A 67,256-nucleotide genomic window follows, 5' to 3' on the forward strand; every position below is an offset into this window, starting at 1 on the left:
AGCACACAGAATTAGTGTTCTCATCTGAAGTGGCAGATGCTAGTGGTAGCCAATGGTAGCAGAACAGAGCTATCAGTGGGGAATCAATGAAACGTGTTTGGCAACTAGCACCTCAGACACTTGTATGTTAATGACTGTTGCAGTAATAGCAGTTGGGTGAAAACATGCGAACTTTTTACTAGTTTATAATATATAGGGTGCATCAGGAGGAAAGGTACATGCTTTGATGAGTAATAGTGTTAGTGATTCTGCACAAAAAACTTCATATGGACACATGCCTTATTCCAAATTGTTTCTGAGATAGAACACATTTAATTTACATCTTTATTTATTTTCTGTATTATTCAAATGTTGCCTTTGTTTACAATGTACTACAATAGTGTAGAGGAATTCGAGCTGAAATGTTTGATACATGAAGCTTGTGGTCTATCAGGTTGGCAAACTATCTCAAATTGGCCTACAAAAGCCACCTAAGGTACAGCACTTGCACATCATGTAAGATATTCAATATTTTCGCACTCTCTTCATGTAAACCATTAGACCCAGAGAAAAATGAATACAACCTTTTTTAAGGAAATTTAATGTACTTTAATTTTCTACTGAAACACATTTCTGCTGAAGGGTGCGATTTCGAGTTATTTAAGAAAAACATAAGAAAGTGATATTAAATGTGTTCTGTCTTGGAAATCATTTGGAATAGGGCATATGCTCATATGTAGTTTTTTGTTGAGAATCACTAATACTATCACCTCTCAAAGCACCATGTATCTTTCCTTTAACCTTGTATTCTTTTGAATATTTCATTATTTGTGTTCTCTTATCTTCATGTCAACAGATTCGATGAACTGCCATTCATGATACTTCCCTTTCTCGTTATGTATTCAACAACATATAAAAAACTGATCACTGCAGAACAACTAGCTATGTGTCTCATAAGAGCTTGTAGTATGGCTATATCCAGAACCTAAATGCAGCTCATTACAATAATATAACATTAACTTCTACTAGGTAGGTATTTATTTATAGTTGAGAATGACTGACAGTTTTTATTCAGTATTTGTTGAATTAACATGAATTACGAGGTTCGTTCAATAAGTAATGGTAACCATTTATTTTTCTCAGAACATATTTATTGTTAAGAGTCAGAATCTGGTGACAATATATGTCAACATGTCTGGTACATGTCCTATTTTTCTATGTAGTCTGCATCACGTTCTAAGGCCATACGCCAACGTTATGGAAGAGCATTTATTTACTGCTGGTAAAAGTTCTTGTCCTATACACGTAGCCATGTTTTCACTGCATGACTGACACTCTCGTCATCTTCAAAGTCTGTTCACTGTAGAGAATCCCTGTGGCCTGTGGCCCAAAGTCTGAGGGTGCCAGGTAAAAATTTGGAAATTGGTGGTAAGGTCTTATGGAACCAAACTGCTGAGGTCATCGGTCCCTGAGCTTACACACTACTTAATGTGACTTAAACTAACTTATGCTAAGGACAACACATACACCTATGCCCAAGGGAGGACTCGATCCTCTGATAGGGTGGATAAGGCAATGATGTCCAACCCAACCTCTGTGAATATCTTAGGGTCGTGATCATTGCAGATGCAATTCGAATGCGCACAACAAACATCAAATGTGAAGCACCAACAAGGACGTTTGTCTGTGTATATTAATGGCTTTTTATTTTAAAAAATGTTGGGCATTGATTGATCCTCTTACTTTAACCACTTTGAAAGTGTTAGTTATTAAAACAATCAATGAAGTACTATCACAATACTCAACTCCATCTTTAAACGGCCATTAGCATTATCATAGGCAGGATAGACACAAAACTAACACCCGCCACAGTAGTACACATTTACATGCCTACTAACACCACAGATGATGAAAAGATGGAAAGAATGTACGGTGAGATAAAATAAATTATTCAGGTAAGAGTGATGAGGGCTGGATTTTGTACTAGGATAAAGGAAATTAGTAAGAGAACATGGACTCAGGAGAAGGAATGAAAGGTACCTGGTATAGTTACGGACACAGCTAATACTTGCATTATGAATCACGAAAGAAGGTCGCGTTCATGGAATAGACCTGAAGACACTGGTGGAGTTTCAAATGCATTATGTAATGGCAAGACTGAGTTTTAGAAAACGGATTTTATACTGTAAAATATTTCCAGCAGTTTATGAAGGTCGACAATAATTTATTGGTTTGAACTGCACATTACAAATAAAGATATAACTAAAATGTAAGAAATTAAAGAGATATGACCTTGATAAGTTCAAACCAGATGTTTCTGAGAATCTCAAAGGGATCATTAGGCAATGACTGAAACAGAGGAAAGGAATTCACCGCAAGACAAATGGACAACTTTGAGAGATGAAATGGTGATATGAATGAAAGTGGGAAGAAGGTACAGTAGAAATCCTTCGTTAATACACGATCTATTGAATATACTTGACACAATGACAAAAAATAAAAATGCAGTAAATGAAGAAGGCAAAACGGAATATAGATGTCTAAAAAATGATGTTAATAGAAAGTGCAAAATGGCAAACTATGAACAGCTACATGAATAATGCAGGACTGTAGAAGCACGCATGCAAATGATGAATGCCACATATAGGAAAATAGAATTAAAAAGTCCTTTGGAGCAAAGACATGCAGCTGTATGAATATCAAGAGCTCAGACAGCTAGCAGATCTAAGAATGGAAGTTTGGAGGGTGGACAGAACATGTAGAAGGGCAAGCTAACCAAAAAAAATTGAACACAGTGTTAGTTTCCCATGAAATATCTGAACACGTGAGGCAGCACTGATCCTATAACTTATATTAGAACATAGACTGAACAAAGGCAAACCTCTGGTTATAGCATTTGTAATATATGGAACTTTTTTTTTTAATCCTGACTGGAAAACCCTCTTTGATACTTGAAGGTAGCAGGCTAAAACACAAGGACACAAGATTATCTACAACTTGAACAGAAACCAGACCTCTGTTATAAGAGTTGAAGGACTTGAAAGGAAATCAGTAACTGAGAAGATAGGAGTAGATAGGACATAAAATGCACAGTGACGACAGTAACAAAAGCATTTCTGAAAAAGAATATCCTAACATCCAACATAAATTTAAATATTACGAAGTCTTTTCTGAAGATATTTGTCTGGAGTATAGCCTTGTGTGGAAGTGAAATGAGGATAAAAAACATTTCAATCGAGACGTTTATAGAAGCTTTGGAAATATAGTGTCACAGAAGAAAGTTGAAGGTTAGATGGATAGGTCATATAATTAATAAGAGGTACCGAATCGAATCGGCGAGAAAAGGATTTTATGACAGAGCCTAGCTAAAGAAAGGGGTGATTTAAAAGACACAGGCTGGGCATCAAGAAATCGTTAATTTGGCGATGGAAGGAAGTGTGGTAGTTAAAAATTATAGAGGGAGACCAAGGCTTGACTACAAGGAGCAGTTTTATATGGATATAGGTTGCAATAGCTTTACAGAGATGAAGAGGCTTGTTCTAAATAGACTAGGAGAGAAAGCTGCATCATATGACTCTTCGTAATGAAGATTACAACAAATAAACAGTGAAGTCACTACATGGAACTGTAAAACACCCTAAAGGTTGTAAATAAATAACAGGTCCTGATGCAAGCTAAAGTAATTAAAAAGACATAACAACAACGAGTTTTGGTTAAAGTCCAGAAGTTCACACAGAATATTGTAAATATTGTGTGCCATGATACTGTATTCTTCTTTGATGAGATATTAAAAGTCGTTAAAAAAAGGACATTGTAAGATCGAAAAAAGCTATACTTCGTTCCACATCTCAGTGAATAAGAAAGTTTCGATTATTAATCATGCAACAAAGTCGGTGCCTTCTTGTGTGTTATCATTTGCAAGAAACATCATTTCGATATCTTGAACTGTTTATGAATTATATTGGTTGTTATAACCACATGAAGCCATATGTGCAGGGATGGAATTGGACATGCATGGCGCTATCTGTGCACTGGATATAAAAACCAGTAGCACGATCATGGAGAGAGATGAGAGATATCCTTTTCCTCTGAGATTTAAATACAATTTCGATTTGTTGGTTATATTTCGTACACAGCGTTGTATGGCCTAATATGAACCAAATGCAAAGCCTTTGCAGTGTGTTTTTACCACTGCAAACTCTTAAAATTGATTATTTACTTACCTTTCATGCAGAACAGTAACTATGATGAATAATGAAAATAAATTCAATCCTTTATCTATCAAAGATAAAGGCTGTAAGATCCAAAAGAATCAAAATTTTCACCAAATAGTTTTCTTAAAATAGGATAATAAGTAGTATATAGCAAACAAACGTCTTCCACAACAATTCGCCATGAATTCTCATAGCTGCAGAGACCACACCTGATGCCACACTCAACATGCTCTGTGATTGCATCACAGGCCAGAGAAGGAGTACATGGCAGTGGCAGCAGTTCAACATGTACTAGAGAACTGCTAAAGTGCGACATTTCAGTGTCAGTGGTTTCGGTGATACTGCTTCTTGGTGGCTGCAATTTGTTGCAGCTTAAAATTCCAAATCACTAATCCACAGCTTGTCCCATTCACATTCTACCAAAGTTAAAATGCGATTTCTGCGACTTCTGCGATTTATCACCACAGATGTTACACTGTAACTAGTCGCAAGCAGCATTCAATAGGCGCTGCCAAGTATATGTGCTGACTGATATTACCCAGCTGGTGAACTGTGTCACTGCAGTGGAAATAATATATTCTCACAAATTAAATGTGCAAACCGAGTATTTCAAATAAATGTAAAATACACTGTGAGTGAATGGTGAAATTCTACTCTTCCCTTGTCAAAGCTGACTCATTCCCTGAAATGTAATGCCAAGTAGTTACTGCTAATACTTGGGTATGTTTTTTACATTTAATGGTATGCAAGGGAAAAGAGGAGAGTAGATCTTTCAGTTAAAAGTTGACAAAGGGAATTATTTGAGTGCAACATTTCAAGGGACACACAAAAGTTTACCTGTGTGTTGCAGTATTGAAAAAAATATCCATCCTGTGAACACACTACTATTAAACATTTGATAAAAGTTATGTAATGGACTCCTTTCGCATATTTCGTAGCTTATTTACGATATAGATATGCAATATGCATCAAAATACTCTTAGGAGTCATGTCAGTTATCTAACATACTTTTTTATTTATCTTGTAGTTCTAGTTTTTATGATGAAAAGTGCATTAAGTGTGTTTAAATATAGGGTAAGCAAAAAATTGGGCTACATTATAAGTCAATCTGTCATCACAATCTCTAACTGGCACTCACATTTGTTGGCTTCACTGACTCAAGTTTCCAACCTTACCTAGATCTCGCGCTCTACTATACGAAGATTTCAGAGTTGTTCAATATCAGGTTCTAGCCAAACATGTTAGTGCTCTTGCCAAGTTAAACACTGAGTGTAAAATTTTCTTCAGGGAAAGCTGGGTTCTTTTTTTTTCATTTCTTGGACCATAGTTATTAGCTTGTACATTCATAGCAAGAGGCTCACGTTCCTTTCAAAGAAGTGTGAACATTGATCAGCAGAGGGTACACAGTGGAATGCTAAATGCTACTTTTAGGTGCCACTTGCGACTTCTATTTACGACTTGTCCTTGAAATTGCAGGCAGACGATAGCATAACACAAGATTCTATGACGGCAGTACGATTTTTGGCCAATGGGTGGCATTATAACACTAAATTCTAAAAGCTACTGTTGGTTGCTACTTCTAGTTCTGACTGACATTGCAACCAGATGCTGCAAAGCTCTTATTGCGAAACCTGTGACACTACCGTCACTGTGATCTATAATACATACATGAATTCTTGGCCACCTCCAATTTACAAACCATGATGTGAAGCCTGTCGTGAGATGCTGCAGAAGGTTATTTGCACCAAAATCCTGCTACTGACTTATCCACGTGGTGGCCCCTAGAAGTAGATGGCCTTAAAACACAATTAAGATGCCAGCATGAGCACTACCACCTTATCAATCCACCCATAGGGGATACTTTTGGCCATATGTGAACCCATTCTATTGTTACTTTATTTTAATGGGTTTAATGACAAATGGCATTCTCATTTCATCATAGACACAACTTTTACAACTGGTCCTCATTGACGGCAATTTGTTTCATTAATGGCACATGTCTTTAAAAAGTGTATTTCATTATGGTTCATTTAATCATTTGCTATTTATATACATATAAGCGGTTTCAATATTAATGCTTGTATTTTGGTATACGACATTTTTTTTAGAATATCACTGTGAATGTTAGCTTGGACATAAAAATTTTAGATTTATTATGATCCTACAATTGATAACCATGACATGTGCATTATCTTTTAATACTAATTATTTTTTAAAAGCTCTAAATTTCTTTGAAAATGTAAGTTTCTATACCTTTCTTTGTCTTTACTTGTGCTTAAGCTTTTAGTGTACCGCCATTATTTCTAAACATTGCTTATAGCAACTATAAGTAGATATAAAGGGCACTGATATCTGCCCAGCTTCGCCTATTGCCTCAGTTTCTCCCCCTCTTCTATTTACCATAATCAACTCTTCTGCAGTCCCTATGTAAATAGCACATAACAATGTTGTTGTTATGATCTTCAGTCCTGAGACTGGTTTGATGCAGCTCTCCATGCTACTCTATCCTGTGCAAGCTTCTTCATCTCCCAGTACCTACTGCAACCTACATCCTTCTGAATCTGCTTAGTGTATTCATCTCTTGTTCTCCCTCTACGATTTTTACCCTCCACGCTGCCGTCCAATACTAAACTGGTGATCCCTCGATGTCTCAGAACATATCCCACGAACCGATCCCGTCTTCTAATCAAGTAGTGCCACAAGCTCCTCTTCTCACCCAATTCTATTCAATACCTTCTCATTAGTTATGTGATCTACCCATCTAATCTTCAGCATTCCTCGGTAGCACCACATTTCAGAAGCTTCTACTCTCTTCTTGTCCAAACTATTTACCATCCATATTTCACTTCCATACATGGCTACACTCCATACAAATACTTTCACAAATGACTTCCTGACATTTAAATCTATACTTGATGTTAACAAATTTTTCTTCTTCAGAAACGCTTTCCTTGCCATTGCCAGTCTACATTTTATATCCTCTCTATTTCGACCATCATCAGTTATTTTGCTCCCCAAATAGCAAAACTCATTTACTACTTTACGTGTCTCATTTCCTAATCTAATTCCCTCAGCATCACCCGACTTAATTCGACTACATTCCATTATCCTAGTTTTGCTTTTGTTGATGTTCATCTTATACCCTCCTTTCAAGACACTGTCCATTCCGTTCAACTGCTGTTCCAAGTCATTTGCTGTCTCTGACAGAATTACAACGGCGAACCTCAAAGTTTTTATTTCTTCTCCATGGATTTTAATACCTACTCCGAACTTTTATTTTGTTTCCTTTATTGCTTGCTCAATATACAGATTGAATAACATCGGGGATAGGCTACAACCCTGTCTCACTCCCTTCCCAACCACTGCTTCCCTTTCATACCCCTCGACTCTTATAACTGCCATCTGATTTCTGTACAAATTGTGAATAGCCTTTCGCTCCCTGTATTTTACCCCTGCCGCCTTCAGGATTTGAAAGAGAGTATTCCAATCAACATTGTCAAAAGCTTTCTCTAAGTTTACAAATGCTAGAAATGTAGGTTTGCCTTTTCTTAATCTTTCTTCTAAGATAAGTCGTTGGGTCAGTATTGCCTCATGTGTTCCCACATTTCTACGGAATCCAAACTGATCTTCCCCGAGGTCAGCTTCTACCAGTTTTTCCATTTGTCTGTAAAGAATTCGCGTTAGCATTTTGCAGCTGTGGCTTATTAAACTGATTGTTCGGTAATTTTCACATCTGTCAACACCTGCTTTCTTTGGGATTGGAATTATTATATTCTTCTTGAAGTCTGAGGGTATTTCGCCTGTCTCGTACATCTTGCTCACCAGATGGTAGAGTTTTGTCAGGACTGGCTTCTTTTTTAACATGTAATGATATAATATATAAATCATTGTCATAATTTATAAGATTATATGATGTCAGAATGCTTAATTGGAATTGTTATAATACAGCTGGGAATGCTGTAAGCACAATAATCACTTTTGAAGGTGGAAATCAATTGCTGAAAATGGTACTGATAACGTGAATGTCGTCATTTCTAAGCGATCATGGACATGATAAATCATTAAACATTAATCTTCGAACAAAAACTTTTTTGGTGAGAATACTTGACACTGACATCTGTTGACGACCTGTGAGACTACTGCTATTTCAAGTGCATATTCCATCTACATCTACATCTACGTCTATACTCTGCAAATCATTGTGAAGTGATGGCAAAAGGTACTTCCCATTGTACTAGTTATTAATTTTTTCCCCTGTACCATTCACATTTATTTTTTTAATCGTATGGCTAGCCCCCCCCCCTCTCCCATGGGCAGGGCGTTCTCCAGGTGCTGGTCTTTCAATTTGACGCCACTTCGGCGACCTGCAGTCGATGAGTATGATTGGACGATGATGAGCACAGCACAACACCCAGTCCCTAGGTGGAGAAAATTCCCTGACACAACCGGGAATCGAACCAGGGCCCAGAGGACTGACAATCCACACTGGCCATTCAGCTCCCTTGGGTGGACACCATTCCCATAAGGAACACAGGAATGCTCTAAGGCCTCCTTCCACAGTCTAATTAATTTAACCTTCTTTTGATAATCCCTGTGGAAGCGATACGTAGGAGGTTGTAGTATATTTTTTGAGTCATCATTTAAAGCTGATCCTTGAAACTTTGTCAGTAGACTTTCTCAGGAGAGTTTACATATATCTTCAAGAATCTGTCAATGTAGTTCTTTCAACATCTCTGTGACTCTTTCTCACAGGTAAAACAAATTGTGCCCATTCATGGTGCCCTTCTTTGTATACATTGAACATCCCCTGTTAGTACTATTTGTTATAGACGCCACACATGTGAACAATAATCTAGGATGGGTTGCACGAATGTTTTGTAAGCAATCTATTTTGTAAACAGATTGCAGTTCCTCAGTATCCTACCAATAAACTGAAGTCTACCAACTGCTTTACATACGACTTGTGTTATGTGAGCATTCCATTTCACATCCTTACAAAGTGCTATACCCATGTATTTGCTTGAATTAAATGATTCCAACTATAACTCACTAACATTATAGTCACAGTATATTACTTTTTTCGTTTTGAGAAGTGCATAATATTAGATTTCTGAACATTTAAAGCAAGTTGCCAGTCTTTGCACCACTTTGAAATATTATGAAGATCTGACTGAATATTTAATTAGTTTCTTTCAGAGAGTACTTCATTATAAATAACTGCACTATCTGCTAAAAGTCTAAGTTTACTATTAATATTAACCACGAGGTTATTAATATATAAAACGAACAGCAAGGGTCCTAACACACTTTCTCGTGGCACACCCATAGTCACCTTTACATCTGTCGATGATGCACCATCCAAGAATACTTGCTGCCTCTTCCCTTAAAAAATTAATATGTGTAGATGTGGTACTAAGTCAAATACTTTTCAGAAATAAAGAAATATATTGCGCCTGTCCGACTCCATTGATCCAAAACTTTCATTACTTCATGTGAGAAAAGTGTGAGTTCGATTTCGCTTACTGACGTTATTGGAATTTATGCTGGCTCACATGGAGAGGTCATTCTGTTTGAGATATCTCATTATGTCTGAACTCAGAATTTGCTCCAATATTCTGAAACAAATTAATGTCAACGATATTGGACGGTAGTATTGTGGATCACTTCTACTACCCTTCTTGTGAACAGGTGTGACCTGTGCTTTCTTTCAACTACTGGTTTTTTATTCAGGGATCTACGATAGATAACAGTTAAAAGAGGAACTAACTCAGCCGGAAATTCAGTATAGGATCCGATAGGGATTCCATCGGACCCTGGACCTTTGTTCGATTTTAAGGTTACTGCTATTTCCCAGTAACCCTGAACTAGTTCTAGCTTAACTCATCTTTTCAGTGGCAAGAGGATAAAACTGTACCAAGTCTCCTGGGTTTTCCTTTTTAACGATTGGTTACATTTAAAAACAGAGTTAAGCGATTCTACCTCTGCTTTGTTATCTTCAGTTTCAATTCCTTCATCATCTGCAGCTGACTGGACGCTAAACTTTAGTGCCACTAACAACCTTTACGTATTAGTAGTATTTCTTTTAGTTTTGTGAAACACCTGACAAAATACTGCTGCGGTAGTGAAGGCTTTAGGCGTTGATCTCTGAGAGCTAAACAAGTTTCATTCAGCATGTCTGTATCTGTAGCCCTATGCTTTCATTGAAAGATTTACCATCACGAGTAATCATTGAAAGTAATTATTAAGTATAGGAATAATAATAATAATGTAATATTGAAGTCACTGAGAGTAATCGATCTTTATTGCTAAAATGGGTTCGCACAAGGTCGACTTTGGGAACCGGTCGATTGTAGCGTCTTTGTGAATAAATCGTTGTACAGTGACGTCACGTATTTTGTAAGAATTGTGCTGTGTATGGCAGTAAATGATAAATTTGAATTACATATTTGTAATAAAAAAATGAATGTTTTCTGGTGAAAAATGTGTAGGTAGCATTTAAAATTGGGCGCAGGTATTTGTGACAGTATTTGAGTAATGAATTACTATTGTTTCGCTTCTAGCAATGGATACTTGGCCAGAAATTCGTTCTTACCTTCTTAATTCACATTGACAACTAAGCAGAAATCAGCTTTGACAGGCACAGCTCTTGTTTGTACACGAAGTTATTGGGAGTGAGTATGCAGCTCTGAATTCAGTATACTGGTTAATATAGATTTTAAACTCTTAAAAATATTAGACAAATTTAGTCAAGTATGTGAGATACGTACGTTGCGGGAATGGTGCAATACTACTTCGTATATTGTAGTGCCGCAACAATCGTAGTTGCTATACTGTGGTGTGCCGTTTAACGAAAGCGTGTACCCTGATTATTTTTGCACGTTATATAACATGTCGATGCACCACTTGTGTTAGTGAAAAGCTAAGTTGATAGAAAATTTTATTCCCCCTTTTTTTTTTTTGTCACTACTTTTCTTCATATTGACGAAAACACCGTGATTATTTTTGCACGTTACGTAACGTGTCGATGCACCGCTTGCCTTGGTGAAAAGCAAAGTTGATATAAAGTTTTATTCTAAGTTTTATTCTCCCTTTTTTGCCACTGCTTTTCTTCATATTGACGAAAACTATCAGCAGCTCTACACGTGTCCCTGATGAGTCCCGAAAGGACGAAACTGGTTACAGTATTTGAATTTAATTTGTCATGTAATTGCCGATAGTTTAGTATTCGTATACATTTGTAACAAAAATTTAAGTAGCTGGTAGTTTCTATATGCTGTATGCATTGTAAGAAACAGGAAAAGTGTTCATTAAGTGTACCTGCTGGAACTGTAAGCCATCAGATTTTAGCGACTTGTAAAACTGAATTAGGTAGAGATGTGTTCACTAATTTAATATTTATCTACAAAATTATGTTAATATTTATGTGTGTGCTATACCTGTGGATATATTCCTGTGAAACTGGTAGTTCACAGCTGTTGTATGTTACGTTGTTTAGTTTCCTGCTATTATAGTTAAAGATAGTACAAATTTTTACTGACTGCTATCTATTTGTACAGCTTCTCTTGATCTCTGATGCAAGGGTGTTAGGAATGGAGAATGTAAGCAACAGCCAGTGCCCTGACTGCTGCAGGGAGAACTTTCCTCGTGCAGAGATTGTACTGCAAATTTACTATATACCTTCAGTGTGAGTAGGGCACTTTCTTTTCCAGGAAGGTATAAAAGGTGCCATACGTGATAAATGAGAAACTTCAACATTGTGCAAATGTTGTGTACAAAGTACAGTGAAAAAGGACAGGCATTCAAGAATGGCTGACACACCATTGCAACATAACTGTTTGATGGTTAAGGTTTACTGTGTGCAGAGACAATACACTAATGACCCAAAGTCTTCAGATTTCATATCAGTCTAAGTTTGCAGTGCCACCCATCAGCTTTGACACATGATTTTGGTGTGCCATCTTTGAAACTGTTCATGTTTGTGGAGGGCATGGGTCTTATAACAAAATTTACTAGTCGTTTGTTAGCTGCTGCTATTTGTGATATGGCTGCTATAACTAATTTTCTTCAGTTATATGGCCTTGCTGTGGAATGTGCGAAGTTTCTGCAGTGCAGGGAATTTATGAAATTGACCAGAGTCACTGCTTCTCAAACCAATGGCACTGTTGGCATGACAGTATTAAGGAGGGGTTCCTTATGCACACTCTGTTTCTCTCCCTCTCGTGTGCAAGTGAGATACCTGTTTTTTATTTTTGTTGGTTGTTGAGATGTTCCTGTGATAGATATCAGTTTTGGTATGTTTTTATTATTAGGGGTGTCGTAGATTTAGTTTGTGCCTACCCAAATCCCCTAATACCTGCACATATCGTGTTAGTTTAATGTTTTTTCTGCAATAAAATATTTTTCATGTTTGGGTTTGTTACTGTGTGTATTGTGTGAAGTCGTGGCCATTATATTATATGAACTTTAAATAGTGGTACATCCATCATCTTGATGACATCATGAGTCAAAGCTGACATGTAGTATCACAATAGTCTGTATTTTTAATGTCTCAGCACTGTGGTGTGCAGTGATCAAGAAAAGTTGAACAAATGGTGTCAAGAATCTAAATTTTACAAATATTGCTTTGTACAGCTTGCCCACAGTAAAATGACTAATCACACTGTGGCTGTCAGGGATGGTAGGTGTGCCTAGTTCCTGCATTACTACTGCCAAGGGGAAAGGAACAGTGATGGGAAGACAGCATCGGCTTCTTGCTGTCCACACTGGACTCGCATTCGGGAGGACGACGGTTCAATCCCGTCTCCAGCCATCCTGATTTAGGTTTTCCGTGATTTCCCTAAATCGTTTCAGGCAAATGCCGGGATGGTTCCTTTGAAAGGGCACGGCCAATTTCCTTCCCCATCCTTCCCTAACCTGAGCTTGCGCTCCGTCTCTAATGACCTCGTTGTCGACGGGACGTTAAACACCACTAACCTAACTTCTTGCTGTCCCGTGTTTTGTACCTTACAATATGTACAGAAATGCTTCATTGTAGGGGCAGCTTAACATTGACAGTCCGTGGAGACAAATGAACATGTCTCAACTAGTGCTAAGTTTCTCCACTCTTGGCAGCACCAGTAAAATCACCATTTTATCATGGACAAGCCAAGCCATATGTGGGTCATTCTAGAGCAACAAATGGGACTGCTGCAATGATGCATTGTGACATTATTTGAATTATACTTCAAAAAGACATTGTTTGTCGTAGTGTTAAATGTCTTTAAATTTGACTGATAGTGATGAGTCAAGTTGTCATTAAAAAAAGTTTATTACATGTTATTGGAAGGACTTAATTTTTATGTGGTTCTCACTATCTCCATATTTACATAAAATAAAGTAATAAGGATTTGTTTTTGTTTTAACACATTTCCAAGCAGTCTTCATGCACGGACGCGCGCGCGCATTCACACACACACACACACACACACACACACACACTGTTTATGCAGTTTCTGGCTAGATGAAATTATGTGCTGGACTGGGATACGCACATGGAACAATTTATTTTATTGTTACAAGAGCAGAGCATAGACTGTTGCTTGTAGCATACAAGAAAACACACAAACTGTACTTTCCTCTGTTGCCTAGATTTAGTACAGTGGGGCAGACATTTGTTGAACATCTCCTGACAGTGGGAGTTTGGTTTTTCAGGACTCTTATCTTGTTAAAGTTCCACTTGTTACGTCGTAAGTCTTCTTTGAAGGCTCTTTCCAGCTCTTCAGGTGAAGGGGTGGGAAGAACATTCTCCTAATTCAATGGCTACAAATGTTTAAAATTACTTTCGCTCATCCTGAATACATTGAAAAATGAATTTCCTATTCAACCTAGCCTTTCACCATCTTTGTATTTTATCGGAGACAGGAAGAAATGAGTAAGAAGTACATACATTTTTTCAGATAAAAATTTTGAATTTTTTTATTTTTATGTTTTACTTAAATGCGTACCTCAAAAAGTTGCTAAAGTCAGAAGGGTTTGTCATCTTTCTAATTAAAAAACAAAAAGCCGGTGCAGTCAAAAGCTGTTAGGATTTGCAGAATGTAACTGCATGATTACTATCAAATTTTAAAATATTTAGGACATCAAATCCAATAATTAATCGTAGTTGGTTGATTTGACACATACTAACCCAACAGTATTTTATTTCTGGCAACAGGCTTGTGTTCAGTATACTCACCTCTGAATTTTGGCTATATCCTGAATTCTGTTGTGATTGTGGCACTGCATCACATGCCAACAAGGAAATGAGTTCTTCAGCTTGTTTAGAAAATGGTGGTTAAACTTGTTAAATATATCTAACCAAGAAATCCACATTCTGGTGGTGTTTGCAAACACAAATGTTACATGATATTCTTGCAAACCTTCCTCTGGAAGTAATAAAAATGTTTCAGAATACTATGGATACTTGAAGTTGGACATTTCATGGCCTCCCACAGGGACATCACTATGACCTTTTTCAGTTCAGTAATCTTCATCGTAAGGGCTGAATGTCTATCTTCACAAAATCTTTCATCCCTGACGTTAGCTGACGTTTGTAATCTTTAAAATAAAACTCTGCAAGTTTTGCACATGCATCATTGCAATTAACTGTTGAGTAATTAGATCTTCACTCCTCATTAGTACTTTAATCATGATTTTAAGATTGCATCAGATAAATTCTGAATACTTTTATTCCTTTACTGAGATGTTACAGCACAGTTTTCTTGGTTGTGCTCACTGATTTTAACAGAGAACATTTACTTTTGTGTCACATAATTGATAACGTAAAGGTTACATTTATGATACCTTTCATTTCTGTTTTGTCTCCATCACTGTTTTTTTCCCCCCCAGATATCTTTTGCTTCATTTCTCATATTCTATTTTTCTCTCTTTCTTCCTCAAACAATTTTGTATTGCTTCACTGTTGTCTTTGCTGGCTTGTCTCTGAAATCAGGGGACATAGAGACATGGACGTGAAAACATTATTACTTTTATGAGAACAGTTTTATAACTTTTGGGGTCTTCCCATCCACTCTAATAAAAAAATACATTTACATTGTTTTATCCTATCTGTAACTCCAGTTGCATACACTTATAGCTAAGGCTTTCATGGACATCATTTTGTTGTGTAACCTTCTGCACGGTAATGAGCACATTTTTCTTGTTTATCTATGAATAGCTTTTTTAAATTAAATGTTCTCCACTTTTATGTTGCAGATGTGACATTGCATGCCGGCTGGTGTGGCCGAGCGGTTCTAGGCGCTTCAGTCTGGAACCGCGCGGCCACTACGGTCGCAGGTTCGAATCCTGCCTCGGGCATGGATGTGTGTGATGTCCTTAGGTTAGTTAGGTTTAAGTAGTTCTAAGTTCTAGGGGACTGATGACCTCAGATGTTAAGTCCCATAGTGCTCAGAGCCATTTGAACCAATTTTTTTTACATTGCACATTGTAAAATATGATAAACAAAAAGAAATGTTACAGTCATCAGAGAAACTAACTATTGCTTCAGATGAAATTGCATAGCTTGCCGTTAATAATTGTTTCATGACTTTTCTCCACAAAAACACAGGGGACCGGAAATATTTATCTGTTTTACTTTTTGGAGACTTGAGAACCATTGCTGATGTTTACCAAGGTTTATACTAAATATGTTGCTTGTTGAAAGTAAAATATAAACATGTATCACCAGTCTGATAAAGGGAAAGTCCAATTTTGTTAAAAATTAAGTTTTTACCCATATGTCCATGTTTCTCTAGAATGACCTATATACTACTATCAATTTGTATCTGATTTTTGTCAATGCACATCTCAGCTATTGTGTTTAAAAGTATTAACCAGTCGGACACTTAGAGCACTGATGAGTTTGTGGAAGGGAAAAAAAAGCCAAGATCAATAGCAAATGTACAGTGTCTGTATAAAATGTATTGGGAAAAATACAGTCTCATTGTCCAGAATGAGATTTTCACTCTGCAGCAGAGTGTGCGCTGATATGAAACTTCCTGGCAGATTAAAACTGTGTGCCCGACCGAGACTCGAACTCGGGACCTTTGCCTTTCGCGGGCAAGCGCTCTACCATCTGAGCTACCGAAGCACGACTCACGGCCGGTCTCACAGCTTTACTTCTGCCAGTATCTCGTCTCCTACCTTCCAAACTTTACAGAAGCTCTCCTGCGAGCCTTGCAGGACTAGCACTCCTGAAAGAAAGGATATTGCGGAGACATGGCTTAGCCACAGCCTGGGGGATGTTTCCAGAATGAGATTTTCACTCTGCAGCGGAAACATCAGAATCTCATTCTGGAAACATCCCCCAGGCTGTGGCTAAGCCATGTCTCCGCAATATCCTTTCTTTCAGGAGTGCTAGTCCTGCAAGGCTCGCAGGAGAGCTTCTGTAAAGTTTGGAAGGTAGGAGACGAGATACTGGCAGAAGTAAAGCTGTGAGACCGGCCGTGAGTCGTGCTTCGGTAGCTCAGATGGTAGAGCGCTTGCCCGCGAAAGGCAAAGGTCCCGAGTTCGAGTCTCGGTCGGGCACACAGTTTTAATCTGCCAGGAAGTTTCATAACAGTCTCATTGTGTTCACTCCTCACGTTTTAGATCAGGAGGAGGTGATCTTTAATACCCACCGAGCACTAGTCACCTGCTATTCTTTGTTCAGACAAGATCATGTTTTTAGTGGAACCTTGTTGAGTGACTTGGCACAAGAGCAAAATCCAGGGAACGATTGAACAGTGGTATGTCACCAAATTTTGTGTTGGACTGAGCAAATTGGCATGAGACTTTGGTTGTATATCGTCAAGGTTGAAGAATGAAAGCATGTCACAAACTACAGATTTCATAGATGGACGAGGGAGGGTGGAGGATGAGACTGTTGACATCAAGAACCAACGACAATCCGTCAGTGTGTTTGTGAAACGGTGAACTCAGACCCTGAGTTAAGGGTGCACATGGTCACAGATTGAACTGGCATTGATAGACAACAGTGCACAGCAGCCAACCACCAGGCCAGCCATCACCAGAAACTGGAAATTGCGTCACGATAATGCATCCAACCCCACCTGCTCCACGGTCGCTGACTACCTGACAATAAATGGCATTGCAATGATTCTGCAACACCTTTGCTATTCTGAATTGGTACTGTTTCCTTTTCTCGAAAAATGAAATGCTCCCTCGATGGACACCACTGTGGGACCCAAAGTGCTGTCAGAGAAGTTTGCACACAGACCCTTACAGACCTACCGAGCGGGGTGGCGCAGTGGTTAGACACTGGACTCGCATTCGGGAGGACGACGGTTCAATCCCGCGTCTGGCCATCCTGATTTAGGTTTTCCGTGATTTCCCTAAATCACTCCAGGCAAATGCCGGGATGGTTCCTCTGAAAGGGCACGGCCGACTTCCTTCCCAATCCTTCCTTAATCCGATGAGACCGATGACCACGCTGTCTGGTCTCCTTCCCCCAACCAACCAACCAACCTTACAGACCTTCCGGAGTGTGCCTATGAGGGGCTTTTGAGTCATGGAAAAGCCACTGGCAAAAGTGTGTTGATGCTCAAGGGCTGTACTTTGAAAATTTTGAGGCACTTAAGAAATATCTCAAATTTACTTTTCTGAAACTTTTTCCAATACTTTTTATGCAAACCCTGTATACTTAACAGGAAAGAACTCTTTAGATAAGTCTGCAATGCATTATTTACTTACAATATTTTTTTGTGGCTGGGAGGGGTCAACAGTTGCTGCTAATAAAAGGGAAATATCTTCTGGTGTCAGTAGAAAATGTGTGGCTTTTGTTGTACATCAAAGGAGAGCTTAACTGCTAATTGTGACTGGGATGTTACCTTGAAGAATTTTTTGTCTGTGATGGTGATAGAAGATGGAAAAGACAGATATTTTTAGGATAGATAGTAATAGTTTGAAGGGCAAGTCTTGAAAGAGAGTAAGTTTTGTGATAGGAAGAGAAAAGGGTGTGAAGATTATTAGCAGAGGAGTAAAATGTGTAAAGTTGCATAGCACAAGAGTTTGAGTCCATGCCCACTACTTTACACCAGAAATCTGAGTACCCAAAAACTAAAGCACCCCACCAGAATAATAAAAAATTGAGACTTGTTTGGGAAATTGAAACCTCTTTCATAATCTCAACAAAAATTCAAATAATTTCATACCTCTGGACAAGTTTTTTATATAATAATATGTACATTGTTGTCCTGTGAAAAAGAACTTCTTACATTTCCTTATATTCCAAAATGACACATTATATAGCTTCCTGTTTGTGAAAGGGACGACAAACAGTTATTACATTCCCCTCACTTTGTTTCTGATGATCAGAATTTTCTCAACCTAAGCAATGAAGCTATTGCCTGGAGCTCTGAGGTAAGAGTGGGTGAACATGTCGAGAATGATGATAACTCATCTGTGCATCAGCCACATTTTGTTTTCTGAATAGCACATTTTGTCTATCATCTATGCATGTGCTGTCTCCTCTGGGCATCATCCAGAATGATACCCTTTGAATTTCAAAGCAAGTTGACTTAACATGCTATGTGCTGAGTGTGTTTTAATTTGCTCCTTATACTGATGAGACTTTCCATCCTTGAAACTTACATCATTTCTCTTATTCACACAGGAGTTCTCTACTCATAAATACTACGGTATTTCTGCATTGTTGCATATTGATAAGTAAATTTAAAGAGCTCCAGCAACAATACAAAATCATCATTATTGTGTGTTTTAAGTTTCATGTCCGTTTTGCTCCTATCCATCATTCCCCACCATGATTGCCATATTTTGGTGCCACTTATGATACACCAGTAACATATAAGATGGGTGTGATATAAGGGGTGGAACATTATCACTACGAACTTCTTCTCTGTTGCTGAATACCTGAATCTTAATATTAAATGCAAGAGTTACACTTCTATTCCTTTTAGAATGGAGAGGACTGGATTAATTTTTAGTCTTATGTAAGTCAGTGAAACTCATTGTTTGTTTCAAAGGATATGAAATTTGAATTTTCCAGGCGACTCCCATACATTGCTCTTTGTTTTATTTGGAAGGGGCTTTTTACCTGAAATAAATGTGGTTGGATATGTAGTAATCACTGGGTACTATCATTATTTTTAATCAAGGTAACACCTGTCCTATCCTTATGAAGTATGTTACATGTGTTGTATATTTTGATGCATTAATGTACAATGTATTGCCTTGGAAAAACCTGTATCATTGTAAGACGACAAGATAGATTAAAAAAAATAAGTCAATACACCAAGAAGAAATAAGTAAATACACCAGGGAGGTGAAAGGACACATTGTCTTCACCGTATTTATATGTTTAAACAACTAAGACTGTAATACCCTTCTCAGCCACAGAAATTCTGAATGTGAAATTCATTGTTGTTTTGCAAGTTAGAGTGTTGGTTGCGTTATGGTAACCAGTTGGACGCTAAGAGCTACATTGATAGAAATTTGACTTTCTATTTTTTTTTTTTAGCTGTTACTGTTTTGTGATTTGTAAATTAAATTAAAAATAATCTTGTAGTCATGTGAAGTAGTGGCAAAATGAAAAGAAATGCATTTAAAAAAATAAGGGAAAGGACAACACTGTAATTATTGTTTACTGTGAATGATTTAAAGAGAATATACCTGCAACACAGGTGTATTTATTACAGATCCACTTTGCTTAAAAGCATGCATTACTCTGCAATTAATAATCACGGTTTGTTAATTTAAAATTTCTTATATATTTAAAAACTTTTTTCCATATTGTGTGTGATGCCTGTTTCATGTCGGCATGCTTTCCAACAATCTTGGACACTTCACTGTAAGTGCTGTTTGTGATATCAGCCTTTATAAGCAAGTAATGGTATTATGCATCAACTTCATAGACAAGTTATTGTGACTGACAGTGAACATTTTTAGTGCAGGAGTGATTGCTATTGACAGTTCAATAACCTAGTGGCAGTGTTGGACATGATACATGACACCCTGTGTCTGGTCACCACTATTCACAGACATGGCAAAACAAAAACTGGTGCAACATGCAGACTGAATTTGTCTCCATAAATTTATGTACAGCTATTAGTTACATAAATGCTAAAAATTGGAAAGAACTATTCAGTGTGTATTATTCTGAAATATGAAGTTATTTGTCACACTTCACAATAGAAATGCAAACTAGTTTCGTGATAATGTCAAACACTCATGGTCATAATATGAAATTATATCATGATCAGCTGATAACAAGCTCTCCTTTTAAATTCCTGGGTGTGTAGCAGTTATGATAATGGATGACCACCTCTCTCATCACTGTCAGAATCTGATTGAGAATCATTCTTTTCTGTATTGTTTCAGCTATTGCTGCTCCCTCCCAGTTGTAGAATTAAATTTTACGTACAGGCTTCCAAGTACTGCTGTGCAGTTCAGAATTTTTTCTGAGGTCTGACTAGTCAATTGATTGACAGCTTCCTCAAGGAGGTTCTCTACTTCAGAGATGATGGACTTCTTGTTGTTTATTACAGTGTAATTTTTTATTTGCACTCATATGCTCTTAAGTGGTATTGAAATAATAAAGCAGAAGTATACCACACATGTGACTTTTAGAAATTTCATCAGTGATACATGTTGGAAATAATTATTTCTTTTGCTCCACAAACTTGAGCAGTTCAGTCTTGTTCAAATCCTCTTGGAGAGCAATATCTCATCTTTTCAGACAATTAATAATTTTTTCTTTCCTTCTTGCCTAAGTTGGTGTCTTATTATGAATGACTGAATGTACGCATTGCACACTGCTCTCTACACATCAAAAATTTGTTGTCTATCTGAAGCAACATGGGGATTGTTTATGTTCCCTTCTCTTATAATAAGTCATATTTATTTTTCAAAGCTGTCACTCCCTCAGCCACTTGTTTCTTGGTGTCTGCAGCCTTGTACCACTCACATCACCGTCTGTAGTATACTGGCCTTTCCCTGTCGTAACAACAGTGTTTTTACTTACAGTATTTTCAAAGCTGTTGCAGGTTTCGTTAAAATTCAAGTAACAAGAAGTAAAGGTTCATCGTTTTCCTTTCTCAAATTTGTTATCACACTCATTCATGGGTTTAGTAACGCAGCATGCTTTTCTTCCTCCGTTTCACTCCATGTGTAGGGCATATGCCACTGTTTGCATTTTAGTCTGTCTGAAATGAAATAGAAGTGAATAAACACAAGAAACTCGCAGTTTCATTTTGCACTATAGTCGAGACAGAGTAAGAAGATTCCCAACAGCCCAAGGCACTGTTGCCAGCTTTCAGTGCAAAGCGCTAATGGCTGCAGGTGAAAACTGTAGCATATTATGTGTATGATGGACCTCAATAGCATGAGTATTTCCTCAGAGAGGTTACTGAGAAGTTACATGTGCCTAGATCCACTGCTTGCTAAACTTAACCATCACTTTGGTGAGTTTAAGAAATTACATGATATGAGAGTGTACTCTGTAAATAATTAGAAATACTTGATAGCTGTTGCAACAAGAATGAATGAATGTGTGTGTTACTTCAGTTTGTGTTACAGGCAACACTGCCATTGTTCTGTGGAGTAGCAAAAGTAGAGTCTACAGAATACTGAGCAGCAATGAAAGGTATTTACTAGTGCTTGTTGTCATTACAGTGAAAATGTGAAATTGGTATTGGAAAATGTGAAATTGGTATTGGGCTGTGTCCCTGCTTTGTCATGAGGTAACTAATGTTAGTTCTTAGGAGAATGAATGGAGGTGTTAATGAATACCACTGAGACAGTACCATGCTACCCACACTATGCCAACAGTTTGAAATCGGACACTTCCTGTAACAACGAGATACAATAATACTCTTGTCCATAAAACAAGATTCATTCTGTTGTAGTTTGAAGAAAATCAGAGGGATCTACTAGACTGATGTGATGTGCTCAAATTCTGACCTTAATAACCATTTAAGATCTGTGGCACGAAATAAGATACCTGTTGTCCATCAGATCATTTTACCCAAAAACTTGGCAATAGAAAGAATGGAAACAAATTACACCTTGAGAGTATTAGAATGTAGAGAAAAGCCCCACTTGAAGACTGAATGCTCCAATACACACCTAGGGGGTATTGTCACACATAGTTTTGCTTGGCTAATGCCCTTGTAATGAATAACAATGCATGTCCAAGGCACATACAGTAAAATTACATGGAACAGTATGGCACTATGTAAGTTGCATTATCTTATTCGTTGGATGTATTTCATATATAGTTTCGTATTTTGAGGATCATGAGGTAATTGCTGATTCGTTGTTGTCTTTTACATGTTTGAGGCACATTGTATATATAGTTTTATAACATGTGTCAAGCTTCAGTTGTGTAGATGATACAGGATTTGCCACATACTAGAAATAAATACAAAATGATTGCTGGTAGTACAGTGTATGAACACACAAAAATTCACCTCTTGTTGATGTGAGAAGACTGCTTGAATATCTCTTTGTGCCCAGGTTTGTATAAATTATGAACTCAGGTTGCAGCTGAAATTTGTCCTGTTCCAGTGTCTGGTATGGTTTGTTCCCAGTTATAATTATTTTGAGCTCACAAATTGCATAAGAATGTTCAAAAGGGCAAGGAAAAGGGAGCAATAAAGGCTGACAGTGGAGAGAGTATAGGAAAAGTATTCATGTATGTGTTTGTATATGGATAGTTCTGTGTTGGTAATGAGTACAAGGTAGAGAGAGAGGTGGGGATTGGGGTGAATTTTAGGGGGAGGCCTCTAAGAAAAAGTTGTAAATATGTCAGCAAAGCTGTAGACCTGACTGTGAGGGATAAGAGAAGGGTTAAGCGGAAAGAAATATTGGTAGGTTTGCTGCGTGGACTACGAGAGATCGAGGGGCTGAAGGAGTAGTTCTTACAAAGATCGTGTGTAAATAAGAGTATCCAAATGAGACTGGTGGTGACGCAGCCATCGAATTCAGCCATGTTTTACTAAGCAGAATGCTCTGCCAACTGAATGTTCAAACTTGGCTTATGCTCGAAGTTTGATAGTGATAATTCATATGGCATTACTAGTGGATCATTCTCATATAAAAACTGTATAATTGCTGCAGAAGAGTAGATAGATGATAGCTACTTTCCCTGCTGACTGTATGACATATTTTCTAAAATATACCAGTGACAGGACAGGAATAGGATTTTCTTGCTTAAAAAAAGAAGAAGAAGAAAAAAAAAAAACTACTCGTACAAACTCTTATTATAGTTTTTAGAGAAGATGAAAAGAAACACTTTTTATGTGACATTAATGTCAGCTGGAGAATGGCGTATCTGAAATTTTTGTCAAATAAAATAGGTGTTTCTTTTTATCTCCCAGTAACACTCTAAAATTTGTACATGTAGTTTTCAACACTTGCAAGTGCCCCCCCCCCCCCCCCCCCACACACACACACACACACACACACACACACACACACACACACACGTGCTGCTTACATGTTCTTGCGGATTGGGATAGATTGCGGTGGCTTTGAACAGCAGACAAGCACTAAAAAGTGGCTTAAGCTGTTGGACCAAATCCTCCTTCAGCCACATTCACACATACACAATACTCACACACATGGCCTGTGTCATCCTTGTTGCTGAAGTGTCTGTGCCTGGAAGTGACAGGGGCCATGTGTTTGTCTGTTGTGTGTATCTTTCTAAATCTGAAGAGCTTTATCCAATAGTTTAAATTTAGTTTCAAGTTTCCCCTTACGCCACGCATCATCTCCTCTTTGTGGTGAGTAACAGTCTATCCTAATTCACACTGTCGTTATCCGGTCACAATATATTTTCCAAATTTTTTTTATGTTAGCAAGCTGCTATTCACTTTTTCTACTGCTTTTCATGATTTTTTTTTCTCTCTTCTGCATATCCCTCTGATTTGAGTAACTGTAAAGGTATCTTCATTTTGTGTTCAGTCCCCTTACAGTCCTCCTAAGATTTTCTGCCTGTGGCCATCAGGGCTATGTCTCTTGTAAACTTTAGTATTGGTATCTGTTCCCCCTTAGTGTGCTGAAATTTCTGACATAAGGTTTAAACAACAGTACATGTAAGTTGAACTCACCTTTGCATCCTTTGTAATACAAACTTTATTATCTATCTTTGGTGTGCCCATGCATTTTGTGGGTATGTATGTTATTCTGGCATTTCTGTAATTATCACCAGAATTTTGAATATTTTATTCTACTTGATAGAAAACTTCGTTTCAGCAAACAGAAGCCATGAAAGTATGCTAGTCTCTCTTTCCATTATTAACAACAATATCAGAGTTGTGCTTTGGTATCTTTACTTCATCAGTCCACACTGGTCTTTACAGTTCTTCAATTTCTTGTTTTTTTTCCCTCCCTAATTGTACTTTACTGTACACAATAATTTACAAATGTGTAATGTCACCTGATTTACAAGTTTACTATCATTTATTAGTTCTCAGCTTTATCTGTTAGTGCTGTCTGTGGTAATGGGATGATAATGATTTTTTTTATTTTTTTAAACTGATTATATTATGTAGATTCAGAACGCCTGCTCAAACCTCTGGTTCTGACATTATCCTCTGATTTGAGTAACTGTAAAGGTATCTTCATTTTGTGTTCTCTTACTTACTTCTTTTACTGTTACTGTCATTAACTCGTCCAGCGTTATGTTCATGGTAATTACGTCCTCTTTCTTCTACACGCGGCAAGGATCACGTGCCCGCATTTTGCAGGTTAATATCTTTATTTGTAATTTTCCTGAAGTAATGGTAAAGCTGTCTGTGAGTACAGTGCTAAAATTTCCTACGACAATTTGTTTCCATATCTTGCTCACCCATCAACATTTATGCTCTTTGCATTTTTCTGGTTGTATTTTTAAGTAATCACTACTTCTTTGATTTAGTGTATTTTCTTCTCTCTTCTGGATGGAGCAATAAGTAAAGGAAGGAAAAGACAACCACTCATCTATAGTGGATCAATGCGTGTAGCATGGTAACACACAACAGGAAACAGCATTCACACTAGCTTTCGAACACTAGCCCTTTTTCCAGCAATAGTACACACATTCACACACACAACCACATGGCCACAGGAATGTATGTTTGGGTGTCTGTGTGGTTGTATGTGTGAATGTGTTTGATTGCTGGAAAAAGAGTTAGTGCTTGAAAGCTAGTGTGAATGTTGTTTCCTATTGTGTGATACTGTGCCCCATGCATCAGTCCACTATAGGAGTGTGGTTGCCGTTCCATAATTTTTTGTATCGCTGCATTTAATCCAATTGATGATCTCTGGTTTCAGTGTTCTTCATGTATGCCTCTTTGTTGTTTGCTTCTGTCAGTTGAAACCTTTTTTGCAACTGTAGAAGTGCTTCTTCTGCACACACTATATCTTTCAGTAATTCAGCTGTTTTGTCTTCTCATTGCTTAATTTTTCAAAAACCCCAAATCAACTGGTTTTAATCCCTCTTTGCATAGTTTATATTACACACGTGCACACATAAGAAAGTATATACGCTAAACAAGACAAGTTTGCTTCTGAGGTTCTTGGATGTACTGCTGAATCCAGTTGTTGAAGGCCCACGATATTTTGGCGAAAAATCGTTCTGCCAACACCAGGTGGTGCTGAACTACTACGGCACCATCTGATGGCAGAACGGTTATTTGCCGAAATATCAAGGACCTTCGACAATTGGACCCGGCAGTAAACCCGAGAACCTCGGAAGCAGCATATATCCCTGAAAAACCTCAAATCACATAAGACAAGTTTGTTTCATTGAGCATCTTGAATGCTAATAAAGTTTTCCATCCTATAATTTATATTGATATGCTGTAAAATGATAGTAAGAGAGAGGGATGGTTTCTTGTATCCGTCACAATAGACTACCTTATTTCTATTGCCAGCAGTGTCTGTTGATTGAAACTTCAATTTTTCATCTGTTATCTTTTCTGTCTGTCTGTCTGTCTGTGTGTGTCTGTGTCTGTCTGTGTGTGTGTGTGTGTGTGTGTGTGTGTGTGTGTGTGTGTGTGTGTGTGTGTGTGTTGTTAAGCTGTATGATGAACATCACTATCTGTGATAATGCTACATATAGTTAAGCAAATGATAAGAATTATTAAATGTGCTGGAGAATCTTCTAAGTATTATGCACAGTGTGTAATTCTTGATTTTTGTTTCAGAGTTTGGAGCTAAAGTACTGTACTGCAAATTGATTGGTTCTGTTTTACGCGTAAAATTATTTCTGTTACAGGACTGTATTTTAGTTAGGGACAAATTTGATGTAGGCTATGATGCTTCGAAACAAAAAGGTGTTAGCAAATATTTCTGGAGTTGCTGTTAAGAGGAAGATGGCTAGAAACAGGAGCGTGTTAAAACAGTCACAATCAGAAGGCCACCTTGAAGCAAAAAGCACGAGGAAACATGATTCAGTCTTACATCATTGCACTGATTTGTGCAAGTCTTTGTCCAGCTGTGACTATATTTCTGGTGTTGAGCAGTCATCATCTATTGCAGAACATTCTTCGATGAGTCTGACGAAAAATACTCCATCTGCTGAAGTGGGGAAGTGTAGTAGTGCTTTGGTATGTAGTAACACCAGTTCATCACAAGTGCTGCCTAAATCTAATAAGACAGCAGATTTACAGTCGTCAACTGTCTCAGAAGATTCAGTACGAAGCCTTGACATGGAGGATTCCATTGTTGAAGTAATTCCCATAGAGATTTCTGATGTCAGTATATTGGAAACAAAATCACACAAGCCGTCTTCCAGTGGTAACAAACCAATAGATGCGGATACGTCAGATGTTATAATCATCACAGATTCTCCAGGACAAGGGACTGCAGGGAACAAGGCTTCGAAGACTACTTCAAATGAAGTTTCACATGTGCAGCGAGGCAGGAAAAGAAAAAACCGTGATGATAGTGGGATTGAAATCTTGTGCGATATTTCAGGAAGTAGACCTAAGAAGCAGCAGAAAATTGATATTGACAGTAAAGGGAGCAGTGGGGATGGAGATGACATTATCTTCATTAGTGCAGAAGATGATGAAGTGTCAGTCATCAAAACAAAGGAGGAGCGCAAAACACCTCAAGAGGATGTAATAATTTTAGATTCGCCTCCTGCACAAACTCCTGTGCAGAATTCAGACATAACACCTAAGAAAATGGTTTCAGCATCTACAAGTGTAACTGGTTTAATTCCCCATTATACGCAACATTTAATAGATTATATTTCTCTTGATGGAAGACCACCTGTAAATATTTCTGACTCATCTGTTGGGACACCTGTGTTGCCTTTTTCACTCAGAGATGCATTCAGAGATGAGGAGGAGATGGTGCAAAGACGGATTCCTGTTTTGAGACGGGCACAGGGTACCAGAGCTTCCATTCGGCGGCAAAGGGAAAGAGCTGCGTTTCATAACCGTTTAGTACATGCTCGCAGTCAAGCAGGCCGATCAAACTGTATACCTGTGTCTACTTGCGCTTACTTTCCCCATCACCCTTCAAATGCACTGATTGGAAATCAGACTTCAACTATCAGAAATGCAGCCGAAAATTCAACTGCACAAAACTCGACAAACCAAAATGTAGCACCTGAAAACTATGTACAACAAAACTCGACAACCCAAAATGTAGCACCTGAAAACTATGTACAACAAAACTCGACAACCCAAAATGTAGCACCTGAGAACTCTGTAGAATCAGCTCCAGAAGTTTCACAATCGCCAGCCTGTGTTTATGGAACCAACATTTACAACCCAAATGCGAGTGACAAAGAGAAGGATGGGTTGCGACCAGTCATCATTGATGGAAACAATATAGCAATGGGGTATGTATGAACTGTTGTGGCCATATTTATGGCTATTGGACAATTAAAATCTGGTATGTTTATCAATAAAGTAGCCTGTAACTTAATTTTAAGTGATTTACACTGAAGGTCTTAGTTGATCTCCAAGTATTATGCATAGATTTGTTTTGTTGCCTTGTGTTGAAAAAGATGTCACTTTTCAGTTCATGTGTATCGTTTTTTAATTGAGATTTCCATCTGAGTGTGACAAATAAGGTAGCTTGACAGCAGCTGCAGCTGATGAATGTTCAGACATCAGTAGATCAAAACAAGATTATTTTTTGTGATAGGTGGTAGAACTTTTTTGTATTTCTCCCAGTAAGCAGTTTGAAAGACAACCCAGGTATTTAAAGGTATGCTATTATTTAGGCTGTAACATACACCTTGCTATTATGTAGTGCTGTAACATACACCTAACAGAAGTTTTGAGTCAACTCTGAAGAGATAGGATGTAATTTATAAAACTTGGTAGCAGTTTGTGACCCTAAAATGAGGACCAGCTAGCAAATAAATATTTGTGTAGGTATAAAAGTATGATTGTCTAACCAATCATTGGAAATTAACAGAAAAACTGTTGTTAGAACTGCAGGGTTAGCACAAAATATTTATTGTACGACAACACAGCTACAGCTGCTTCATTTGTCGGCATTATTCAATGAAACTAATACTTCATCTGTGTGATAATATTCTAGCCTGCCCCTCCCCCCCTTCCCCTGTAGTTACTAACATTTTGATTCTTTCATTGTCATGTACCCATCAGGAAGCTCTCAATTCGTGAGTATGTGCATGCAGAACACAGGGACTCAAGCTATTGCAACACCAACTTCCATTCATGTGCTTTTATCCCCCATCTCTGTTTGTACTTTCCTTCCCATAGTAGCAATCTTTGAGGTACCACCCAGCCATGTCTCTAGATACTTCTTCATTCACGACTTTATCCATTTAATTTATATCAATTTTTTGGCCAAAGTAATAATTTTTGGTCCTCTTTTGGATTTGAGACTAGGGAAGAGCACCTTAAATAGTGCCAACTGCATTAAAGATCCTCTTACATGCAGAAACTACATAGGCTCATTTATGCACTTAAAAGTCAATGTGGTAGCCAATTTTTTGTGGTGGGGTCGTCAGTTACTGTTTTAGTAGTAGCCCCTGACAACAGAGGCCTCACATGTCTGATGCCTGCACTGCTAGCAAGGAGTAGATGCCCATCTACAGGGGGGCATCTGGACTCCTGGCAATGGCCATCATGCCAGGTGACCTTCCCTGTGGCTGAATGGAGCCCATGGTGAGAGCCCATGATTGAAGTAGGTGGCATCAGCATGGATGTTTTGCACATTAAATGCATCGGACTACATCATTGTAATGGCTGTGCTGATTCAGTTGTTTCAGCAGATAGTATTGGCACTTTAATGTGGACAGTTATAATTGAACTACTTTCCCTGCTCTGGCTGTCCCATGGGAAGAGCAACACACCAGAATACTGGGAGTAAAACAATATACTCAGTACCTGATGTGTACGAGAACAGATGGAGATACTTTTGTCAGTGTTGAAACCATTATCTGTTGTGGCACAAAAAGAAGATTAACTTGGAGTAGACTCATTTAAGAAAATTGCAAAATGAATCTGTGTTGATGAAAGCTGCCTCTGCTGCACAATCTCGAGCACTTCAGACATGTGAAAAACTAAGCGAAATACCAGGGACTATACCCGAGTATTACTTCTCATAAAACTTTGAATATGATATAGGAAGTAAATTTGTTTTTGGTAACCACAAACATTTTGCTAAAGTTAAAGCATCATCATTGGATTTTTTTGTATTAAATAATAAGAAAATTGCTCTTTACTACCTGTACATCCATTCTCACCAGAAATCCACTATCAGGTCTGACACCAGCAGGTGGCTGAAGTAGCCCCACAGAGTCAGAGTCCAAGGGCTGCCCTTTATTCATCAGTTCCTACACCCACAATGGACAAGGGTTCCCAAGAATCTAGACTGCCAAAAGGAAAAGAGAAGAAAAAGAAATCTTGGGGAAGAGGCTTTGTGATGGGCAGTGATCCTGGGGCGTAACCAGACCACCTGACCCCTTCACGCCTAACCAGCACACCCTCTGTGCGATGATCCAGCACAACTGTAATGGATATTACTGTCACCTTTCAGAATTACAACTGATTTCCTCTTATTCTGCAATCTGTGGATCTTCAAGAAACACATTTTCCTGATGACCATTCCCCAATGCTTCGAGGTTGCAGTAAATTCTGTCAGAACTGTTCTTGCCTTGAGAGGGTATCAGGAGGGGTTTTTACATTTATTTGCATGAATGTTGATAGTCAGAGGTTTCCTCTCTGTATCATGTTGGAAGCAGTACTAGTGCAGGTCCAAACTACCCCAACGATCGCCCTTTCTGTTTTATTTACTTCCTGGCAGGCTACTTATTTAGTCACCTTAACCTGAGGTGTGTCCAGATTTTCAAAATGGAAGCACAGGACACAAATTGTTACACGTTGAAATGAATCAGTATTTTGTGGAAACTTTTGTTAATGCTACATTTGTATAGATTTGTGCTATTTGTGCTAAAATGGTTTATGCTACAACTGCATAGATCATCGTACCTTTTCATTAAAACTCAGCGCCTTGCATTACTAATCGAGTAAGTATGTTATTTTGCAGTTTCAATATTTTGTTGATGTAGGACTGGGAACAGTTTTATTTCATAAAGTGTTTATTACAAATCTGTCACAGTTGCAGTAGGCCTACATATATTTTCGTGACTGGTTTCGAACTGACCAGTTCATTCTCAATCCTGATCTACAAACTGAAGTTTGATTCTGACTTGTATAATGAGCATATGTATATTGTGACATTTGTCTACTGTCACTGTGTGTAATGCATGTATTGGCAATTTTAGATAGTTGTCATTAAGATCAGGCACTTTCAGAGCAGTCCCAGGAGATCAGGCTTGAGAGTGAACCCCAGTGGCTTTGAAACTAGTCACCAAAATATTTGTACTGCAACTTTGAGAGATTTGTTATAAACACTTCATGAAATATTTTATTGTTTTAATATTGTCACATGCAAACACAATCTATCAGTTTAACATAACAAGGCCTTTAACTAGGATAGACAATGATTATGAATTACATTTTCAGTCGCCCTGGAATTTTCGCCACGGATGATTCCCAAGAAATCTTTTTTCTTATATTTTGTAGAAGAATTTGTTACTCAAGAGAGTGATATTTTCAGATGGATTTTTATAGAAACCAACACATGAAGTATTCTAAAAATGAGTCCTAGTTGTAATTATTTCCTTATCAGTTTCCACACTAAACCTATTCTTTTCGTCAGTCCATAAAGCATTTGTGATAGAGAACACTTTCTGCAGCAGCGTTAGTATCAGGTGGAGCTAGCACACACACTGTAATGAACTGTACATTTTTTCTGCAGACATTTTGAGATGCAAAGAAGTGGAAAAGATAGACTGTATTTTACCAACAAACTTAACAGTTCTTAATTAATGGTGTTTCACTTCTCATACTTTTTTTAACATGGTTCACTTTCTCAAAACCTTCAGGAGTTACCTGATGGTTGCAGTAGTGCAGTTCTTTTCCAGCACACACACACACACACACACACACACACACACACACACACACACACACACACAGACTAGAGATCAGATAGACTTGACGTCCGAGTCTCTACCACTGCCCATTTAACTGAAAACTTGTCACTTGAGCCTGTTGTCAGGTACAAGGGAACCCAACCCTTGTAGAAATTAGAGTGACAAATCAGTTAACAATTAGTATAAATCTCTCTCTCTCTCTCTCTCTCTCTCTCTCTGTGTGTGTGTGTGTGTGTGTGTGTGTGTGTGTGTGTGTGTGTGTGTGTGTTTTCACTTTAGAGTCTGATAACAGATGACAGAAGGATAAATGCATTTCCCATATGGTGAACAATAATTAAAATAAATTTGCAACATTCTTCGAAAAAGTTCCAGAAATGAATAATAAGCTGCACAACTCATTGTTAGGGCATAGCCGCAAGTTACCATGACCAAAACAATATATAAATAATACAGCTTTTGGTCACAGGAATATAACAGTGATGTTGCCCTGTGCCCAGTTTTCATTTGACGCTGCACATGGTGGAGGTAAAATAAACGATAATACAGCTACTTTGTTTAGAATGGATGAAGTTTTTATGTTGTTCCATGAAATGTGGAACTTATTCCAGACATCAATGCTGCTCTAATAAAACACATCGACAATTACATATTCTGCATCATGTAATTTTCATCTCTCGCCCCCCAAAAACTCACCAAACACAGCTTTGTTAAAGGCTCTCTAATTCCTACAATTAGTCATTTCCACTTGTCACTGCCTCTTTATGACGACAAGATTGTGTACTCAACTTCTGTACTTAGTCGCTACTAAACTTACTCTCCTACCTGCTTCAGTAAGAGATAACGAGTCGATGAGTATGAAGTGACTGCAGCACCACAGTTCTCAGGCTCATCATACTCATTAAACTACAGTGGGAAGGAATGAAGGTGGTGTAGCACAGATGTAACATTGGTGCCTTGATTTGTAAACTAAGCAACTTTGAACATTAGATGTGTGCTAGCTCAGTTTCTGATCAATCTTTTAAATACACACTGAGGACATTTCTGCAGCTACTATTGAGTGTTAGAAACCAAATGGTGCGACTACTAGAGTGGTCATGGAAGTCAGTGGCATTAGGCTCTAGATGTTCAGAAAGTTTTTGCTTAGTCACGTTTTGTTAAGTCCACTGAGAATGCTTCACAATAATTGCAGCACAACTGGGTTATGGTGTGACTTGCTTTCTATGCTATCTTTAATTGGACAGAGGATGCCACATGAGTGTATCGCTCATGCATTCCCGAGAGAAGTTATCAGTGAGGTGCAACGTAAAAGCAGGGGTGGTGTTTGGATGTGCTAGGATATTCCACAGGTTGGGTAAATGATAGAATACTACTTTGGTGGCCAAGTGTAAAGCCGTGGGTGAGATATTCTTACATCGGTGGATCAGTGTAAGATTTTGGATTAGATCTGCTGATTTATCAGCGCAAGTCTAGGGTACTCAAAACACTATTGAAGGATGTGGTTGATTTTTTTAAGGCACTTCTGCCCCAGCAGCATCTCCTCTGAACTATGCAGGGGGACACGTCACGCCCTTTGTTCTCGCAGTATTGTTCAACTAAACATTTCTCAGAATGTTTAAGATGTTAGTTGCCATAGAAGTGTCCACCACCCCTACAATAACACTGTAGAACATTTCTTACTGAAGGAGTAGCCTAGCAGCAAGTGCTGAGCTCATAACTTGGACATACTATAGCATTGTGGAATGGTATATCTGGACATGAATTCTTAGTTTCCTCAGTTTGTTTCTCAAGGCACTCAATACAATTGCTTGAAATTTGTATCATTTGCCTACACCCTGTATATATGCTCCATATGCTAAGTTTTGTAATTGTTAACACGGGTCATTCTAATTTTTGCAACTGCAATCCTACCCACCCTCCCCATTGCAATATTCCCCTAACCCACTATCAGTTGTCAAAAGCATTTCTCACACACCTGTAAGATCGGGGCAACAAATCATGAAGTATCGATTCAGAGGTGTGTGTGTGTGTGTGTGTGTGTGTGTGTGTGTGTGTGTGTGTGTTTTGAATATTTTTTATTGTTTGCATCCTGGAATATCAATAATTGTCATGACAATCACAGATGAATGAACAGAACTGAAGAGCAGATTGTAAAATTGTGTTTCAGATAAGCAGTATCTCCTCACACTGTTTATCATTAATAATTCGAGTATTTGGGGTGAGAAATATACATCCAACTGATAGTTTCTCTTGACTTCAAGTGGGTGTGTGGTGCTCATCACTCTGGTGAATTGTCCATGGTTAAAGATTTATAAAGTTTTTAGATAACTTATGTCTCTATCATTTTCTTTCATTATCAACACCACTTTCAGAAAATATCTGAAATTTGGCTATTTTTTACAGTAGTACTTTTTATTAGTTCAAAATATGTCTCCTGCCAAATATATACATTTCAACAAAAGTTTTGCATCACCCTTATATGTTGTGCTATTGTGTTGTTATTGTGACTGTTCCTGTGTCGGAAGGTTGCTCCCTGACATTTGTAAATACACACAGTTACCATGAGTGCTACCTATGGATAGTGTGTTGCACCTGAATGGATTACAGCATTTCAGTTTAAAGTAAATCACTTGTAGGACATCTTAGAAATGTCTGTGGAACAGTAGAATGAATGTACATAATGCGATGGAGGACAGTCATGACCAGTGATTGGGTCTGCATCGTCACTTTACACACAAAAGGCTTGTCAACCAGGAAAGTTGCTCGACGTATGCACTGAAGTCAAAGTGATGGGTGCAGATAAGGAATTGGTTCCAGTTGACAGTGTTGAGGAGACTGCACAGGCAGTTCAACAGCTGCACGGGATGTTTTTGGTATCTACAAGTTTTGAATCAAAGCAACTGGGCTGAGTACTCCAGAATTGAGTTAGCATTCAAAAAGGCTACAGGCCTAATGCATTGCATCAAACTGTTAGGAGATGATTTCATGATGCGCATCTCCATTCCCTACAACCATGATGAGCATGACGTCATTCACCTTATTGCCATGGGCTGTTATAGATGGGCAAGACATTGTGCAGAATGGACACCCCAAAATTGGAATTGGATGCTGTTTATTGACAAAATTCGAATCTGTTTGTACTCTGATAATCGCAGATAAAATGTTTGGGGACAGCCTGGTAATATCGAATGCCTCCAACACTGTTCCACTTGTGAACAAGGTGATGGTGGAGTGATGTTCTGGGGTGGCATATGTGACCACCATACATTCCTTGTGATTTTTGAGGGCAATTTAACTGCTCTGTGATACAGGGACCAGATTTTGCAACCAATAGTAGTACTGTATCGTCAACATTTTGGTGGCAGTTTTATCTTGATGGTTGATATCTCGCATGCTTATTAGGGTGCTGTTCTCATTAACATCCAGCAAGTTAGGATCACCAAAATGGAGTGGCTTACCTATTGTCTGGAGATGAATCCAATCGAACATGTGTGGGATAGATTGAAACAACTCTTTTTTTGTAAGTTGCCAGTGACCACATACGCTGTGCAAATTATGTCAAATCATGATTGGAGAATGGGACAGTTTGAACCAGAGCTGGCTTAATTATTTTGTTGCTGGTATGCCACGATGGATTCAAGCTTGTATCTGAGCAGGAGGATGTTCCACCACATTTTGATGTTGCTCAGGAGTGCCATGGAAACCCCCTCCCCCCCAATGGGAAACAGCCAATTTTGTCATTAGCAAATAATCCCCCCTCCCCAGTGGGCTGGGCACATTGTAAAGGAATATATGTACCTATGCCTCAGAGCAGATTTTTGTTTTCTGTGCCATGAGTTTCGAAAAAAGAAGTGATCCAAAACTTCTCCCAATATGTGTAGAGAGAGGGAAAAAATGTAAAAATTGGCCTTGTGGCTCTAAAGCCTTCAATAAACGGATGAAAATAGAGTAAAGCTGACATTTGTAAGATTTTAGCACTTTCTCTGACAGCTGCTGGTTACTGGCGCAGCTTTATTTAAGGATACCTTGTAGATACACGTGATCACTCTGTTTTTGTTTGTTGAGAGAGAAGAGTAAGGAAGTGGCTATGTTGGAAATGAAGAGATTACTGTTTTTCTTCATGTGGGTGTTAATAATTGTGCACAAATTTGAATCTGCCTGTTCCTACTGACCATGTTCCATGTAAGGAATATGGCATCCCTTCTTTACCCCACCACAACAGTATAGGAAAGACAGATTGCTACTTACTGTAAAGAAGACACGTTAAGTCACAGTCAGACACAATTATGACACTCACATAAAGCTTTTGGCCACAGCCTTCATTAGTAAAAGAAACACACACACACACACACACACACACACACACACAAAACATTCATACACATAAGCAAGCACACCTCATGCACACTTGACCGCCAACTCCAACATCTTGGGCTGGAATGCAACTATCATGTGGGATGCAAGCAGCAGTCTGGAGGGACCAGGGAAGGGGAAGGGATAGTAGTGTATTATCCCTTCCTCTTCCCAGGCGCCTCCAGATTGTTGCTCGCATCCTGTGTGGTAGTTGAATTCTGGCCCAAGATGCTGGAGTTGGCGGTCGTGTGTGTGTGTGTGTGTGTGTGTGTGTGTGTGCGCGCGCGCGTTTTTACTGATGAAGGCTGTAGCTGAAAGCTTTATGCAAGTGTCTATTAATTATGCCTGTCTGCAACTTAATCTGTCCTCTTTATGGTAAGTAGCAATCTGTCTTTTCCAACATTGTTACTATTCCTGTCTGGAGTTTCCATTGTTTGATTTTACCCCACCACAATTTATGTTATTGGTGGCTCTTATTTGTGTGTGTATTCTTATCCATGTTTGCAAATTGGTTGAATATGAATTAGTGTAGGTGGGCTTCCTTTAAACTTCGAGAGCTCACCATTGGAGCTACCGAGCGGGGTGGTGCAGTGGTTAGCACACTGGACTCGCATTCGGGAGGACGACGGTTCAATCCCGCGTCCGGCCATCCTGATTTAGGTTTTCCGTGATTTCCCTAAATCGCTCCAGGCAAATGCCGGGATGGTTCCTCTGAAAGGGCACGGCTGAATTCCTTCCCTGTCCTTCCCTAAACCAATGAGACCGATGACCTCGATGTTTGGTCTCTTCCTCCAAACAACCACCCAAACCATTGGAGCTCTTTCCTTTTCATCTTCTTTTCCATCTATTGCCAAAAATACTGATAATAGAAATTTTTTGTTTCTGTTGGTCTATCATTTCAATGACATTGACAAGAAATTTGCTGTTGACACACACACACACACACACACACACACACACACACACACACACACACACACACACACTTATCAGCTGCAGTTGGTGTCAAATCACTTTGTGAAAAAGTTTCCAATTTAGTAGCTCAATTTTCTGTTCAGGAACTAACATAAGAAGTCACATCAGTGCATGTATCTGAGATTTCTAGGTAGTTGTGAAACCATCTACTAAATGGAGGGAAGGTGATGTCACAATGAAATAAAGTCAGCAAATTACAATTTTTAGACTTAGTGCCTTTAATAACGTTGCTTTTTATTTTAACTGCCATATTATTTTCAGCTTGTTAAATCACTGTGCTATTCCTCTTCAATGAATGTTAAATCAACTTAAGTGTGTTGTAAATTGTGAGGTATTCTTAGGAGAAACTTCGATGCAGCACAAGCTTAGGAAATGAGATTGTATTTATAAGTTCCACTGTAGTCACTTGGAACCCTATTAATTAATGTACTTTGCTTCTGTTTTATGGCATATATAATAAAGGCATGGAAAAGGAAAATGTTTCTCATGGCGAGGACTGCACATTTGTATCAAGTACTTTTTGAAGCGTGGTCATAAAGTGACAGCATTTGTGCCAACATTCCGGAGGGCTGCTTGCCCACGTGACCTTCGTTCTGAACTGGAGGAGTATGAGAGGAGTGGGCAGGTTGTATTCACACCAAGCAGAAGAATAGAAGGGCGACTCATTGTGCCATATGATGACAGGTATGAGGAGTAAATGTTGTACCTTTAACTTCATTCTAGAAATCAAAAGGATGTTAATGTAAGTTTCATATGATGTAAAGCATAAAATGTTAAGAAACTCATGTATAATCTGGAGAATGAGCAAAATTACCTCGATCTACATTATCTGTGTTTGTCACTTTACAAATAATAAAAATACCAGTAATAATATAAAACTCAAAACGTTATGGAGTAGGCAAAAATTCACCACAACAGGAGAAACTCAGCCAATCTGATAGCAACAAATTATATTTGGCAATATTAATAATTATAGTTACTCAGCTCCAGACAAAAAATATGAAGTGTACTAAGGTGGCCAGACACCTTATAAGCTACAAAGGAAAGAGTAGGTCAGTAACTCCAGGTTAAAAGCAATATTAAACTTGTGACATCAGCCAGAAATAATGTTAGTGTGTTCACCTTGTACTGAGATATTTTTATCTACAGCAGACTTAATTTTGTGGATGACTTGCCTCTAGGCCTTTTCAGATTCCTTTCTGAAAATTATTAATTTCCAGTGCCATATTTCTTGTATCCAATAAATGAGTGGAATTGCTATTTTTGTGTGTGTTGTCCATGTATTTGTTAATGTAGTCCAGTTATTCTAATTGCAGTAATTACTGGTGTATCTGTCTCTGGTTTACTTATGTCTTTGAATGCTTCTATCGTGTTGGTTAATTTGCTTTGCGGTACTCTCAGTCTGTTCGACATAGTAGGAAATGTCACAATGAATATGTGTTGAAATGTCATTGACATACTTTATTATATTACCATTAATGTCTGTTATCTGCCATATTGTGAAGATTATATTATCATCCCAGGAAGACTGCACATTTGATGAATACTTCTTAACTGCTGTACATTATTTATATTTCTTTTGTCTTGCCACAGTTGTACTTCTTCACATTTCACTTTTCATAGTACCTGAAACATTCATCACTACCAGCTACTAGCTTATTGTAATTTAAAACCATATGTTTGGTGGAGGTACATACATTATATGTGCAGGAGGAAGTAGAAATAATGAAGTGTTATGAGAAAGTTATACTTCAGTGAAACAAAAGGAGTATTGACACATCAGGCTTTGTCATGAACATTGTTCTAAGCAGCTCGTTTTACTTAAAAAAACTGGGAAAAAAAACAAAAATTCTTACATTTCATCAAAATGCCATTCTTGTACCAAATTTTGTTATACACAGTGCCAATGAATTTTTGCCATCTGGGGCTGGGTTCACACGAGCGGAATATTTGTGTAAAGTTAGTTGCATAATAAATGGACACACTGCTATGACGCACAGTGGAGTTACAACTGTCCACACAGGGCGAACATCTGCGGCTGTGGAATTTTGCGGCTTGCTAGCCCCCTCGCCCATAGTGAAATTGATATCGCACAGCAGCCATTGCATTGCTATGAGCCACGAAAATCGATTGCTAGTTCACATGTGCAGTGCAGGAGACTTAAGATGCGGGGCCAGCTGACAACAGTGCTGGGGGCGAGTGACCAGTTGACAGCAGGCTATGTTGGATTCTTCATTACGGGTGTATAGCTACAGTGTTTTACACGATGTACCCTCTGTACATATGGAGAGCAAATCGACACAGAGATTTTAATAATGGAGGCGGAGAAGAGGCCTTGTATTTGGAACATAAGGACCGATGAATATAAGGATAGAAATAAGAAAGGTGCTGAATGGCATGACATCAGGTGTGAATTAATTCTTGATTTCACAGAGCATTCAAGTAGAAAGAATCTTTTGGCAAGTTTCTCTTTTTACTTATGCATTGTTGCATTTTGGTTAAAGGATCATTTGGAGATTGTTTCACCAAACATGTTATGCACATTTTTTCTGAGCTTCGTCAACATTGACAAGTTTTGAGAAACTTACAGATAAGAATGCAATAAGTGTGGATAAGAATGAAACATTGGTGACAATGTATTGCAATTTCTTACAAGGTGTGACAGAGATTAGTCATCCTTGTTTTGTAATGAAGTGGCAGTAATATTATTGATTCCTTCGCTTCACATGAATTAAACCACATGATTGCCTTGGACCATTATGTTATTGGAAAGAGTGATACATTACTAAAAACGGAACATAAAACAAACCACGTTCAGTAAGCATTGCTGTGAAAGAGGTTTCTGGATAGTGTTTGTCAACAATACCATGGTAGTTAATTTTGTGTTTGGCACAAATTTACAGATAAAACTACTGAAAAAAATTCTTCTCAATAGTTTGATGTCTATACTGTTTATCTCAAATATATTTTCTTTTGTCTTTCAAATGATGTTTTTTGAACATATTTTCTGTTGCCTTTCAAATAATGATTTTTGAATCTACTGTTGATATTTTCTCTATGCACTGTCTTCCTATTATGAACCTACTTTACCATGCATTTGTTGCCTCACCTTCTGGCTTCACCTGTTCTGTAGGTGTTAGCTTTAAAATGTTTCCTTCTAATTTGAATTTTCTGCTTCCTTTTGTGCAGTTAATCGCTTGCAGATATCCTCTTTTAAATTGTAGATATTTCCCTAGGGTTCAATTTCTTCCAGTAATTACTCTTTTAGTGCCATTATTATTATTTGCACATTTTTGGAATCTGCATATGTTCATTGATATTTTATTCATTGTTTTCTCATAACCCATGTTAGTCAGAATCTCAATTGTTGGTCCATGAGTGATTACTCTTTTTGTCTGGTAGATCATAGATGACTTTTGTACTCTTTTGCAGTCAGTTGTCAGCATACAGTTGCCTATAGACCACCTTTCAACATTTTTAACATTGCATGGGTAGCTAACTATAAGATACTCTTCACTGTCTGTTGATTTCATAACTGTCTGGCTGGCAAAGTGATGTGATAACAGACTATTACTTAGCATAAATAGGAAATGTTGAGCAGTAGATAGTCACATGAACATTGTGTTTAGTGTTACAGCTTTCCTGCATGTGGAAAGGACTGAGCAAAGGAAGAAGCCACATGTGAAAGTTGTCATGGATTGTTTTTCCACAGACCTTACATGGATCTTTTGTGCAATCCATTGAGTCTTCAGAATGGTATCCACTTTTTGAATGGTTTCTCCATTATTGTCTCTCTGTAGTCACCCTCAAATGGCAGCCATTCTAATTTGTGCCTGTATGTGCAGAGAGTGGCTGAACATATTAATCTAATGAGAAAGTCTCCACTTAAGTCTGTTCATGTCATTGACTGTCTCTAATGTTTTTGTATGCATTAGATAAATGTAACAACAGTATGTATTATTTCATGAAAGTGAAGTATAAACAGGTCACCCATTCCTTTACTTTGAATTTTCTTTGTAGGAAGGTAAAATTTCTTTGTATGTGTTGATGGAAAGGAAGAGAATAGTGACAGAACTCAGAGAGTTGATGTGGAGTAATAGAAAATTCAAGTTGACCTCATAAGTTGAACATTATGTTTTAATTTGTTATTGCTTCAAATGTTTTTCATTTTATCTGAAACATGCTATGATTAACATGTTTCAAGTTTGTATTTAGATACTATAATAACAATTCTGATGTTATTGCAATAGGTTCATTGTGCAGTGTGCAGCAGAACTTGGTGGAGTTATAGTCTCCACAGACAACTTCCGTGATCTTCTAAGTGAAAATACCACCTGGAAGGAAACAATTGAAAAGAGGTAAGGTGGTAGTTTATTTGGTGCAAGCTGTAGGGAACGTGTTTATTTGAAGCAACAGTATCGTACATAAAAATACAGCCTGATGTTCAACATCAGTTTCTTAATTGACAATGGGAAGAAACTAGTAATGTACTGTGTGTTCTGCGTAAACACAAGTGCAGAAACAAAATAAGAGAAATAACAGCTCAGAAAATGGGAGGTAGTCAGCATTACAAACAGTGATGTGATAAAAAGACTATTACTTAGCGTTAAGTAGGAAATACTGAGAAGTGGACAGTCACGTGAACATTGTGTTTAGTGTTCTAGCTCAGCTTTTGAACATGTGCTTTTCCTCATACGACATTCATTCAGATTTTACTTTTGGTTGGTTTACACATATTGCAAGTACAAACACAACTGTGGCAGGCCACTGATGCAGTACCTAGAAACACTTATATCTGTGGCCAGGTGACAAAGGATATTGAGGCACTGACTAGGCATTTGAGTAAAGGGGACTAGGTGTTGATAGTTCGAGGAGCAAGCAACAGCCTGGCCAAAAACAGTATAGCATCAAGAGTGACCAGTATAAGTTGGATGCAGCAACTTCATGCACAAATGTGAACATTATTGAGGTATGCTGTGGCATGATCCACTCTGGATGAAAAAAGCTGTGATGCAGGATAAATAGGGAATGACCAGGTTGTTACTGACTCAAACTTCGGGGCAGTGCCTGTCAGTTAGTGCTGTTTAGGATACATGAGACATGCCCAACATCTTAATAGGAGGAAAAAAGATAAATCGAACTAGTGGTTAAAAGGGGGGGGGGGGGGAGAGCTCCCCTCCCCAATGGTGGAATTCCTGTAATTACAGGTGTGGGAGGTAAGCCTATATTTAGCTAAAACACCTCATTCAAACTGACTGCTTTAAAGGACATCTACGTAAAACAAATTTATTTATTTATTTGCGTTTACTGTGATGCATCAGAATGTTGGAGGACTAGAAAACAGACAATGAACTGCTTAACTTTCTGTTTACATGAGATGAGGTGTCTAAAGAATGCTGATGTTGTATGTCTGAGCACTATGGAAATACAGTAAGCCATATTTTAAATGTAGAGTGTTATAAATGAGCAGCCTTATTTCCCATGAGAAAAGTAGAGAAAGGAGAAATTAAAAATAACACAAAGTACAAATCTATTAAGCCAGAACTGGAAGCTTATGCATGTGAATTGTCACTGCTGGAGAAGTTATTTGTAGTTATTACTGTATATAGATCCCTGCTCAGAAATTTTCAAATGTTGTTAGAAAAATTTGCTTCGTTATTGTGCCACCTAGCAAAAAAGAATGCAACTGATAGTCTGTGGAGATTTTAATAGTAATTTTCTGATTCGGATAAAAGAAATTATGTGTTCTGGTGTTGGTTTTCTCACCATGATTATAGAGGAAAGCAGTACACTAGTATTATTTATATGTGAAATTGCTTCTCAACATGATGCACTACTGGCCATACTAAATAACTTACCTGATTACAGTGAAGTGATATTGTGTAAAGCACAATAATTAATAAAGAGGCAACAGAAAGTTTCAAGGCAGTGTTAGGGGAAGCTGGGTGGATGGGTGTGTTTAATGTGGCAGGTGTCAACTCCGTAGTTAATGAATTTCTGCTGAACTTTAACAGCTGCTTTTCAAATAAAGCTATAAAATGTGTCACGTAAGACATTAAAACATTAGGATTACAAAGATTATCAAAATATTGTGTGCAAGGAAAAGCAAATTCTATGAAATGAAATGATAAGGACAAACAGAGAAGTGGAGCTGATCTCATACAAAAAGATGTACTATGCTATGATTAAAACATGGGAAAATCTCTGTATAATGCCTGAAGTTAATTAATCAGATAGTAAAATTAAAACTGCATGGGCAGTAGTAAAAAGAGAAACTCAGAGATCTGTTAAGGAATGTGGAGATTGTCAATAAATAAAAATGTCAAATAAGAAATCATTGCAGTCAGATAGCCAACATACGTAAGCATCACATCCTGGAAGTAGCTCAGAAGATTGGCATGGACATTTTATTTGATTATGAGTTCAGTTGATCCCAATAGCATTACAGTTTCTAGGATATTGAGCAGAACTATGACTTTACAATCATGAATTTTTCATAAAATTTGCAGTAATGGATAAAACAGAGCACAATCTGGTACATTTATGATGATACTCATATCAACTAATGTTACATTATAATACACTGGTGTTTAATATTTAAGGATCAAAATGACATTTGCATGATATATCACTGCCAAGTAACGTAACTTGATGAAATTTGGTCATACATAGAAAGAACTACTACAGTATAATACAGAAATTAACTGAAAGAAATGCACAATGAGACGAACAGAAATGACACTTTTATTCAGGGTGTATACGACCCAGGAAATGTGGGAAAAACCTGGGAAATTTTTTATCCGGGGAAAAGATGGGAATTTTTCAGAATTCCAAGAATTTTTCATTGTTTTAGCTTTCAGTTAAATTATTGTAATTTCAACTGGTAAGAATGAAGTCTTTAGCACAGACTGTTACTGTATCCTGCTACTGGAGAATGATTCTGCAAGAATAAAATATAAACGAGAGGATAAAAAAATAAACTTTAAAGGCAAAGGAAATGCGCTATTTACAACAACAAAACACCGTGCATGCATAAGCATCTGCAAACAGCAAAAATATGTCAGAGGCCTTAGGGCGAAAACTACGTATTACTTCATAACAATAAACTGCTTTCTATGAGCGTGGCGTCACAACTATTTACGTTAGTTTCGTTTAACCATTTGCCAGCGGGCTCATGCGCATGCATAGTTGACTTGCGTATGAGCAGCACCTTCTCCTGCTTTCGCTACTTGTAGTGTGGCTGTTAGCTTTATCAGCAGTAGCAGCAAGCACCCAGGTGGTAACGAGAAAAATTTTTCTCACGCGCTCTAGCTGCCAGATTCACGCATGCGCAGGGTTGTCTGAGTTGTAGTGATTTTGCTGTTTCCCCCTTGTTTACAGCTCCCATGTCAAATGAAAACAAAATGGATTTCTGTGGTCGGGAGCTATCAAGTGAATTAAATTACCTTCACGTAATTAAAGAGGGCAAAAATATATTATTGGTTTCAGTTTTTCAGATTTTATTTTATTTCCAAGTTATTAGCAGTCAAGCATTAATCACCTTGCAAGACAATGAAGTTATTTTTGTCAGTTTGCTAAAGAAATTTGGCTTTACTAATTTCTCTGCTGAGGCAATCAATTTATTTGAAACGAAGTGTTTCATTCGACAGTATTGGCTAGTTCCAACTGTCTGCTGAATTTCAAGTGCATGTTTTCATTTCTGCCATGTATGGCATTTTGCCATAATAAAGAACCAAATATGAGATAGTACAGAACTGGTACTCTCAGAAAATTTACATCCCAAAAACCACACTGAAGAGATTAATATCAGATGGGACCTACTTCATTGTGACTCTGGAAAAAACCAGTGTGCACTTCAAGCCGAATTATGCATTTTAGTATGGTTATGAAATTCCGATGCTCTTGGGCTACCCTCTGATGTCCTGCTTCTTTTATGGTGTATTGTAAGCTTTCTTAGTGCTTTATACATACGAACATGTGAGCTTCTTACACCACTGCAGCTGCGCACGCGCAATAATGCCTGTTTTTTAGCGCTCTCTGACAACTGCTAAATCGAACCTATTTCTAACAGTCTCGGGATAGTATTGCAAATGGTGGTATGAAAAGCATTACTTTCAAACTAAATTTCTTCTTACACAAGATGAATTTTGTTATGTGTGAGAAAGTGGGATGAATTTCTTAAATCAGAGGGTGTTTAAAACTGAACGCTTTGAGGACCAGCCACTTTCAAGAATTTTGAGCCCAGAAGACCAGACATTTATGTCTTCTTTTAAATTTACTGGCACATTTGTGTGATGTATCTTAAAGTATAACACTCACAAAAAAAATCAATATTACATGTGAAAGCTTAGCTTCTCTTGTAGCTTATTAATCTTCGAGACCAATATTATATGTGAAAGCTTAGCTGTTCTTGTAGCTATACTATGTATATTGATGTAAACCATTAACTTTTCCTCTTTGTGTGTTCGAGCTACATAACAGTGATCTTGCTATTGGCTGACTATAACATGTGTCCTGTGCTCTGAATATCTGCTGTCATCGGCTGCCGAGATCACATGGCATGAGATACGACTGGCTTACAAAAGGACATCGCAATCTCAATTTCAATGCTCTGGAAACTAGCATCATGTCTTTGATGCCGTTCGAATTTATACTTTCATAATACAAAAATATGCAGTGTATATGTTGCTACACATCAAAGGTCTTTCAGAACTTCTCTCCTTTTTCTTCATCAAAAGTCTTTCCAAAACTCCCCCCCCCCCCCCCCCCCCCCCCCTTTTCCCGGAAAGTTCTACGCCAGTGTATAAAACGTTAACCATTCAAAGGATTGATAAGTTTTACAGTTCCGAGGAAAATCTACGGAGAACCTACTGTCACTTAGCATGGGAAACGTGTATTTTCGCCTGGGGAAAAGTATATTTTTTAAACCGGATATCTGGGAATTTTTTTCCTTGTCCGTGTATACACTCTGTTATTAAAAGATAATAGTTACACTAAAGTCAACACAGTTCATAACGGTCCCCTGGACATTGCAAAAGATGAGACATATATCGTAATAGGGTTATGGTCACCACACACTACAGTGCATGCTCCAGAATGTGCTCACATGCTGGCTGAAAAGGTCTGTGAGGAGTTCTTGTGGTAGGGTGTTTCATTCTTCCACCAACACAGTTGGCAAATGCCAGATTGTTGTTGGTGCATGTGGACATGCTGCAATACATCCCCCCAACGTATCCCACATGTGCTCAACGTGTTTAAAGTCAGAGGAACAAGCAGGCTGGTCCATTTGCCGAATATCCTGTCATTTAAAGAGCTACTCCATCAGTGCTGTTTGATGCAGTTGCTCATTGTCATTAAAAAATGCACTCCTGAACAGAAACAAATGGGGCTGGAGTACACAGAGTAATTTTGACTGGTGAGTGGGCTGTGTTCAAAGATTTGGAGGTTAGTGCACCTTGCAACATTGTGCCTCCCCGCACCATAACACCTGGACCACCAAAATGATCATGTTCGACAATATTCTTGGGGGCATTAAGGGTTCCCATTTCCGGCTATGTGAGAGTATGTCCAGCATCATCAGACATGACTGTTTTGGTGGTCCACATGTAATGATATGGAGATGTGTAATGTTGCATTGGTATGCTGAGCTTCAAATTGTTGAACACAGTTCACTCACTGGTCAGTAAGACCATGACTCAGTACTCCTTCCCCATGTGTGTCTTTTCAAGGGTGCATTCAGCCCTGTCTTCATTTTTATGCCTGACAATGCACAACCACATTGAATTGCTTGAATATAGGTTCTCTTGAAATGAACAGCTTGCCTGCACATTCCCCTGACTTAGGTCCCATCAGGCGCATGTGGGATGCATTGGGGAGACGTGTTGCAGCATGTCAACATGCACTAATGACCATCTAACATATGTCAATCTCACTGGTGAAGTAAACACAAGAACTCCGTACAAACCTTATGGCCAGCATGTGAGTATGTTGCAGAGTGTACATTACTATCAGTGGTGATCTCACACCCTATTAAGAACCATCCCATCTTTTGTAATGCCCAGGGGCCATAATGAATCAGTGTGACAACAGTGTAATTGCTATCTTTGAATAAAAGTCTCATTTCTGTTCTGCTCATTATGTATTTCTTTCATTGACCTTCTGTACTGTAGCATTTCTCTCCATGTATCGTCCAAGTCTCATCGAGCTGTGTTACTTAGCAGTGACACATTACGCAAAAGTTACTTCCATCCTTAAATTTTGTACAGCAGTGTTCATGGAAATAAATAAGATGCAATGTACAGGCCGTCAGAATTAAAATTTTATGCATAAAACACAAGACATTCATGTCGTTAATGTATTTTATAATATTTGTATATTTTGTGACAAAAATACTTTATATTTATTCTTGTACTAAATGGGACATCTCAGTTATACAATAAAACTACACACATATGTGCTTATTTATGCTAAAAATTTGCTAATTGAGTAGAATGAATTTTTCAACAGGTATTCTATTAATTGAAATTTCTAGATAGAACACAGAAAATCATAGCTGAGTAATTTATTCATTTTTGCATAATGAAGAAGATTGTCTGGTTTCTACGAAAGTCTTGTTTTGACCTTGTATAGCAAACAAGATATGCACTATTGGTTTTGAAAAGAGAACAAAATATACAGGGGAGAAGATATATTTACACATTCAAAAAAACCTGTTGTTTCTGGAACAGATTCCTGCTAGAGTGTCTTATATGAAAAGTGTTGATGATGTAAATAACTCTGAGTGACATTTTTTTTTCCTTCTTCTATTGGCTGATTATCTGAAACTGTGACTTCGGAAGACAATAGTACATGGAAGCATCCAAAGCAAACAACTCTTGACAACGTCCTTAGGTGTAGATGATGTCATTATGCATAAGGCGAAAGCTGCAGAATGAAACCTTTTTGCCAGTTATAGGATATACCAGGACCAATGTAATTTTTTATTATTGGATGTGCCCGAAAACTTAGCATAGTCCACTAGTTACATTTGTCACCCACTACATTTTATATTTATATCCTCTTGTTCTTGCTGTGTAACATAAAATTGTGCCTAATGGATTTTTTGGCATTCAGAGAGATCCTTTGCAGCTAAACCAGTTGAAGATCTCCTTAAATACCCTGTCAGCAGGTGTTCCCAGATTCCTCCCTGCTGTTTTATCCATTAGGAGAGAAGTGTCACATGCAGTGAGGGTGAACTTGCTCACTGTAGTGGTACAGAATGGGAAGTCATTTAGAAATATACAGGGTTATTACAAATGATTGAAGCGATTTCACAGCTCTACAATTACTTTATTATTTGAGATATATTCACAATGCTTTGCACACACATACAAAAACTCAAAAAGTTTTTTTAGGCATTCACAAATGTTCGATATGTGCCCCTTTAGTGATTCGGCAGACATCAAGCCGATAATCAATTCCCTCCCACACTCGGTGCAGAATGTCCCCATCAATGAGTTCGAAAGCATCGTTGATGCGAGCTCACAGTTCTGGCACATTTCTTGGTAGAGGAGGTTTAAACACTGAATCTTTCACATAACCCCACATAAAGAAATCGCATGCGGTTAAGTTGGGAGAGCGTGGAGGCCATGACATGAATTGCTGATCATGATCTCCACCACGACCGATCCATCGGTTGTCCAATCTCCTGTTTAAGAAATGCCGAACATCATGATGGAAGTGCGGTGGAGCACCATCCTGTTGAAAGATGAAGTTGGCGCCGTCGGTCTCCAGTTGTGGCATGAGCCAATTTTCCAGCATGTCCACATACACGTATCCTGTAACGTTTTTTTCGCAGAAGAAAAAGGGGCCGTAAACTTTAAACCGTGAGATTGCACAAAACACGTTAACTTTTGGTGAATTGCGAATTTGCTGCACGAATGCGTGAGGATTCTCTACCACCCAGATTCGCACATTGTGTCTGTTCACTTCAGCATTAAGAAAAAATGTTGCTTCATCACTGAAAACAAGTTTCGCACTGAGCGCATCCTCTTCTATGAGCTGTTGCAACCGCGTCGAAAATTCAAAGCGTTTGACTTTGTCATCGGGTGTCAGGGCTTGTAGCAATTGTAAACGGTAAGGCTTCTGCTTTAGCCTTTTCCGTAAGATTTTCCAAACCGTTGCCTGTAGTACGTTTAGCTCCCTGCTTGCTTTATTCGTCGACTTCTGCGGGCTACGCGTGAAACTTGCTCGCACGCGTTCAACCATTTCTTCGCTCACTGCAGGCCAACCCATTGATTTCCCCTTACAGAGGCATCCAGAAGCTTTAAACTGTGCATACCATCGCCGAATGGAGTTAGCAGTCGGTGGATCTTTGTTGAACTTCGTCCTGAAGTGTCGTTGCACTGTTATGACTAACTGATGTGAGTGCATTTCAAGTACAACATACGCTTTCTTGGCTCCTGTCGCCATTTTGTCTCACTGCACTCTCGAGCGCTCTGGCGGCAGAAACCTGAAGTGCGGCTTCAGCCGAACAAAACTTTATGAGTTTTTCTACGTATCTGTAGTGTGTCGTGACCATATGTCAATTAATGGAGCTACAGTGAATTCATGAAATCGCTTCAATCATATGTAATAGCCCTGTAAGAAGTGGCAAGGGCCCCAGCATTGAGCCTTGTGGCACTCCATTGTTGGTTGTGCCTCAGATAGATGAAGCTGGAATTCCGTTACTGTCAGTAATTGTTACCCTCTGATTTCTATCTGTTGAACAAGACACAATCCATGTACCCATCATTCCAATTAACCTATAGAATTTTGTTTGCTTTAGCAGAATCTCATGATCAACACAGTTCAAGTAATGGAAGGCGGTGGAAAGTGTGCTCCACTCTGTGACCATTCTGTCCCACAATTTGTAATTGTTGTAAATGATAGTACTTGATTGTGCTGTTTTGCAATTTCCAGCAAGTCAGCCTTTTTCATTTTGTGGTATCAAATGAATCTATGCCTTTCTTCTTTAGCCAATCCACTATGTCACACTTCCTGGGTTTCCTGTAGGAGCTTTGTGTGAGTGGAGTGATGTGTTGTATTATCGAATGCTATAGCATAATTTCTTTTTTATGGTTGGAGGCAAACAGTATGTGAACCAGTCATTAAATCTTGTTGCTGTAATTTCTGTATGATACTCTTCAGAGTTCTTCAGTGTAAACAATGACAAAGTGTTTGGAACAAGCCCACTGATTGTTCTAGCGTGTAAAGGAATGAGCCAACTGCCTTTTCTCGCTACAACTCTCATTGTTCGCCATACAGTGTCATCAGTTCATGCAGTCAGTCTGGAATGGCCAGCATGAAACCGCCTTTTGTCCTACCAGATGGCTTCATGAGGTTTGCACTTGCATATTCTCCTCAGAAAACAGCCATCTGTAGGCAACAATATCCTCCTGTTCAAGCAGAACTCTTCTTTCAGAAAACGTTTTCTATTGAAATCGTATCTTTTTTAGTGCTTCTGAAATGCCGGTTTTTCCTCTGAAAAACAACACCCTATCTCGTAAGGAGAGAAGCAGCTTCTTATGGGTGAGGTATTCTTTCGATGCATAATAGTCATATACATGTTTCCGAATTGCGTCGTCTTGAAATTTACGCAATTCCGTCATTTTAGCAGAACGTACTCTGGATTTACGTGGAGTTGAAAGTGCAGCTGCTGCTTCCTGTAGATCTCCAGCACAATTCTCCCTTATTATTTTCTTCATAGAGATCATTGCTACTTTCAGAGCTGCATCTATATGTTTGACAACTTTTGACAAAGGTTTAACAGGCCTGCCAGTACCCCATTCTTTCTCAACAAAGCATTGTACATTATATTTCAGACGAGTGGCTGTTAAAGGAACTGCCTACACCTACTTCTCTGTGGCTTGAGGAAGAGATAATACATTCACATGTTAACAATACTACATTTACACTGCACTGCTAACATGAACTGAATCAATAACTCAACATCCATGACAAACAATGAGCATACAACAAATGCCTTCCAGCAAATGAGAACATGTAGCACCACTTGTCACCTTGAGTTGTAAGGGCGCAGAGCATCACCATAGCAACATTTACAGATTCCAGAGACTGGATTGCAACTAGTGTGTCGTCCACACAATGCATTCGATGTGCTTGAAGTATCAGGGACGTTATTCTAGCAGCCTGGCTATAATGTCTGAAGACATTTTGATCACTGAGGAAAAGGCACTTGTTAGGCAGAAACGTGTAATAAGGATAAGTTGTGGTGTCCACTCTAGAACCTCTTTTGACAGCTCTTTAAACAGTTTGTCATACTGACAACCACCTCTCGGTGTATGTATCAACTGCCAACAGAGTTCAGAAACAAAAGTATCATCCATAAATATGATACTACAAGTAGAAGTTATTTACACTAACCTTCACTCAGGCTTAGTGACACAGCAAAGAGTGAGATATTTATGCATAAATATTACTAGATCCCAACTCAAATCGACCTTCCCTCATAGAGTTTTCCAATAAAATGTATATTTTACACAATATAATGTATAAACAAACAAATTGTGCCAGATTTGCCACATCATATCCCTGCACAACTGTTTTCATTAAATAATTTTAATGAATTTTTTTGTAGTTACTGTTAAACAGTTTCTTGAAAAATTTACCATCATTCAAGAGGAAAAGTTATAAAAAAAATGCGAAAGTACGCTTGCCTTGCCGACCCTTTTTCAGACAATAATGCAAGGTTGCCAGATGGAAACAGATAAGCATGTTTGAGTAAATTACACTCATTAAGTATTCTTATATAATTGAGCCAAAGAAATTGGTACACCTGCTAATATTGTGCAGGGCCTCCATGAGCATGCAGAAGTGCTGCAACATGACATGGCATTGACTTGACTAATCTCTGAAGTATTGCTGTATGGAATTGACACCATGACTCCTGCAGGACTGTCCATAAATCTGCAAGAGTACAAGGGGTTGGAGATCTTTTCTGAACAGCTCATTGCAAGGCATCCCAGATATGCTCAATAATGTTCATGCCTGGGGAGTTTGGTGGCCAGCAGAAGTGTTTAAACACAGAAGAGTGTTCCTGGAGTCACTCTGTAGCAATTCTGGGTGTGTGGAGTGTTGCATTGTCCTGCTGGAATTGCCCAGGTCGTTCAGAATGCACAATGGACATGAATGGATGCAGGTGATCAGACAGGATGTTTCATCTGTCAATATCATATCTAGAAGTATCGAGGGTCCCATATCACTCCAACTGCACAAGCACCGCACCATTACAGCGCCTCCACCAAGCTGAACAGTCCCTTGCAGACATGTAGGGTCCATGGATTCATGAGGGTGTCTCCATACCAATATGTGCCCATCCACTTGATACAATTTTAAATGAGACTCATCCGACCAGGCAACATGTTTCCAATCATCAGCAGTCCAGTCTCAGTGTTGACGGGCCCAGGTGAGGCGTAAAGTTTTGTGTCATGCACTCATCAAGGGTACATGATAGGACCTTCGGCTTCAAATGATGTTTCATTGATTAGTTCACACGCTGACACTTGTTGACAGCCCAGCATTGAAATCTGCAGCAATTTGCAGAAGGGTTGCACTTTCGCCATATTGAACCATTCTCCTCAGTCACCATTGGTCCCATTCTTGCAGGGACTCTTTCCAGCTGCAGCAGTGTCGGAGATTTGATGTTTTACCCGATTCCTGATGTTCATGGTACACTCTTGAAGTGGTAGTATGGGAAAATCCCCGCTTCATCGTTACCTTGGAGATGCTTTGTTCCATCACCCATATGCCAACTATAACACCACGTTCAAACTCACCTAAATCTTGATAACTTGCCATTACAGCAGCAGTTGTTGTCTTATATAGGCATTGCCAACCGCAACACTGTATTCTGCCTGTTTATATATCTCTGTATTTGAATTCACATGCCTGTACAAGTTTTTTTGGTGCTTCAGTGTATAAAATGTAGATATTTTTATTGCAGACTAGCAGTACAGAGTTGTCTTAGCAAAAGTAGACAAATCTTACAGTTGTCACAATTTTAAGTTTTAATAATTGAGTTGAGTGTGTGGGGCAATGAAGAAATATTGAACATACAAACCTAACTGATAGTGGAATATGCAGAATTAACAGCTGCATGTTGGACTATTGCTGAGTAAGAGACAGTGTGCATGCTCGTTCTCCATGTAATAAAAAAAGACAAACCTTCTACACCATCGAGAATCCACATTGAAGTAAACAATATTAATGTTGATAACAGTAACAATTATAATTTTAATAAAAATAATATACTAATAATAATGGTGATTAAAAATGATGATAATCTATAACCATACCACCAAGAATCTGTTTAAAACAAAGAATATAAGTAATAGAATATTATAAGTAAAAAGTTTTGCAGGGTTTGAAATTGAAACACAATGTTATTTCTTATAATTTTTCCACTGTATAAATGTACAATATAATATTAATGTGCAAGTAATATTCACTTTCGTTTCAAATTTTATTTAGAAAGTTGGGTCAATAAATGAAAGAAAATAAATCAGCATTTTAAAAACTGGTTACTACATTCATAGTAATAGAAACAGTTTCATTTATTGTACAATGTAAAATGTAGTGTGTTCTAACACAAGTTATTCAGAAGCTGAAGTGTCAGATGTTCCAGTATTGAAATCCGGCTGTGAGCAATTTTTGTCATTATTTTTCGCAGTCTTTAACAATTAAAATTTCATCAACTTGTAAGGGTGTTGGGTCCCTGAGGAACACTACAGGCTTTAAATAGTCATCCATGTACCATCCACAAGATTCAGCCAATAAGATTGGTTGCAATAAGACATTAAATTTACATTTTTATTTTAACAGTTTCTAGCCTTGTGGAATAATATTTGCATTAACACTTCTAATTTTTTATAAATTTCTCATTTTCTTTTTCGGATGAATAATTTGTTTTGTAAATAGGAAATTACCTTATTACCACTTATGCCCTTCTTTGTGCCATACATGAATATTTAACTCTTCAATCACCTGAATTGTTCCCTCAATGATCTTTTGTAGGTTTCATTTTCCAAAAATATTTTAGAAGGTGTGGCTTTTCCTTTATTGTGGAAAGCAATAGTGTAACCATAGCTTGTAAATGCATGGAATGCTGATAGGCTTAGACATAATGAGGATCCTAACTTTGATGCCAGTTGACTAATTTCTCTCTGAATAATTGTATTGATATTATGATGCTAACATGAGCACAATTCAGCATGTTGCGTCAGAATTAGTCGTTATTTATTTCATTGCTCTAGTTACACAATTTTTCATTCAGGTGCCAATTATTGTTTGCTTTCCAGCTCAGAACATTTTTCTCATAGCTGTTGGTGAGCTTTAATGTCAGTAAATGGTTAAAAGTAAATATGGCTGAAGAAACATAGCTTTCAGAAACTAAATGTTCAGATGATTCTTGTTCATATGCTGCCTGACAAAAAGGTGAAGCACTGAGAAGTCATGGTCATATGTCAGTGTAACTTTGTACACTTACACACCATGGGGAAATATGTAAGCGATAAAGTTTGCTATTCTCTTTAGTTAGAATATTCACCAGAATGCATTACTGTTTAGTGTAGTTATCATGCCTGGTAGTGCATATTAGGGGCAAAAACAGCATCAGATGTGAGTGATCACTGTGAAGGACATGGAGATCCCATTTACTTGTGTGAGACATCATTAGTGGCACCTGACAGAGTTTGAAAGCAGTGTCATCTGGGTGTCTGTTTGGCTGGCTGTCCAAATTTTGCAATATTCATATTCATGGGGTACTCAGTGGACAGATGATGATGTACTGCACAAAAGGGTGATGGCAGGCATACTTACCAGTAAAGTTCTGGCCAACCATTTCTGAACACCGCAAAGGTTGATCACCATATTCTGTACCAAGCACATCATAACCCTTTGCATCTGCGCCTACCGTCGGAGAACAAGTAATGAACTCCTTGCACCATTTGCCAGCAGTGAGACTAGGGAATTACTATCACTTGTGTAGGCTGTGATTAACATGTACGATAAACAGCTGCGTTTAGAGTGGTATGGTGTTTGGGAAGCATGGACTGCTTATGAATGATGTCACATTGTGTTCAAGGATGAATCATGGTACTGCACTAATGCAGATGATCATTGTCACTACCACAAATGACTGTTGTCAGTGATTACCAAAATCAACTGGGAAAAGGTCCCACTTTTGTAATGTTTTGGAGTTGCACAACAGTGTAACTCTTGGTGTAGTAAGCCATAAGGCATGACTTCAGGTCACTGCTGGTAGTGATTGAGGGAACTAACTGTGTAATGGTACATCACAGACATACTGTGTCCTCGTGTGTTACCTCTTAAGTAACAGTATTGTGGTAGAATTATTCCAATTTGTCAGTTCGTGGGCACACATGGCACATGTCTCTCTGAACTATCTGTGTGAAGTTGGGATGGCCCCCTGGCCGACAAGGTACCCAGATTTGTGTCTCATTTAATATGTGGGACTATGTTGGGTGTCAACTCTATGCCAATGCTAGTATCCAAGATATCAAGGACCAGTTGCAACAGTTGTGGGCCAGCTTGCTGCAAGAGAAGATACAAGAACTTTGTAACACCCTTCCCAACTGAATCAGTGCATACATCAAGGCCAGAGGAGGTTCAACATCACACTGATAAGTGGGCTCATACTGTTAAATTGTTTGTAGTCTTGACTCGAATTTGTAATCACTGAAATGAAAGCACATACTCTCCAACCTGCAGAGTTTCATTTAATTTCCTCCTCTCCCTTCTGGGTACTTCACTTTGTCAGGGAGTGTCTTTGTGCTTGACATGCATTGTTGAAAGACTGTGCCATCTCTCTTGCATTATATCTAGGGCCCTCCTTACTGTTGTTGTTGGGGTCTTTAGTCCAAAGGACTGTTTGATGCAGCTTTCCATGCTAGACTCCACTGGGCAGGGCTTTTCATCTCTACAGAACTACTGTAACCTACATCCTAATGCACTAGGTTACTCTCCTTGCTACATCTAATAATTTTAAATGCAACTACTTTTGACTTCCATTGGGCGTCATTATTTTCTGGATTTAGAAAAGCACTGCATTGCATTGATTTAAGTTTCAGTGTTCTTGGGTTACTTTTGGCTATAACAGTAATGATTGTTTTCAATTGATTGGCAGTGAATGGTAAGAACAGAGGCTTTTGGAAGGACTGATTAGCAACAACTCTTCATAGATGGAATTCTTCCAGTATGCCTTAAGGGAGGAGGGGAAACAAAAGTTCACACATGTGAAACAGAATCCTTTGTGCTATCAGTTTTTAGCAAATCTTTTTGAAGAATTCTTTTTTTCCAGGTTGCTGATGTTCACATGGGTTGGAGACTTGTTGATGTTCCCTCATGATCCGCTAGGGAGGAATGGTCCAAAATTTGAAGAGTTCCTTCGCTTTCCCAAGAAGTTATAAGACAATGCTGAAATTGTCACCAGTGTCAATTCAGTACAAACTGCTGCTGTGTTAGAGACCAAAAAAGTGTTGTTAATGTATTTTGATATTTTGGTGTAAAGGAAGTAATCCATTTTTACAAAATAACATATCCCATTTCTCAAAAATCTGTTGTCAAGTTTGTGCTCAGGTATTGTTAAAGTATGTATACAGCTGTATCTTGTTATTCTTTTATTACATAATATTGTATCATATTATATTTATTGTGTACAGTTGGATTATTCATTTTCAGTTTTATAAAATTATTTTCCAGTATATAAAAGCTGCATTTGAAAACAATTTGGGTTGTGAATCTTAGTGATAATCACTTTGCTTTTTTGTGTATTATATGAAATCAAGATATATTCTTGCCAGTCGCTGTTTTTTCCTCTTGCAGTAAAAATAAAAAAAATTAAATTAAAAAGAAGTTTTTTTAGGACACTTGTCAGAGTTGCATGAAGTGCACCAACAATTTCTTTAGTTTCATATGACAGTACTCGAGAAGTGTAACCATTTTGTGTAGGCTTTCGGGTTGTTGTTTGTAAATGAAATGTTTTATTTGACTATAACTGTTGGCTAAGATATTTCACATTTCATTCATTCATTTATTCGTTCGTTTCTCATAAATAGTTGCCATTTTCTACATGTTGGTAAAGTTGTACAGGCTGTATGACAAGATAACAAATTTGCAGAGGGCATAATAAATTTTCTTTTGTTCAGTTTTAGTGAACCAACATTATGGTTGGTTGAACAATTTCCTTGATTTCAGTTTGATGGTTTGGTGCAAGTATTTGTTACATTGTACACATTCCAAAATGCTTTCAGCGTGTTTTTATGAACAGGAATAGTGTAAATATCATTATTACAAGTGTGTGTGAATGTGAAATAATTTGATGCATGTTCTGCTTTGTGCTGCTGTGTCCGTTAATACAAAGCTGCTGCATCTGTTAATATTTTAAGGTACATAAAACACCACTTTAGCCGCTGTTTCCACTGCTGGTTATGTTAATGTGACCTGTATTATAATGTAAAAATGATGTATGTTAGTAAAGGTAGCTATCATTAAAAGAACATTTGGAAACTCTTTTCTTTACAGTATTCCCAAGACCTAAATGCGTATGAGTATTGAATGTAAAGAATTCTCAGAAGTTCTTCTGTTATGACAATAGCCACTTTTACTAATGTAAGTCTCTCTTGCATTATAATACAGGTCACATGAGTATGATCAGTCAACATAACTGGTAGTGGAAACAGCAACTGAGATGGTATTTTTTGTATAACTTAAAGCATGTGTGTTATGTAGGCTTGGTATGAAAAATAATTAGTGATACTGTGTGATGTATATATTATCTCAAATGTTGCTTTTGTTTATAGGTAACTGTAGCAAATTGTAGTAAAACTAAAGTTAGTAAAACCAATAAAGCAGACAGGTGGAAAAATTTCGTCCAAATGTCAGAAAGGAAAGAACCAAAGAAATTCTTACCAGTATTTAGACTCGCTGGTAGTGGACTCACTGCTAGCAACCAAATTACTTTATATTAAATCTGATACAAATGAAGGTTTTGTATAAGCAAGCTGAAATAGTATAACTGAATGGGAATGTCCGTACTTAAGTTAGTTGTAGAAACTTGTTGTTCGTAAATAGTTCGGTCGTAAATAAGATATATGAGCAGGATTACAGTTGAGCATATTTAAGAGAGATGTACTTGAAGAGACTATTTCAGTACATAAAGATTATCATTTTAATTATAGATATATTTTTGTAAAATATTCATTTCAAATTTTTCACACAAGGCGTGTAATTAATGATGTTTTACTGTGGATTAAATCACACAGACACTTCTGTAAATATTTGATTAATACCATTCATTTTCCACGAAAAGGGAAATAATTAATATAATTTGATGTTACCAAAATATTTGTTGTTCAGTCTTTGACAAATTCGTGTTTTTTTAATATATAACAGTCCACTATAATAAATAATATTTAATAAAGCTTTATTTTCTTACATTGGATGATTCTGCACCCACCCCCTCTTTCTTTCTCCCTTCAACCTAATACCACTGGCTATTTTTTGAACAGAGATAATGCACAAAAATTGAAGGGAGAGGGCATTGAATTACCTGACTTGGTATTTGTGGGCAATTACTATGTCTATAAAAAAGAAATAAAGTAATACGAATGCAAGGGGTGAAAAAACTGTTAGATTCAGCTTATTTTCTTGTCCATGTGTTTCTCCTGATCCAGTGCATGGGGGCAATTCTTCTTGTGTCTACATGTTTCATTTAGTACACTCATGCTCATAAATTAAGGATAATGCTGATACATGGTGAGACAACACTCTGGTGAGTTTAAATCACTACGGGGTATTACCAAGCAGTGCATTTGACCTGCGGTCATCGCACGGTAGTGGTGGCAGAAGTCCACATACGCAGAGGTGTGTTGGTGCATGTCATAGTGCGGTGCAGCGAGTAAGTGTGCAGACGTTTTCAGGCATGCTAATGGTGACTGTGTTGAAAATGGCTCAAATAACACATTGATTAAGTTGTGAGGGTTCGAATAATAGGGTGACTGGAGGCTGGTCAAACACAGCAGGTCGTAGCACGGGCCCTCCGTGTGCCACAAAGTATGATCCCAAGATTATGGCAATGATTCCAGCAGGCAGGAAACGTCCATGCGCAACAGTACGGGACGTCCACTGTGTACAACACCACAAGAAGACCGATATCTCACCATCAGTGCCCGCAGACGGCCATGGAGTACTGCACGTAGCCTTGCTCGGGCACTGGAACAGTTATCTCCAGACAAACAGTCTACAGACGACTGAAAAGACATGGTTCATTCGCCTGGAGACCTGCAAGGTGCATTCCACTGACCCCCGGTCACAGGAGAGCCCGTAAAGCCTGGTGTCAAGAACACAGTACATGGTCATTGGAACAGTGGTTCACAGACAAGTCCAGGTATAGTCTGAATAGTGACTCTCTTCGGGTTTTCATCTGCCGTGAACCAGGAACCAGATATCAACCCCTTAATGTCCTTGAAAGGGACCTGTATGGAGGTCGTGGTTTGATGGTGTGGCGTGGGATTATGATTGGTGCATGTACATCCCTGCATATCTTTGACAGAGGAACTGTAACAGGTCATGTGTATCGGGACGTCATTTTGCACCAGTATGTCTGTCTTTTCAGGGGTGCAGTGGGTCCCACCTTCCTCCTGATGGATGATAATGCACGGCCCCACCGAGCTGTCATCGTGGAGGAGTACCTTGAAACAGAAGATATCAGGCGAATGGAGTGGCCTGCCAGTTCTCCAGACCTAAACCCCATCAAGCACGTCTGGGATGCTCTTGGTCGAAGTATCGCTGCACGTCTTCAAACCCCTATGACACTTCAGGGGCTCCGACAAGACTGGTGCAAGAATGGGAGACTGTACCCCAGCAGCTGCTCGATCACCTGATCCAGAGTATGCCAACCTGTTGTGCGGCCTGTGTACGTGTGCATGGTGATTATATCCAATATTGATGTCAGGGTACATGCGCAGGAAACAGTGGCATTTTGTAGCACATGTTTCGGGACAGTTTTCTCAACTAATAACCAATACCGTGGACTGACAGATCTGTGTCGTGGTGTTCCCTGTGTGTCTATGCTATTAGAACCAGTTTTGTGTAGTGCCATGTTGTGTGGCACCAAATTCTGCAATTATCCTTATATTATGAGCATGAGTATGTTTCTTACAGACACTGTAGGCCTAATCTCTCGCAAAGTAAATTCCGAGAAATGTTAGTGGAGCAAACATCTAAGTTTTTCATTCGTATGCACGCTGGTCATCTTCCAGTTGTTTCTGCTACAGCTGTTGGTGAGCATATGAGTGTTCTACCATACATATAATGTTGAATTTTTTTAGTTTTGTGAAATTAAACTCTCTTGACTCCAAATGGAACATATTGGAATGCATATTAAATTGGATTATAAATTTCTTGTTTGTCAGTACAGGATAATTTATTGTGGTAAAGGAATCATTCTTCTTAAGTAGGTGCATTATGGTTCAATTACTTCCCACCATTACTAGTTGCCCATTACCCCCACCCCATCCGCTCTCCAAGTGGTTGCTTGTCTCAGGTCAGTATGTCGATCTTGAGGTGCAACAAAAATTATGTTAGAGAACAACAAATCTGAAGTCTGTGTACAGAGCTGCACAAAAAAAAAAAAAAAAAAAAAAAAAAACGCACACACACACAGAGAGAGAGAGAATGAATTTGTTCAACAATAATTTATGTGGAGTGCAAAGTGTGTGTTCAGCTTAGAGAAATGCAGTGTAACTTCATAAAACTTGTTATCTAGTAATTTTGTTTCAGGTAGCACAGAAAAATGTTGTTATGGTCTTCGGTCCTGAGACTGGTTTGATGCAGCTCTCCATGCTACTCTATCCTGTGCACGCTTCTTCATCTCCCAGTACCTACTGCAACCTACATCCTTCTGAATCTGCTTAGTGTATTCATCTCTTGGTCTCCCTCAATGATTTTTACCCTCCACGCTGCCCTCCAATGCTAAATTGGTGATCCCTTGATGCCTCAGAACATGTCCTACCAACTGATCCCTTCTTCTAGTCAAGTTGTGCCACAAACTCTTCTCCCCAGTTCTGTTCAGTACCTCTACATTAGTTATGTGATCTACCCATCTAATCTTCAGCATTCTTCTGTAGCACCACATTTCAAAAGCTTGTATTCTCTTCTTGTCCAAACTATTTATAGTCCATGTTTCACTTCCATACATGGCTACACTCCATACGAATACTTCCAGGAACGACTTCCTGACACTTAAATCTATCCTCGATGTTAACAAATTTCTTTTCTTCAGAAACACATTCCTTGCCATTGCCAGTCTACATTTTATATCCTCTCTACTTCGACCATCATCAGTTATTTTGCTCCCCAAGTAGCAAAACTCATTTACAAGCATCACCCGACTTAATTCAACTACATTCCATTATCATCGTTTTGCTTTTTTATGTTCATTTTATATCCTCCTTTCAGGACACTGTCCATTCCGTTCATCTGCTCTTCCAAGTCCTTTGCTGTCTCCGACAGAATTACAATGTCATCGGCGAACCTCAAAGTTTTTATTTCTTCTCCATGGATTTTAATACCTACTCTGAATTGAGTAACATGAGGGAGAGGCTACAACCCTGTCTCACTCGCTTCCCAACCACTGCTTTCCTTTTCGTACCCCTCGACTCTTGTAACTGCCATCTGGTTTCTGTACAAATTGTAAATAGCCTTTCGCTCCCCGTATTTTACTCCTGCCACCTTCAGAATTTGAAAGAGAGTATTCTAATCAACATTATCAAAAGCTTCCTCTAAGTCTACAAATGCTAGAAAGGTAGGTTTGTCTTTCCTTAATCTTTCTTCTAAGATAAGTCGTAGGGTCAGTATTCCCTCACGTGATACAACATTTCTACAGAATCCAAGTTGATCTTCCCCGAGGTTGACTTCTATCAGTTTTTCCATTCGTTTGTAAAGAATTCGCGTTAGTATTTTGCAGCTGTGACTTATTAAACTGATAGTTCGGTAATTTTCACATCTGTAATCACCTGCTTTCTTTGGGATTGGAATTATTATATTCTTCTTGAAGTCTGAGGGTATTTCGCCTGTTTCATACATCTTGCTCACCAGATGGTAGAGTTTTGTCAGGACTGGCTCTCCCAAGGCCGTCAGTAGTTCTAATGGAATGTTGTGTACTCCCACGGCCTTGTTTCGAATCAGGTCTTTCAATGCTCTGTCAAACTCTTCATGCAGTATCGTATCTCCATTTCATCTACATCCTGTTCCATTTCCATAATATTGTCCTCAAGTACATCGCCCTTGTATAGACCCTCTATATACTCCTTCCACCTTTCTGATTTCCCTTCTTTGCTTAGAACTGGGTTTCCATCTGAGCTCTTGATATTCATACACGTGGTTCTCTTTTCTCCAAAGGTCTCTTTAATTTTAATAGCCAGTATCCATCTTACCCCTAGTGACATAAGCCTCTACATCCTTACATTTGTCTTCTAGCCATCCCTGCTTATCCATTTTGCACTTCCTGTCGATCTCATTTTTGAGACGTTTGTATTCCTTTTTGCCTGCTTCACTTACTGCATTTTTGTATTTTCTCCTTTCATCAATTAAATTCAGTATCTGTTACCCAAAGATTTCTACTAGGCCTCATCTATTTACCTACTTGATCATCTGCTGCCTTCACTACTTCATCCCTCAAAGCTACCCATTCTTCTTATACTGTATTTATTTTCCTCATTCCTGTCAATTGTTCCCTTATGCTCTCCTGAAACTTTCTACAACCTCTGGTGTAGTCAGTTTATCCAGGTCGCATCTCCTTAAGTTTCCACCTTTTTGCAGTTTCTTCAGTTTTAATCTACAGTTCATAGCCAATAGATTGTGGTCAGTGTCCACATCTGCCTCTGGAAATGTCTTACAATTTAAAACCTGGTTCCTAAATCTCTGTCTTACCATTATATAATCCATCTGATAACTTCTAGTATCTCCAAGCTTCGTCCATGTATACAACCTTCTTTCATGATTCTTGAACCAAGTGTTAGCTATGATTAAGTTATGCTCTGTGCAAAATTCTACCAGACGGCTTCCTCTTTCATTTCTGTGCCCCAACCCATATTCACCTATTATGTTTCCTTCTCTTCCTTTTCCTACTATCGAATTCCAGTCACCCATGACTATTAAATTTTCGTCTCCCTTCACTATCTGAATAATTTCTGTTATCTAAAATTTCATCAATTTCTTCATCATCTGCAGAGCTAGTTGGCATATAAACTTGTACTACTGTAGTAGGTGTGGGCGTCGTGTCTATCTTGGCCACGATACTGTGTTCACTATGCTGTTTGTAGTAGCTTACCCGCACTCCTATTTTTTTTATTCATTATTAAACCTGCTCCTAAACCTATTTGATTTTGTATTTATAGCTCTGAATTCACCTGACCAAAAGTCTTGTTCCTCCTGCCACTGAACCTCACTAATTCCCACTATATCTAACTTTTACGTATCCATTTCCCTTTTTAAATTTTCTAACCTACCTGCTCGATTAAGGGCTCTAACATTCCACGCTCTGATCCGTAGAAAGCCAGTTTTCTTTCTCCTGATAACGATGTCCTCTTGAGTAGTTCCCGCCCGGAGATCTGAACGGGGGACTGTTTTACCTCCGGAATATTTTACCCAAGAGGACACCATCATCATTTAACCATACAGTAAAGCTGCCATGCCCTCGGGAAAAATTACGGTTGTAGTTTCCCCCTTGCTTTCAGCCGCTCGCAGTACCAGCAGAGCAAGGCCGTTTTGGTTAGTGTTACAAGACCAGATCAGTCAATCATCCAGACTGTTGCCCCTGCAACTACTGAAAAGGCTGCTGCCACTCTTCAGGAACCACACGTTTGTCTGGCCTCTCAACAGATACCCCTCCGTTGTGGTTGCACCTACGGTACGGCTATCTGTATCGCTGAGGCGCGCAAGCCTCCCCACCAACGGCAAGATCCATGGTTCATGGGGGGGAGAGAAATGTTAATCTATTTTAAATTGATTTCTGCCTCTGCTGATTGTTGGTGTTCATTAAAATACACTAGAGCAGGCCTGTCTGCTGATATGCTCATGTGAGCTAACATATGCTCGTGCCTAAGCAATGAGCAACCAGCCAGCTCACAGTGAATAATCCAAGGGGAAGAGGAGGGGAGGAGGTACCAGAAGGAGGCAGCTAAGCATTAGAAAGTGCTGTCAACAAGTTTATTCTGTGGCTACTAATAGTATTATGGAGTAGTATTGCTTTATTGTGGCTACTTAAGGCCTTATGTTCCAAATTATTTCCTAAAACTGTTTCAGTCATTAGAAATGTCAATTAAATGGAATTTACATTTCTTTTAGTTGATGGGGCAAAGGACATGGGGCAGGTAAGTACAAAACACAATGTATGTTATGATTGATGCACCTTGTGATGAACTTTATTTTCAGACAAAATGTAAGTTGATGTCAATATGTATTTCATGATTATTTTATTCACACATTAGCATAGATACGCTGCATGTCAATAAGTACTGCTTATTTTGCCTTTCACTAAGGCATCAGTATCTGGTACCACTTTCTGAGCACTGCTAATCTGAAGACAGGCTTTTAAACTGAAGTCTGTCAGTGGCCTACCATTGGTAGATTTTGTTCCCTTCAGTGATGAAGAAAGTTGCTCCCACAGACATGTAGACCAACAACATAATCATAGCTGCAAATATGTGAATTTTTGGAATTTTAATTTGACAGTTTAATACAAGTCTACAAGACTTATTTTATTAAACACTACATCAGAACTAATATATTGTCATTCCTCATAAGATGGCGTGCAGCTGGCACTCCTCTGTGCTGCATGATGTCTAACAACCTGTTTTACAACTAGTGCTCACTACCCAGGTGGTGAATGAGTGTGAGTGCTCTTCTTTACCTAACAGGCATATACTAAAAATTAGTTTGGCATCTCAATACAAACCAGATGCAACAACCATATTTGGAGGTACGTAGCAGTAGTCCTGCCTCCTGAATCCGTGATACCGTCCCTCCTTTTAGTTGTCACAAAAATGCTGGAATGACAGATACTGAGATAAGTGGTCAGGGAACAGAAAATCCACTAAAATTGCTCAATAAAGAAAAGATGTGTGGTCCTGGTGAGAGAGATACCTGTCCAGCTGTATGGAAGAACTTGGTCATATTAATGTAATACAATTGATTGTCAAATTATGAAAAAGTTACATGTTTGTGTGTTAGGACATTTCTTGAGAATGAGGTCTCAAAGAGTAATTAACTTAGATTCCACAGAGAAAATAAGAAAAAGGCAGCCATGTCAGGCAACAAAATAAAGGCAATCTGGAGTGTAGTGACTGGCAGAATTAGATATGAGGAGCAGATAGCTTTAAGAGTAACTTGTAAAATGGTAATAGATGTGTGAAGTGTTCCTGAACTTTTAACAAACATTTCCCATCTGTTACTGAAAAAGTGAGGTTTTTAGGCTCAGTTAATGCCACCTTGTAATAACTGAGATGGCAATTACAAAAAAACTTTGTGGCATGAATTTGACCATCACTTTGACAATAGTAATGTCCACCATAACGTCTTTGAAATAGGGAAAAAAATCTTGTCGCTATTAAGAAATATCAACAAAGTTAACTAAGGACTGTTTTTTTGGGTTTAGTAACATGTTAAGTTATTTGTGTAAACAATTATTTATCAGTGAAACAGTGATGTAGTATGCTGAAGTCAAGTGTTTATTTTAGATATAAAAACAAACTTACATCCAGTATCCCTCTTGCCATTAACGAAAGTGCTGGCAGGTTGATAGACACACAAACATACACACAAAATTCAAGCTTTTGCAATAAACAGTTGCTTCATCAGGAAAGAGGGAAGGAGAGAGAAAGACGAAAGGATGTGGGTTTTAAGGGAGAGGGTAAGGAGTCATTCCAATCCTGGGAGCTGAAAGACTTACCTTAGGGGGAAAAAAGGACAGGTATACACTCGCGCACACACACACATATCCATCCGCACTTACAGACACAAGCAGACATTTGTAAAGGCAAAGAGTTTGGGCAGAGATGTCAGTTGAGGCGGAAGTACAGAGGCAAAGATGTTGTTGAATGACAGGTGAGGTATGAGCGGCGGCAACTTGAAATTAGCGGAGGTTGAGGCCTGGCGGGTAACGAGAAGAGAGGATATACTGAAGGGCGAGTTCCCATCTCTGGAGTTCTGGCAGGTTGGTGTTAGTGGGAAGTATCCAGATAACCCGGATGGTGTAACACTGTGCCAAGATGTGCTGGCCGTGCACCAAGGCATGTTTAGCCACAGAGTGATCATCATTACCAACAAACTCGGCCTTGGTGCACGGCCAGCACATCTTGGCACAGTGTTACACCGTCTGGGTTATCTGGATACTTCCCACTAACACCAACCTGTCAGAACTCTGGAGATGGGAACTTGCCCTTCAGTATATCCTCTCTTCTCGTTACCCACCAGGCTTCAACGTCCGCTAATTTCAAGTTGCCGCCGCTCATACCTCACCTATCATTCAACAACATCTTTGCCTCTGTACTTCCGCCTCGACTGACATCTCTGCCCAAACTCTTTGCCTTTACAAATGTCTGCTTGTGTCTGTCTATGTACGGATGGATATGCGTGTGTGCGAGTGTATACCTGTCCTTTTTTCCCCCTAAGGTAAGTCTTTCTGCTCCCGGGATTGGAATGACTCCTTACCCTCTCTCTTAAAACCCACATCCTTTCATCTTTCCCTCTCCTTCCCTCTTTCCTGACAAAGCAACCGTTGGTTGCGAAAGCTTGAATTTTGTGTGTATGTTTGTGTTTGTGTCTCTATCAACCTGCCAGCACCTTTGTTTGGTAATTCACATCATCTTTGTTTTTAGATATATTTTTCCCACGTGGAATGTTTCTCGTATCAAGATCTGACAGGATATAGGTGCAATTTTTTTAGATTCTATGTTATCAATAACTACATCATGTGCAAGTAGTCTGAGGTTAGTGTTAATATTACCTCCTAAAACATTTAACATACAATATCAACACTTCAGTGTTACACACTTGTGTTTATTTCTACCTTTGTCAAATGATGCTCCATCGAAGATAAATACTGTATGACCATTACCAAAAAATCCTCAATCCAGTGACAAATTTTGTTTGAAACCCCAGTATAATCCTGCATCATTAATAGTTGTTGGTGTCGTGCTGAGTCAAATGCTTCGTGGTAGTCAAGAATA

General features: G+C 38.5%; 1 protein-coding gene across 2 annotated transcripts; it reads left to right on the top strand.

The window, feature by feature from the left end:
• The first annotated feature begins 10,542 nt into the window (after positions 1-10,542).
• LOC126175774 (uncharacterized) lies at positions 10,543-58,418 on the top strand. Of its 2 annotated transcripts, none has more exons than XM_049922747.1 (6): positions 10,543-10,677; positions 10,754-10,864; positions 26,428-28,005; positions 37,432-37,653; positions 41,220-41,327; positions 56,327-58,418. In XM_049922747.1, exons 3-6 carry the CDS (start codon positions 26,465-26,467, stop codon positions 56,433-56,435), a joined length of 1,980 nt encoding a protein of 659 aa, XP_049778704.1. In that variant the 5' UTR covers positions 10,543-10,677; positions 10,754-10,864; positions 26,428-26,464; the 3' UTR covers positions 56,436-58,418. The 2 variants fall into 2 exon arrangements, with proteins under 2 accessions (XP_049778704.1, XP_049778705.1); XM_049922748.1 differs by having other exon boundaries at positions 10,593-10,666.
• The last annotated feature ends 8,838 nt before the right edge of the window (positions 58,419-67,256 follow it).

This window comes from Schistocerca cancellata, chromosome 3, assembly GCF_023864275.1.
Source record: "Schistocerca cancellata isolate TAMUIC-IGC-003103 chromosome 3, iqSchCanc2.1, whole genome shotgun sequence".
Taxonomy (NCBI): domain Eukaryota; kingdom Metazoa; phylum Arthropoda; class Insecta; order Orthoptera; family Acrididae; genus Schistocerca; species Schistocerca cancellata.

Coding starts and splice junctions, on each gene's coding strand:
- LOC126175774 (XM_049922747.1), top strand. CDS start 26,465: ATGATGCTTCGAAACAAAAAGGTGTTAGCAAATATTTCTGGAGTTGCT. Junction 37,654..41,219: donor ATTGTGCCATATGATGACAG/GTATGAGGAGTA, acceptor TTATTGCAATAG/GTTCATTGTGCAGTGTGCAG. Junction 41,328..56,326: donor AAGGAAACAATTGAAAAGAG/GTAAGGTGGTAG, acceptor CTTTTTTTCCAG/GTTGCTGATGTTCACATGGG.